The sequence below is a fragment of the Manihot esculenta genome, chromosome 6 (genome assembly GCF_001659605.2).
Source record: "Manihot esculenta cultivar AM560-2 chromosome 6, M.esculenta_v8, whole genome shotgun sequence".
Classification (NCBI taxonomy): Eukaryota; Viridiplantae; Streptophyta; class Magnoliopsida; order Malpighiales; family Euphorbiaceae; genus Manihot; species Manihot esculenta.
In genome coordinates this window covers 18,475,604-18,547,692 of record NC_035166.2, presented here as the reverse complement: position 1 = coordinate 18,547,692, position 72,089 = coordinate 18,475,604, and the positions used below count along the sequence as shown (strand labels likewise).

The 72,089-nt window shown below is 37.4% G+C and overlaps 3 protein-coding genes across 5 annotated transcripts; 1 reads left to right on the top strand and 2 right to left on the bottom strand.

Moving 5' to 3' along the window:
* The first annotated feature begins 16,856 nt into the window (after positions 1-16,856).
* LOC110617297 (myosin-7B) lies at positions 16,857-27,621 on the top strand. 3 transcript variants are annotated; one of them, XM_043957413.1, is made up of 9 exons: positions 16,857-17,092; positions 17,235-17,290; positions 17,427-17,541; positions 18,006-19,951; positions 20,470-22,049; positions 22,245-22,375; positions 22,492-23,312; positions 25,780-25,892; positions 26,996-27,621. In XM_043957413.1, the coding sequence occupies exons 2-9, from the start codon at positions 17,237-17,239 to the stop codon at positions 27,303-27,305; spliced, it is 5,070 nt and encodes a 1,689-aa protein (XP_043813348.1). In that variant the 5' UTR covers positions 16,857-17,092; positions 17,235-17,236; the 3' UTR covers positions 27,306-27,621. The 3 variants fall into 3 exon arrangements, with proteins under 3 accessions (XP_043813348.1, XP_043813350.1, XP_043813349.1); XM_043957415.1 differs by lacking the exons at positions 16,857-17,092; positions 17,235-17,290 and adding an exon at positions 17,832-17,916; XM_043957414.1 differs by lacking the exons at positions 16,857-17,092; positions 17,235-17,290 and adding an exon at positions 17,801-17,916.
* Positions 27,622-29,434: 1,813 nt separating this feature from the next.
* LOC110616620 (berberine bridge enzyme-like 13) lies at positions 29,435-31,610 on the bottom strand. The gene has a single exon (XM_021759051.2). It carries the CDS (start codon positions 31,434-31,436, stop codon positions 29,820-29,822), a length of 1,617 nt encoding a protein of 538 aa, XP_021614743.1. The 5' UTR covers positions 31,437-31,610; the 3' UTR covers positions 29,435-29,819.
* A 639-nt stretch (positions 31,611-32,249) lies between these two features.
* Positions 32,250-34,101, bottom strand: LOC110616492 (berberine bridge enzyme-like 13). Its single transcript, XM_021758869.2, has one exon. It carries the CDS (start codon positions 34,055-34,057, stop codon positions 32,417-32,419), a length of 1,641 nt encoding a protein of 546 aa, XP_021614561.1. The 5' UTR covers positions 34,058-34,101; the 3' UTR covers positions 32,250-32,416.
* Between the last annotated feature and the right edge of the window lie 37,988 nt (positions 34,102-72,089).

The window sequence follows — 72,089 nt, the reverse complement described above, 5'->3', positions numbered from 1 at the left end:
GTTCAATACCCAATTCAGGAGGTACTTCCCAATGGTACGGATTTACATTTGGCTGCCCATTCACACCCGCTTACACCATCTCAAGAAACTATTGAGACTTCCCTAGCAGCCGAATCTAGTCCTCCACCTCTACAATTGGTTGAGTCACTACCTGTTGGTCTTGTCGAAGCTGCCTCTCCTGAACCAGTTACTACCCGACGCCATCATATGGTCACCAGAATTTAAACTAGGAACCTTAAACCGAGACAACCTTTCTCCTTGGCTGTTTCGGTTGATTCTACCTCAACACCAACTACTTTCACTCAAGCAAGCAAGGACTCTAGATGGCGATTGGCAATGCAAGAGGAGTATAATGCACTCATTTCGAATGGTACTTGGCAACTTGTTCCACCAACTCCAACTCAAAATGTCATTGGGTGCAAATGGGTTTATCGCACCAAGTTAAAAATTGATGGTTCTGTTGATCGGTACAAAGCAAACTTAGTAGCAAAGGGTTACCATCAGAGGCCTGGAATTGATTTTGATGACACCTACAGCCCGGTTGTCAAGCCATCTACCATTCGATTGATGTTAGCTTTGGCACTACAACATGACTGGTTTGTTGAACAAATGGATATTTCTAACGCCTTTCTTCATGGCAATCTCGACGAAGATGTCTTTATGATCCAACCACAAGGCTTCATTGATCCTCATAAGCCGAATCATGTTTGTCATCTAAAGCGTTCTTTATATGGTTTAAAACAATCTCCACGTATGTGGAATCAACGATTGACTGATGCTTTGCTTCACTTCGGGTTCAAGGGCTCCAAAACCGATACCTCTCTTTTCTTCTATACGGCTGGATCCTCAAAATTATTTTGCCTTGTCTACGTGGATGACATTTTAATCATTGGTAATAATCACTCCTTGGCCGAATCCTTCCTATCCAATCTTAAGCAGCAGTTTGCAATCAAGCCAATGGGACGCCTCTCCTATTTTTTGGGCATACAAGCAACATGGAATAAGAATGGTTTGTACTTGAATCAAAAGAAGTATATTTCAGATTTACTCCATCGAACGCAAATGGCAGAATGTAGCCCGGTCAATACTCCATCAAATGCTAAAGCAAAGCTGTAACGACCCGAAAATCGGACCGCTACCGGCGCTAGGATCCAGATCGGCTTAAGGCCGCAGGGACCCGTAGCAAGCCTGACATATAACCTGTGAACTTGTCAAATCCCATACATGATCATACATACTCATAAAACTGTAAACTTTTTTTTTCTTTCCATAAACCAAGCTCAACCTGTGCATACTCATAACATAACATAAACCACACACTGGAGCCCTCATCAAAAGCTCCAATGGGGTATCATAACATACATGAATTAAGCTTGGTTGAACATAAACATCATAAAACATTCTATAGATCATGTATCAAAAGGGATTACTATACAAACTCGGTCAAGCACAATTTCTAAATCTTAATACATCATCATTACATATCATAACTGTATAAGACATTACATTACAATTTAATCATGTCCACTGCTAGCTATTACATAATCATGACTTTACTCTATCCGACTCCCTGATCTATCCTGTACCTGCAAGCCTGGGGGTAAAGGGAGAGGGGTGAGCTAAAAGCCCAGTGAGTAGAACCATAAAAACATATTAACAAACATGCTCCAATGAAATGCATCATAACACAGACAATTCACATAAGGGTTGGGTGAACTTGTCACCAAATAGTCTCAGCATCATTTGTGCCAGGCCGTAGCATGGGGTCCTGGTCTTCCTGTCATATCATACATTACTTACCATTGCCCCAGGGCCTCCTCTGGGCTCCTGGTCTTCGAGTCCCATATCCGTGCCAGGCCGTAAAATGGGGTTCTGGTCTTTCATTTCCGTGCCAGGCCGTGAAATGGGGTCCTGGTCTTCCCTCAGGGACTAATTGGGTCATCCAACATTCACCCACATCAACAATAAAGAATGCAATGCAACATATTCGTGAGATCTAATGCAATCATCCTATTGCATACTCATGATGCATGAAACATGATAAACATTTAAATTTCTCAATTTAAAAGATTAAGTTTAGTTCCACTCACCTCTGGCTGACTCTGACAACACCGAAGCAGCTGAACTCACTGCTGGGGTCCTCGGTTCCTCGGGTCCGAACCTACACAGGTGGACTCAAATGAGGGACCAAACATACTAGAACATGACTCTAAAATACTCCCCAAAAACTCCCTTAAAACACCTCAAAACATCATGGAAAAACATGCAAAGGAGGGCTCCACAGGGCACTTTCTGCGGCACCTTCGGCGGTCGAAAGTCCCTCCAGAGCCGAAAGTCAGGCAGGTTCGGCGGCACCTTCGGCGGCCGAAAGTGCCCTCCAGAGACGAAAGTCGCTTTTCGGGGGCAGGCTTCGGCAGCCGAAAGGCTTGCCTCCCAGCCATGTTCGGCGGCCGAAAGTCCTTCGGCTGCCGAACCTGGTTCCTGCCAAAGGGCAGAAACTTCAGCTCCTCATGCACAAATGCCTCCCAAACCTTCCAAACATGCATTTTTCCTAATCTACAACATACATACAAGTTCCTAGGGGCTTCAGACTATCTTAAACCCCATCTACAACACATCAAACATCCACATTGTCCAAAAACATAACATAAACCCATAAACCTAACCATAAGCTAAACATGCATTCTACCCCATAGATCTACTTAAAACTTACTTAAAACATGCCATAAGCTCAAGATCGGCCCTTACCTCTTGAAGATCGAGAAGAGAACGACCCTAGCTTGACAAAATGGGAGAGAGAGAGTTCCTTGAACCTCCAAGCTCCAAAACTTGCTCAAAAGCTCAAAATCTTCAAAACAAGAGTAAAACTAATGAAAATCGAGAAAGATTTGAAGGAAGGAACTCAAAACCGGCGAGGGATGGCGGAGAGCTCACCTTGGCCGAAAATGGGGAGAAAAGCTCACTCATTTCGGCTAAGGGACCCCTTTATAGGTGGCTGGCCAGGCTACGTTCGGGAGCCGAAAGTGCCTTCGCATATATGCCATGTTCGGCGGCCGAACATAAGGTTCGGCGGCCGAACCTGGTTTTCCTCACTTATGCTTTCGGGGGCCTAAGGCACACCCGAAATGCATGCATGTTCGGCGGCCGAACCTGAGTTTTCCTCCAAGGTTTTTTTCATGCAAAAAAACTCATTTTCTTTCATGCTTAAAACATAAAACACATTAAAACATTTTATGAAAACATGGTTTTACCCTTCTAGAGGTTTTCGACACCCGAGATTCCACCGGACGGTAGGAATTTCGATACCGGAGTCTAGCCGGGTATTACATTCTCCCCCCCTTAAGAACATTCGTCCCCGAATGTTCCTCAACTAGCACATGCAAGGCATACAACATAAAACACATGAAACATATAAGAAACTAACCTTAGAAAAGATAAGGGTATTGCTGGAGCATGGACTCTCGTGTCTCCCAGGTGCATTCTTCCAGCTTGTGGTGGTTCCAAAGGACTTTCACCATCGGGATTTCCTTATTCCTCAACTTCCTGATTTGAGTGTCCAGAATCCGTACCGGCTGCTCAACATAGGTGAGATCCTCTTGGATCTCCACATTAGGCTCACTAAGAACCTTGTTCGGATCTGACACGAACTTCCTTAACATAGAAACATGGAAAACCGGATGGATTCTTTCCATTGAAGCAGGTAAATCCAGCTTGTACGATACATTCCCAATCTTTTGCAAGACTTCAAAGGGTCCGATGTACCGTGGAGCCAGCTTACCTTTCTTCCCGAACCGAACCACTCCTTTCATAGGAGACACCTTGAGCAATACCAGATCCCCCTCCTGAAACTCTACTTGCCTTCTGCGGATGTCTGCATAACTCTTCTGTCTGCTTGCAGCAGTCTTGATCCTTTCTCTGATTATGGGTACCACCCTGCTGGTGATTTCTACTAGCTCAGGCCCTGCCAAGGCCTTTTCTCCAACTTCTTCCCAGCAAACAGGTATCTGCACTTCCTCCCATACAAAGCTTCATATGGAGCCATCCCGATGCTAGCATGATGGCTGTTATTGTAGGCAAACTCCACCAAAGGCAGATGCTGCCTTCAAGAACCGCCAAAGTCCAGCACACACATTCTAAGCATATCCTCTATTGTCTGGATGGTCCTCTCCGACTGTTCGTCCGTCTGTGGATGGAAAGCAGTGCTAAAATCCAACCTGGTACCCATTGCATCCTGCAGACTCCGCCAAAACCTAGAGGTGAACTGGGGTCCTCTATCGGACACTATAGAAACAGGAACCCCATGCAGCCTGACGATCTCATCAACATACACCTGTGCCAATTTGTCCACAGAATAGCCACTCCTGACAGGGATGAAGTGAGCAGATTTGGTGAGTCTGTGCACAATCACCCATATGGAGTCCAATCTGTTGGACATCGCCGGTAACCCCACTACGAAGTCCATAGCTATATTCTCCCATTTCCACTCTGGAATAGGTAGCGGGTTAAGCATTCCAGCCGGCTTCTGATGTTCAGCTTCACCCTCTGACACACTTCGCAGGCTGACACAAACTGTGCCACTTCTCTCTTCATAGCTGGCCACCAATAAACCTTCTTCAGATCTTGGTACATCTTGGTGGCTCCGGGGTGAATGCCGTATCTTGCATTATGAGCCTCTCTCATAATGTCTTCTTTTAGCCCTACGTCATCTGGTACACACAATCGACTCCCATAGCGGAGGATCCCCTTGTTGTCGAATCTGAACTCACTGTCTTTGCCTGACTGAACAGTCCTGGCAATCTTCACTAACTCTGGGTCCTCATGCTGTTTTTGAGCCACCTGCTCCAGAAACACGGGTGCCACTCTCATCTGAGCAACTAAAGCACCTGTACCAGACAACTCCAACTGTAGACCTTCATCAATGAGCTTGTAAAACTCTTTCACCACTGGTCTCCTCTCTGCCGATATATGGGACAAACTGCTAAGTGATTTCCGGCTTAAGGCGTCCGCCACAACATTCGCCTTACCCAGATGGTACTGAATCTTGCAATCATAATCACTCAGCAGCTCTACCCATCTTCTCTGCCTCAAGTTCAAATCTCTTTGACTCAGGATGTACTGTAGGCTTTTATGATTTGTGAAGATCTCACATTTAACACCGTAAAGGTAATGCCTCCACATCTTGAGTGCAAAGATAACGGCTGCCATCTCCAGGTCATGTGTGGGGTAATTCAACTCATGCTTCTTTAGCTGCCTAGAAGCATAAGCAATCACCCTTTCATTCTGCATTAGCACACAACCCAGACCCACTCGGGATGCATCATAGAACACTGTGAAGTCCTCATTGCTAGCTGGCAGAGCTAACACTGGTGCTGACGTTAACCTCTTCTTAAGCTCTTCAAAACTCTCTTCGCACTGGTCGGTCCACACAAACTTCTAATTCTTCCTGGTTAACCTGGTCAGAGGAGTTGCAATTTTTGAGAAGTCCTGAACGAACCTCCTGTAGTAACCTGCCAAACCCAAGAAACTTTTGATCTCTGACACTAAAGTGGGTCTAGGCCAGTTAGCCACAGCTTCTACGTTCTTGGGGTCTACCTCTATTCCATTTTCTGACACAACATGCCCCAAGAATGAAATGCTCCTCAGCCAGAACTCACAATTGGAGAACTTGGCATACAAGCCATGCTCCCTCAAGGTCTGTAGAACCAACCTCAGATGATGCGCATGCTCCTCTGCATTCCTGGAATACACTAAGATATCATCTATGAAGACAATAACGAAGTGATCCAGGTACTGGCTAAACACTCTGTTCATGAGATCCATGAATGCTGCAGGGGCGTTGGTTAACCCGAACGGCATCACAAGGAACTCAAAATGCCCATATCTGGTCCTGAAAGCTGTCTTTGGCACATCTTCCTCTCTGATCCTCAGCTAATGATACCCGGACCTCAGATCTATTTTAGAGAAACAACCCGCTCTTGCTAGCTGGTCGAATAGATCATCAATCCTTGGCAAAGGGTACCTGTTCTTGGTAGTGACTTTGTTCAACTGCCTGTAGTCGATACAAAGTCTGAGGGATCCATCCTTCTTTCTTACAAACAAAACTGGAGCACCCCAGGGTGAGGTACTCGGTCGGATGAAGCCCTTGTCTACCAGCTCCTGTAACTGCTCCTTCTACTCTTTCAATTCTGCTGGTGCCATCCTGTAAAGAGGGATAGAGATCGGTCGGGTTCCAGGCATCAGTTCTATGTCGAACTCTATCTCCCTAGCAGGTGGCAAACCTGGCAGCTCGTCTGGGAACACATCCAAAAACTCTCTGACCACCGGCACCGAGGTGGGCTCTCTAACCTGACTGCTAAGCTCTCTCACATGAGCCAAATACCCCTGACATCCCCTCCTAAGCAACCTGCGAGCCTGAAGAGCTGATATCAGACCTCTAGGTGTACCCCTATTGTCTCCTCTGAAGACGACCTCTGACCCATCCTGACTTCTGAACCTGACTACCTTGTCCCTGCAGTCCAAGGTAGCACCATGGGTAGATAGCCAGTCCATCCCTAGAATGACGTCAAAGTCTGTCAAATCTAGAACCACCAGGTCGGCGGAAGAGCATCTTCCCTAAATAAACACAGGACTACACTGGCAGACTGACTCTGCCACTGATGGATCACACTTGGGTCCACTGACCCAGAGAGGACACTCTAACCCAGAGATCATCAACCCCAACCTCTCAACGGCTCTCGGTGCAATGAAAGAATGAGATGCACCAGGGTCCAACAAGGCATACACATCTGAACAACCAATGACTAAATTACCTGCCACCACGGTGTTAAATGCATCTGCCTCCTGTTGTATCATTGTGAAGATCCGTGCTGGAGCTGATGGACCTTCACCTCTGAAACCCGCTGAAGAAGAGGCTGCCCCTCTCCCTCTGCCTCTGCCACTGGCCTGAGTCGTGGCTGGAGCTGCTGGCTGCGCTACACTACCTGAAGCTGTCTGCTGGGACTGTGCCATCGGGACTGCTCTTGGACATTCTCGAGCCATATGCCCCTCCTGACCACACCTGAAACAGGCTGTCGTCCCAAACCGACATACTCCCTTGTGTGGCTTACCACACCTTGCACAAACTGCATTATCCGCACCAGAGCTTGAGCCACTCCCAAATCCCAGACTAGACTTGACTTTGCTCCAGAATTTGTTCTTCTTAGTCTTGGCTTTGCCCCATCTCTTGCTGCCTGAACCTGCTGCACTCAGGGTAGAGGGATCTAACCTTCCCCCACCTGGGGTTTTAGGACCAGAAGACTGTGCCACTGACTGCTTAACTGTCCCCTAAATGATGGCACTGGCCTCCATTTTCCTGGCCATATCTACTATGGCATGGAAGCTCTCCCTGTCCACTGACTGAATCAAGGAGGAATACCTGGAATGAAGTTTCATGACATACCTCCTTGACTTCTTCGAATCTGTATCCAGACTCTGCCCAGCAAAAGGCAACAGCTCCAATGTACTCCTCTACACTCATTTCATCTGTCTGCCTCAACTGCTCAAACTCTATCATCTTCAATTCTCTTGAACTGTCAGGGAAAGCCCATCCTGCAAACTCGTTTGCAAACTCCTCCCATGATAAGCTTTCCACCCTCGGGCTCATATAATTCTTAAACCACTCTCGGGCTTTCTTGCATTTTAATGTGAACCCAGCCATCTGGATGGCTCTACTGTCATCCGCCCCTAACTCCTCTGTAATTGTCTTGACCCTCTCAAGATACACAAACGGGTCATCACCTGATTCAAACTGGAGAGCACCCAGCTTCATATATTCAGTCATCTTGACCTTGCTCCCACCAGATGAGCTAGGCCTAGGTAATTGAGTTTCTGGAACTGGGGTTTCTGCTGATGGTGGAGGAGGTGCAACATTTTCTGTGGTAGGGTTTGCTGGATTTGGATAGTAAAGTGGGGGTGGATACATTGGGTACTGTGGGTATGATGAGTAGTAGGGTGGGTATGGCATGTGTGTGGGATAAGGGGTAAAGTTAGGGTAATCCGATGTACCTCCCATCGAATACCCGGGATGTTGTGAGAAGTGTGGGTAGTGGGGTGGTTGAATAAATCCTGAGGCCTGAGTGCCTCCTTGGGACTCTCCCATACCTTCTTCTGACATGCTAACTCCCAGACTGCCATCCCTCCTCTGCTCTACATCTATATCATCCCCCATGTCCTCTGACATTCCTCCCTGAACTGTTCCCCTCACTGATCTGCTTCTACCCAGATCCAGAGACCTTCTAGGGTCTCTTGCTGCTCTTTCTCTGTTAGACCTACTAGACATTGCCCTAGGCAATGCAGGAGGACGGGCGCTCATGCCCTCATCCTCAGATGGCACTCCAGTCAATCGTGCAGATTGACGAGTTCCTCTCATCCTGTTTTCTGAAAAACAGCACATAACAAACAAACATTAGCATCATATGGTTCACGTGGGAACACATGAACCCGCATCACATACATCACATATCATAGCATATCATTAATGCACATGCATATTATCATGGCATTTCACACCATCATACAAGACAGGACTCCACATCCTATCCTAGTGGACATGATCTTTCCTATTGTGCTTGACCTTTTATAACATCTATGAGCCCGACACTCTAGGTCCGACCATATGAACCTAGGGCTCTGATACCACTCTGTAACGACCCGAAATTCGGACCGCTACCGGCGCTAGGATCCATATCTGTTTAAGGCCGCCGGGACCCGTAGCAAGCCTGACATAAAACCTGTGAACCTGTCAAATCCCATACATGATCATACATACTCATAAACCTGTAAAATTTTCCTTTCCATAAACCAAGCTCAACCTGTGCATACTCATAACATAACATAAACCACACACTAGAGCCCTCATCAAATGCTCCAATGGGGTATCATAACATACATGAATTAAGCTTGGTTGAACATAAACATCATAAAACATTCTATAGATCATGTATCAAAAGGGATTACTATACAAACTCGGTCAAGCACAATTTCTAAACCTCAATACATCATCATTACATATCATAAATGTATAAGACATTACATTACAATTTAATCATGTCCACTGCTAGCTATTACAAAACCATGACTTTACTTTATCCGACTTCCTGCTCTATCCTGTACCTGCAAGCCTGGGGGTTAAAGGGAGAGGGGTGAGCTAAAAGCCTTGTGAGTAGAACCATAAAAACATATTAACAAACATGCTCCAATGAAATGCATTATAACACAGACAATTCACATACGGGTTGAGTGAACTTGTCACCAATTAGTCCCAGCATCATTTGTGCCAGGCCGTAGCATGGGGTCCTGGTCTTCCTGTCATATCATACATTACTTACCATTGCCCCAGGGCCTCCTCTGGGCTCCTGGTCTTCGAGTCCCATATCCGTGCCAGGCCGTAGAATGGGGTCTTGGTCTTTCATTTCCGTGCCAGGCCGTAGAATGGGTTCCTGGTCTTTCATTTCCGTGCCAGGCCGTAGAATGGGGTCCTGGTCTTCCCTCAGGGACTAATTGGGTCATCTAACATTCACCCACATCAACAATAAAGAATGCAATGCAACATATTCGTGAAATCTAATGCAATCATCCTATTGCATACTCATGATGCATGAAACATGATAAACATTTAATTTCTCAATTTAAAAGATTAGGTTTAGTTCCACTCACCTCTGGCTAACTCTGACAACACTGAAGCAGCTGAACTCACTGCTGGGGTCCTCGGTTCCTCGGGTCCGAACCTACACAGGTGGACTCAAATGAGGGACCAAACATACTAGAACATGACTCTAAAATACTCCCCAAAAACCCCCTTAAAACACCTCAAAACATCATGGAAAAACATGCAAAGGAGGGCTCCACAGGGCACTTTCGGCGGCCGAAAGTCCCTCCAGAGCCGAAAGTCAGGCAGGTTCGGCGGCACCTTCGGCGGCCGAAAGTGCCCTCCAGAGACGAAAGTCTCTTTTCGGGGGCAGGCTTTGGCAGCCGAAAGACTTGCCTCCAAGCCATGTTCGGCGGCCGAAAGTCCTTCGGCTGCCGAATTTGGTTTCTGCCAAAGGGCAGAAACTTCAGCTCCTCATGCACCAATGCCTCCCAAACCTTCCAAACATGCATTTTTCCTATTCTACAACATGCATACTCAAGCATACAAGTTCCTAGGGGCTTCAACTAACTTAAACCCCATCTACAACACATCAAACATCCACATTGTTCATAAATACAACATATACCCATAAACCTAACCATAAGCTAAGCATGCATTCCACCCCATAGATCTACTTAAAACTTACTTAAAACATGAAATAAGCTCAAGATCGGCCCTTACCTCTTGAAGATCGAGAAGAGAACGACCCTAGCTTGAAAAATGGGAGAGAGAGAGAGTTCCTTGAACCTCCAAGCTCCAAAACTTGCTCAAAAGCTCAAAATCTTCAAAACAAGAGTAAAACTAATGAAAATCGAGAAAGATTTGAAGGAAGGAACTCAAAACTGGCGATGGATGGCAGAGAGCTCACCTTGGCCGAAAATGGGGAGAAAAGCTCGCCCATTTTCGGCTAAGGGACCCCTTTATAGGTGGCTGGCCAGGCCACGTTCGGGAGCCGAAAGTGCCTCCGCATGCATGCCATGTTTAGCGGCCGAACATAAGGTTCGGCGGCCGAACCTGGTTTCCCTCACTTATGCTTTCGGGGGCCTAAGGCACACCTGAAATGCATGCATGTTCGGCGACCGAACTTGAGGTTCGGCGGCCGAACCTGAGTTTTCCTCCAAGGACGTTTTCATGCAAAAACTCATTTTCTTTCATGCTTAAAACATAAAACACATTAAAACATTTTATGAAAACATGGTTTTACCTTTCTAGAGGTTTCCAACACCTGAGATTCCACCGGACGGTAGGAATTCCGATACCGGAGTCTAGCCCGGTATTACAGGTGAGCTAAAAGCCCAGTGAGTAGAACCATAAAAACATATTAACAAACATGCTCCAATGAAATGCATCATAACACGGACAATTCACATAAGGGTTGGGTGAACTTGTCACCAAATAGTCCCAGCATCATTTGTGCCAAGCCGTAGCATGGGGTCCTGGTCTTCCTGTCATATCATACATTACTTACCATTGCCCCAGGGCCTCCTCTGGGCTCCTGGTCTTCGAGTCCCATATCCGTGCCAGGCCGTAGAATGGGGTCCTGGTCTTTTATTTCTGTGCCAGGCCGTGGAATGGGGTCCTGGTCTTCCCTCAGGGACTAATTGGGTCATCCAACATTCACCCACATCAACAATAAAGAATGCAATGCAACATATTCGTGAGATCTAATGCAATCATCCTATTGCATACTCATGATGCATGAAACATGATAAACATTTAAATTTCTCAATTTAAAATATTAAGTTTAGTTCCACTAACCTTTGGTTGACTCTGACAACACCGAAGCAGCTGAACTCACTGCTGGGGTCCTCGGTTCCTCGGGTCTGAACCTACACAGGTGGACTCAAATGAGGGACCAAACATACTAGAGCATGACTCTAAAATACTCCCCAAAAACCCCCTTAAAACACCTCAAAACATCATGGAAAAACATGCAAAGGAGGGCTGCACAGGGCACTTTCGGCGGCACCTTCGGTGGCCGAAAGTCCCTCTAGAGCCGAAAGTCAGGCAGGTTCGGCGGTACCTTCGGCGGCCGAAAGTGCCCTCCAGAGACGAAAGTCTCTTTTCGGGGGCAGGCTTCGGCAGCCGAAAGGCTTGCCTCCCAGCCATGTTCGGCGGCCGAATGTCCTTCGGCTGCCGAACCTGGTTTCTGCCAAAGGGCATAAACTTCAGCTCCTTATGCACAAATGCCTCCCAAACCTTCCAAACATGCATTTTTCCTAATCTAAAACATACATACAAGTTCCTAGGGGCTTCAGACTATCTTAAACCCCATCTACAACACATCAAACATCCACATTGTCCAAAAACATAACATAAACCCATAAACCTAACCATAAGCTAAACATGCATTCTACCCCATAGATCTACTTAAAACTTACTTAAAACATGCCATAAGCTCAAGATCGGCCCTTACCTCTTGAAGATCGAGAAGAGAACGACCCTAGCTTGACAAAATGGGAGAGAGAGAGTTCCTTGAACCTCCAAGCTCCAAAACTTGCTCAAAAGCTCAAAATCTTCAAAACAAGAGTAAAACTAATGAAAATCGAGAAAGATTTGAAGGAAGGAACTCAAAACCAGTGAGGGATGGCGGAGAGCTCACCTTGGCCGAAAATGGGGAGAAAAGCTCGCCCGTTTTCGGCTAAGGGACCCCTTTATAGGTGGCTGGCCAGGCCACGTTCGGGAGCCGAAAGTGCCTCCGCATGCATGCCATGTTCGGCGGCCAAACCTAAGGTTCGGCGGCCGAACTTGGTTTCCCTCACTTATGCTTTCGGGGGCCTAAGGCACACCCGAAATGCATGCATGTTCGGCGGCCGAACTTGAGGTTCGGCGGCCGAACCTGAGTTTTCCTCCAAGGTCGTTTTCATGCAAAAACTCATTTTCTTTCATGCTTAAAACATAAAATACATTAAAACATTTTATGAAAACATGGTTTTACCCTTCTAGAGGTTTTCGACACCTGAGATTCCACCGGACGGTAGGAATTCTGATACCGGAGTCTAGCCGGGTATTACAGGTGAGCTAAAAGCCCAGTGAGTAGAACCATAAAAATATATTAATAAACATGCTCCAATGAAATGCATCATAACACAGACAATTCACATAAGGGTTGGGTGAACTTGTCACCAAATAGTCTCAGCATCATTTGTGCCAGGCTGTAGCATGGGGTCTTGGTCTTCCTGTCATATCATACATTACTTACCATTGCCCCAGGGCCTCCTCTGGGCTCCTGGTCTTCGAGTCCCATATCCGTGCCAGGCCGTAGAATGGGGTTCTGGTCTTTCATTTTCGTGCCAGGCCGTGGAATGGGGTCCTGGTCTTCCCTCAAGGACTAATTGGGTCATCCAACATTCACCCACATCAACAATAAAGAATGCAATGCAACATATTCGTGAGATCTAATGCAATCATCCTATTGCATACTCATGATGCATGAAACATGATAAACATTTAAATTTCTCAATTTAAAAGATTAAGTTTAGTTCCACTCACCTCTGGCTGACTCTGACAACACCGAAGCAGCTGAACTCACTGCTGGGGTCCTCGGTTCCTCGGGTCCGAACCTACACAGGTGGACTCAAATGAGGGACCAAACATACTAGAACATGACTCTAAAATACTCCCCAAAAACCCCCTTAAAACACCTCAAAACATCATGGAAAAACATGCAAAGGAGGGCTGCACAGGGCATTTTCGGCGGCACCTTCGGCGGTCGAAAGTCCCTCCAGAGCCGAAAGTCAGGCAGGTTCGGCGGCACCTTCGGCGGCCGAAAGTGCCCTCCAAAGACGAAAGTCTCTTTTCGGGGGCAGGCTTCGGCAGCCGAAAGGCTTGCCTCCCAGCCATGTTCGGCGGCCGAAAGTCCTTCGGCTGCCGAACCTGGTTTCTGCCAAAGGGCAAAAACTTCAGCTCCTCATGCACAAATGCCTCCCAAACCTTCCAAACATGCATTTTTCCTAATCTACAACATACATACAAGTTCCTATGGGCTTCAGACTATCTTAAACCCCATCTACAACACATCAAACATCCACATTGTCCAAAAACATAACATAAACCCATAAACCTAACCATAAGCTAAACATGCATTCTACCCCATAGATCTACTTAAAACTTACTTAAAACATGCCATAAGCTCAAGATCGGCCCTTACCTCTTGAAGATCGAGAAGAGAACGACCCTAGCTTGACAAAATGGGAGAGAGAGAGTTCCTTGAACCTCCAAGCTCCAAAACTTGCTCAAAAGCTCAAAATCTTCAAAACAAGAGTAAAACTAATGAAAATCGAGAAAGATTTGAAGGAACTCAAAACCGGCGAGGGATGGCGGAGAGCTCACCTTGGCCGAAAATGGGGAGAAAAGCTCACCCATTTCGGCTAAGGGACCCCTTTATAGGTGGCTGGCCAGGCCACGTTCGGGAGCCGAAAGTGCCTCCGCATGTATGCCATGTTCGGCGGCCGAACATAAGGTTCGGCGGCCGAACCTGGTTTCCCTCACTTATGCTTTCGGGGGCCTAAGGCACACCCGAAATGCATGCATGTTCGGCGGCCGAACCTGAGTTTTCCTCCAAGGTTGTTTTCATGCAAAAAACTCATTTTCTTTCATGCTTAAAACATAAAATACATTAAAACATTTTATGAAAACATGGTTTTACCCTTCTAGAGGTTTCCGACACCCGAGATTCCACTGGACGGTAGGAATTTCGATACCGGAGTCTAGCCGGGTATTACAAAAGCTCTCCTTAACAAGTGGTGCTCCATTCCATGATCAAACCTTATATCGAAGTGTTGTAGGAGCACTTCAATATCTTACTTTCACACGTCCAGACCTCGCTTACTCGGTGAACAAGGTAGCCCAATTTATGCATTCTCCTACCACTGAACATTGGATGGCAGTAAAGCGGATTCTGCGCTATGTGAAAACTACATCAGAGTTTGGCCTCTTCTTTTCGAAAAGTACTCAACCAATTCTTCAAGGATATTGTGATGCAGATTGGGGTGGTTCTATTGATGATAGAAAATCCACCACAGGTTTCGCCGTCTACTTCGGCAAGTCATTGATTTCATGGGTTTCCCGAAAATAAAAGTCTGTATCTCGGTCCTCCACCGAAGCCGAGTATCGAGCCATTGCTTCAGTAGCTTCTGAAATGGTATGGTTAAAGTCATTACTGAATGAAGTTGGAATTTCATTATCCACTGCACCAATCATCTGGAGTGATAACTTAAGTGCCACCTATATGACTGCTAATCCGATTTTCCATTCAAGAACAAAGCATATGGAGATAGATTTTCATTTTGTTAGAGATTTGGTAAAAAACAAGCACCTCTTTGTTCGTTACATTGGAACTGATCATCAAATTGCTGATGTACTCACTAAACCACTACCAAAATCTCGTTTTCAATTCTTTCGAGACAAGCTGTACCTTGCTGCCCCTCCGGTACAGCTTGCGGGGGCGTGATAAGGATTAGAATTCTATTTTCCTAATTTGTATAGATTTCGGTTTCCTAGTTTGTATAGATTTCAAATACTTGTTAACCAAGTCACACTTGTATGTATAAATACCTATTCTGTAATCAATAAAGATATCTCTGATTGCCCAGTGTATTAATAATTATAGTCTAACATTTTAAATTAATATTTTAATATAATTAAAAAAATTATAAAAAATTTTAAACTCTATCAATTTTTTATAAAGAGTCAGTAATTTATTTTCTAAAATAATTAAAATTCATTAGAAGATAAATAAATTGTAATTATAAATTAGATTAAAATTAGTTATATTTCTGTTTAACTAAATTGAACGTTAATTTTTAATTTTATTAAAATATATATAATAAGTATGATTAATTTTTTAAGTAAAAAAATTATAATTATTGATATGATGAAAATAATACCACTACTATATTTATAGCTTTTATCGACATAAAAATTTATATTTATATATAAAAATATGTTGAAAAATAAGTGATTGACTATTATAAATGTATCATTTAAAATTATAAATAACTCGAATTAAATTGAAAAATTAAATTAAGTTTAAAAATTAATTGAAATATATTTATTAAGAAAAAAAAATTCAAAATATATCTGTTGAAAATGATAAGATTTAGTTATTTTTTTAAATAATAATTTCTTTTAGATTATATTAAAATATTAATATGTCATAAGAAAAAAATTCAAAATATTTCTGTTGACAATGATAAGATTTAGTTATTTTTTAAAATAATATTTTTTTAAATTATATTAAAATATTAATATGCCATTCGAAAATATAAGTATATCGAATCAAATTAAAAAATTAAATTGAGTTGAAAAATTAATTTTAATGCATTTATTAAAAAAAGATTTAAAGTATAATTATTGAAAAAAATAAATTTTAGTTTTTTTAATAATTATTTATTTTATATTAAGTTAAAATATTAATGTGTAATTTAAAATTATAAATAAATGAAATCGAATTAAAATATAAAATTGAATAAAAAATTTACTTTAGAATATATTTATTAAGAGAAAAAAAATAGAGTAGAACAGTTGAAAATGATAAGTTTCTTTTTAACAATTTTTTTTAATTATATTAAAATTAATTTAAAATATTAATTAAAATAATAATATAATATTTTATTATATTTATTATTTTATATAAATAAATTTAAGTAATTGGTTTGATTCAAAAAAAAAAAAAAGTAATTGGTATGGAATATATCAATTAAAATTTTTAATTGATGTGTATCTATTAAAATGCAAAAGTTATTATTATTATTTTTTTTATGTTTAAGATATAAAATCTTCTAAATGATATAAATATTTAACATTATATTAATTAAATAATACATAATTATTTTCAAAAAAAAAATAATACATAATTAAATTTGACTGAACTAAGTAATATAAATAAATAATATGATAAAAAAAATTTTTTATAAAAAGCTAAAAATTTAATTTTAAAAAATATTAAATTTAATTAAATATTTTAAAAATATGAACTAAATAATTAATTTTAACAAAATACAGAATCGAATAATTATTAATCCAAAGTTAATCGATTGAACTGTAATTACTCTCTCTTTGGATTAAATTGTAAATTAAAAAAAAAAAAAAGAAAAGTAGAAGCTAGAAAATAACGAATGGAGCTCGAGTTGGGTCGTTGCTGTTAATGAAACCGACTCGGTGGTCCGCCCAAATTAGGCGGTTCAAATTATTCAATACGCAGAAACCTTCAGAGTTCAGACTTCTTTTTCTTTTTTTTTTTCCTCAAAAGTTCAGACTTCAGAGAGCTGGGTTTTAGCCGTTTTTACATTTTAGGGCTTTTTTCTTCTTTTGAATTTGCTGTAGCCTCTTCTTCTTCTTATTCTATTAACTGGTAAATGTTGCATTTCAGCCATAAGTCGATTGAATCACCATGAATGCACGATTAAGCCTAAACAAAAACAAGTTCGTATCTCTCTCTTTCTCTCACATCGTTAAACTAATTTTTTTTTTTCGATTTTTAAAGATCAAGATTTGTGGTTGATTTTTTAAATTTGAAGTTTGAAGTCCCCAAATAATTTTTTTTTCTTCGTGTTTCTACCGGAAGAAATGGCTGCAGATGTTACTGGAAAGCACCCGCCGGTGAATTCCTGCTGCACAGTGGTATGTTTACATGAGATTTGGTGTTATATTTGAAAGTTAGTTCATTGAAGTAGTGTTTCTATGCGTATTTGTTGTCTGTGTATTTATCAGATTGCATACTCCTTTGTCTGACAATAAATATTTTGGATTTCGTCAGTGGAAAGACAAGTGTTCCAAGCTAGAAGTTGGCCGGAAACATTTAAGACAAGCTGTGCAGATTCTCAATGAACAAATCGATAAGATTCAAGGGGAGAATGCGGCTCTCAAGAAAGGTATATTGTAAATTTGAAATAAGCTGTGTCATGGATTGAGCTTTTGCAATACTTGAATTTGGATGTAATAATGTCCATATCTTAGGGTCATCTGGGGTTTTTGCCTTAGTTTTGATCACCCTTATAAGGCTTGCTGTTCTTTCATTCTTCTTGGTTACAGTTTTATATTTAAGGGGACAGAAGAGAAACTAGTAAAATTTCTATGCGACTTGATGTGCATTTTATGTGTCCATAATGTAACATGAGAATTTCACTTTAGTTTGGCTAAAGTGTACTTGCTAGTACTTTAGCTTTGCAGAACAAATGCTTATGCAAGAAACAGAAGGTCACAGTGGCGATGGTTAGAATGAATGCTTAGGAAGTACCAAGTAAATGGTAGTGTCAAAATTTTTGCCAATATTCCATCTGTTATATTTATGTCTTATTTGTCTTAGTAGTGATATTTACATTTTTACATTTTGCAGCATACGAGCAAGAGCAGGCACGGGCTGAAACTGAGAAAGAGGGAAAAGATGAAAAATTGGCTGTCAGAGTTTCTTTGGAGAACGAGATTTCTGCCTTGAAGTCTGAAGTATTCTCCTTAAAGCAAAAAATAAGTGCAGATGCTAAGGATGGAAAGGGGGAAGTGAACCTCCTTCAGGATCATGTTTCTGAAGCGGAAAAGGAAATCACAAGGCTTAAGTCACTTCTTGAGGAAGAGAAGATAAGGGTAAATTCTGAAAAGAAGAATGCCGAGGCCCAGAAGAAAAGTGCTGCTGAAGCATGGAAACAGGTGAAAACTGAAAGGGCCAAGGCTGATGAAGAGAGGAAGCTTGCTAATAATGAAGGGAAGAAGGCTGAGGAATATCGGCTTAAGGTGGAGGACTTGAGGAAAGAAGTTGAAGAAGCGAAATCGAAATTGGTTTCTGAGACATTGAAGCTTGAAGAGGCAGGTAAAAAGTTGGAAGCAGAAAAGCATAAATTGACCAAGGAGAGGAAACGTGCTGATTTGGAGATGGCGAAAGTGGAGGAGCATAGGAAGCTTGCAGAAGCAAATGGGAAGAAGGTCATAGAAGAAACATCTTGTGCTGAGAGTCTTTCTCAGCAGTTGAGGGTTGCTACTCAAAGAGTTGAGGAACTACAGAAAGAGATAAATAGCATTGTATTGTCCAGAGATTTAGATGAGGCACCTGGTTGGCAATGCAATAAAAGTGAGATATCTGTCTTCAATTATCAAATCTCGTCCTTACGACGAAAAGAAAGTCTAGATATTATTAAAGATAAAACAGGGAATGCAATAATTCTTCAAGATCATTTTTCTGAAGAGGAAAAAGAGAAGGAAATCAATAAGCTTAAGGAGCTTCTTCAGAAAGAGAAAGAAAGAGCAGATTCTCTAAAGAAAACTGCTGAGGCAGAGAAAAAGAGTGCTTCTGAAGCACAGAAACGCATGATAAGTGAAAAGGCTAAGGCTGATGAAGAAAGGAAGAAGTCGGAGGGATATTGGGTTCAATTGGAGGCATTGAGGAAAGAAGCTGATGAAACAAAAGTGAAGTTGATGTCTGAGATTTTGAAGTTTGAAGATGCAAATAAAAGGTTGGTAAAAAAAAAACATCGGGTGGCCAAAGAGAGAAAGTGCAATGCTTCAGAGAAGGCTAAGAGTAAGGAGCTAACAAAGCTTGCTGAAACAAATGGGAAGAGGGTCATAGAAGGCAAAACTTGTGCTGGAAATCTTCCTCAGAAGTTGCAAGTTGCTGGAAAAAGAATGGAGGAATTAAAGAAAGAGATAAATACATTCCTCTTTAGAAGTTCAGGCAGGTCTCCAAGTGATCTAAATTCGAATGCTGAAGCTGCAAAAATGAGATTTATGTGTTGTTTGGACAATTTCATTAAAGATGCAGATCATGCAGAGTTAGTTTTGGAGCTATTGAAATTTGAGGCAGCATTCAAAAGGTTTGAGGTTGAAAAACAGGATGCTGTGGTGGAGAAAAATAACACAGATATGAAATTGATGGAAGTAGAAAAGCTAAAACAGCTTGTGGAAGTGAACAGGAAGATGGCATTGGAAGAAAAATCTCGTGCTGATCAGCTGTCTTGCCAACTTGCAGAAAGCAGGCATAAAATTGAGGAACTGCAGAAGCAGATAAAGGAACTTTTCTCCTATAAAAGAGTAGTTGAGGCTTCTGCTATTTTACCTAGCAAAGATGTGAAGAATGAATCCAGAAAATTGAAGCTTTTGGAGAAACGGTTGAAGCTTGAAAAGATGCGGTTGAAGTATGCCAAAGAAGTGGCTAAGTTGGAAAAGATTCGCCGTAGTACTTTACAACAAGAACTAGGTCGCATAAGGGTGGATTCTAATCAAATTTCACAACACCTGGATGCACTGGACAAATGGTTCTCATCTGGCATTGAATGTAGAGAGGTCTTGCAAAAGGTTAGTTTCCTAATTTACAATTCCTCGGATGCGTGGTTACCTGGTGTGTCTTTTGTAAAATATACGGTGGGTAGAGCATATAGTCTTTCTCATAGTACTTTTCCTTGTCTGAACAATTCTAGAATTTCAGTGCCAAAATGCCAGTTGACATTGTTGTTAAGCTTCATTGTAACTTGCTCTCTAAAAGAGAAACACATCCTTTCTTCTTAGCTCAATTATTCCTTACTGATCTTGGATTAACATCCTCTCTTTTATGATAAGGCATCTGTCCCAAGCGTTAAACTGTTGCTTACTGATGTTAAACATTAAAATAAAAAAAAAAAGAAGGAACGACTTGTTTCATTTTTATGGCTATACATAGTACCTCAGACTGCTTAACCTTTTGAATGTTTAGTTTATGGTCTGGCAATTTTCACTTTGATTAGTTATTTGTTGTTTTCATAATTGTTTTCAATATAGTCAAAATCTACTGAAATTTCTGCTTTTAGTTAGCTTACCTGGTTTGATGTGCTTCACAGGATGGAGTATCGGTGAACATGCAGAGATCAAAGCTGAAGAGAAAGTTTGGTGATTTGGAACCATTTCATAAGCATGTTCATAAAGAAAGTGAGCTCAAGCCTAGTTGCATGGCTGTGGCTGCCTGTTCTCTCAATCAGTCCCTGTATCGTAAAGCTCCATTGCTCCCTATACGTAAAGGGCAATGTATTGAATCCTTGTCAAGTTTTGATTCTAAATTGAAGGCTCTGCATGAAGGCTCTTATCATAATTTGTTACAGAGTTCTGATTCCCGGTCAGCATCTTTTTCTGATAGTAAATTGCTTGACTCACAGGAAATGGGTGCTTTCGTTTCAACATCAGAAAAATGGATGGAGAACTCTGATGGACAGACAACAATTTCTGGAATGTCTAGTGAAGTGACCAAAAAGCAGTGCAATCCAAATCTAGCTGTGGTGGCTGAAAGTAATATTAGAAGTTCTCTTGGCATTGATACCTCTGGAAGAGTTAATGGACAAAGCAGAAAGTGGAAGAAAATGGTTGATGCAATTGAATCTGTTGAATCTTTGTACTCAGAAGGTAAGAAGTTGAATGTCCAGATGGAAGAGAAACTCTCTCTCTTGCATGGCATGTTAAACAGAGAAATTGAGAAACCACTTGATGAACTTGATGAATTGAAGTATGTGGAAGCCCTAGGTGGTTCATATGCCAAACATGAGAGGGGCCACAAGAGAAAGGCACCTTGTGATGAGAGAATAATTATGCAACATTCTTATAGCATAGATAAGCAGGAGAAGATTGCACTTATTGAACATGAAGTTCATGGTGATGTTAATAACTGTAAACATGCTTCCCCTTCTCCTGTTAACCTGTTTGGAGTCCCACAGGATTGCATCAAGGAATTAAATGATTCCTATGGAAGTGACCTTGCAATTATAGCAAGGGTTGAGGAAGTAGAAGATGGGGCTTATATGAAATTGTTGGACTTGGATAATACTGCAGATGAAGAATGTTACAGGAGAGCACTGGAGATGCCCTTGTCGCCTAATCTTCCTGAGATTGAGATTTCTACTGCTGAAATATCTGATGCAAATAAGTTTGAAGCAGGTAATGTCTTCCAGGAAGGGTTGTCAAATGAGAAGGGTATAGAAATGCCTTCCCACAATTTTGATGTGGAAACTAGTCCCAACAACTTGAGATGTAATGCCTCAGGGACTTCCCGTGATGAATTAATTCTGGGGAATGAAGGTCTTGTTAATTCTTTTGGTATGTTTGACAATGCAAATGGCTGTTGTAATAGTACGGAAACTGAAAGAGCTTCTGATAGGGAGACTGGTGGAGATTCTGAAGTGCTCAAGATTGCAAACCTGCCTACTTCTAGGGATGGGGGCCTGAAACTTTCATCTGAAAGCAAGCTTGAATATGTGCATGCCAATGTTCCAACATATTGTATGGTGTTTTCTAATACTAAAGACTGTAGTAGTGTTTCAAGGATATTTTCTGCGACAAGAACTTGTATGGCTCACTGCTCTTTGAATGCTGAAATTGAGTGCAATGTCAAAAAGATCTTGGATGTTATAAAAATGGAAGAACTTTTACCCAAGTAAGTGATTCATGTCTTTTCAAGATAGTATATGGTGTATTCGCATATATATGCAAAACCAGCTCATTTGTTTAATTATTTTGTGAAATAGTGTTTCTTTTTTTCATTTTTACTTGGTTCCCAATTTGGTTTTTGAATAGCATTTCTGCGTGTGGGTAGATGTTGAAATTGAGCATTTTCTTTTTTCTTCTTTAGGGAGAAGGCTTGTGCATTTTTTACAGTGATGCTGCTGAATATCTCTGTGACTACTTCTAGGAAGCCTGGATGTTTTTTGGATAAGGATTTTCTCCTTTTCATAGATTCATTTGCAAGGCAAATAAATTCAGGTATGTTCATTTGGTACATGGCTATCATGTCCTGGTCTGCAAGTCTTAATTTTAAGATGTAATGGGTGCTATTTTCATTTTTTTTATATTGAACATTATCTGTTCTTTTAATGCAGTGGTGTCTGATGTTGATGCAAGAAGTTTAGCCACAGGTTTATGTTGTATGGATGAACTGCTTGATCTCATAGAGGATTTCCTCATAAATGGGCAAGTGATGGTGCTGGCTGATGTATCTTCTGAAACACTGAGTGAATCTGATTCAAGGATGGATATCTTTCTGGATGGTGTAAATGTAAATATTTCCTCAAAACCTGCTTCAGCTTATCAATTGGTGGCAGGAAGCATCATATTAGCATCAATATGTAAAGCATTAGATCGCGTGGAGTTTATTTGTGAGGCTTCTTATGATCTTTTGCGGGTTCGAAAATATGATACTGGTGTTTTATTGACCATTCTTCATGTTTTTGCATACCTGGGTGGCAACAAATTTTTCTCGCTGAAGGAATACAGTTTGACAGTGGCTGTGTTAAAATCAATAATATTTTTTCTTGAAGGAGGAAATGCATCAGCTGCTTCAGCTTCTTCATGCTTTTCATCTTTGCATGAGGTTGGACTTAAGTTCCAGTCTTGTGCTAACTGTCCATTTGATGCAGTTTCAGTGGATGTGGTTGCTTCAATGCTGATGGAAAAGCTTCAAGGTTGTGCTTTATCGGGAACCATGCATCAGCATTGCATGGAATTGGCTAATTTATCAAATTCCCATGCTAAACAGAATTTAAGTGCTGAAAGTGTTTCTTGTGCCCTTCATGTGAATTGTGATGCATCTTGTGGTACAAACAAGTGTGTGATGCCTGCTGATGCAAACTGTGGCCGCAGTGGGACTTTATGTTTCCTCAGTGATGTCCTGTCTTTGGTGGAACTGCTTGCTGGCTATATGGTATGTGGTACACCTTTTTGTTTTTGTTGCTAAATTATTGTTATTTATTAACCATTTTAAGCTGTTAAAAAATTATTATATCTCACTTTTTTGCCTGGGCATAATTGCATTTGTGTTCTTTCCTGCCTTGTGAGGTTTTGCTAGAATTTCAGAAGTCATCTTGATTTTTTAATCAAATGGACACAATTTTTTCTTTTTAAAATTCTTTTTGTGCAGGTTTTCTAGTTTTGTGGCATCAGTGGTGGTGTTATTAGGTTGATTACAATTAAAATAGGTCATAGCTTCAAAATCTCTAGGGGTTGTCAACAGTGTTAAATCTTTTATTTGTTTTCTTGTATTAGAACTAGGTGGAGCCAATAAAGATGTGAATGTTTGCTATTTGTGAAGGAATAAAGTAAGATATGATACTGAACCCGAGAGAAATTTGTCTCGGATATTCATTCCAACTAGATTGGGATTATTTTTCTACTTTAAGCTGCAATTTGTTACCGTCATTTTTGTGAATCTTGCACTTAAATGATGCAAGGAACTAGTAGTGTCATGCATTACAACAATGGTCTTTTTAGTATGCTTTTATACTTCTTGCTCAATGCAGTTTAGGAGACTGAAGTTTCAGAACAATTTTATTGTTTGGAGTAAAGTTGATGGTTGCCTACGGTTTCAGTGCATTTTGACTCTCTTGGATCAGAGTTGAATATAGGCCATTTGGTTTAATTCTACTTTTTCTTTGAGCATAGCTATAGATTCTTCTTCGAGTCCTAATAGGTACTATGAATAATTCAAATGATTGAATTTTATTTATTAATTTATTTTTTAAGTGAGGAGAAGCTTAAATATGTTCGCTAATTTATGTAATACCAAGTTCTGTATAAGATCCCAAAGGTGAGCCCATAGATTTATAGATTGGAAATAAGTCTAATTTACCCCCTGCCATTTTTGCTCAAGGGCTAAATAAGCCCAATTCAAATTTTTTTGCCAATTAAGCTCCAATACTTTTGCTAAGGGCCAAATAAGTTCTTATGTAATGTAATATTATTTTTTAACAATAAAATATTATTTTTTAATTTAAAATGTCAAAAAATTAGTATTTTAATTAATATACAAATTAAAAACTACATAGAAGTAGTAAATAAGTTGAAATTACAAAAATGAAATTTTATTAAAAAATTTCAAAAATTATTTACTATTTCTATGTATTTTTTTAATTTTTATATTAATTAAAATACTAAATTTTTTACATTTTAAATTAAAAAAATAATATTTTATTGTTAAAAAATAATATTATATTAGACCAGAATTTATTTGGCCCTTAGAAAAAGTTTAGGGCCTTAATTGGACTTATTTACTTTATAGATTTACGCAATGCTATTATTTAATCTACTTGTAGAGGAGGATAAAACCCACCATTTAATTGCAATGCTTTTTTAATTTTCCTCGTCATGGCTTAATCTGTATTTGTGCTGCATGGTAATTGGGGGCGAGCACTCTTTGGTTTTAATCAAAAACTGATCCGAACCAATTTAATTTGGTATCAGTTATGGTTTTTGAAAAATTTTTGTTGTCCAGTTTGGTTCAGTTTGGCATGCCCAACACTTTCTCCTCCTAAAGTTTCTTCTTTCATTTCTTTTTACTCCCCTATCCATGGTGCCTGTTCCATTCTTCTCCACTTCTCCTCCTCCCTCCATTTCTTGCTGCTTTTCTTCCTGTGTACACCTCTACAGTATCTGCTGTCCCTTCATGATCATTTGCATTTGCAGCGTCAGGGACATGGCAGTGGCTTTTGAGCTTTTTTTGCTGCCGCTGCCCTTGAACGTTACGAGAGATTTCATCGTGTCATTTCGTGAGGTCTTGAATCATATTATTTGACTTTACAAGCACCAATTGCACATGCATGTCTGAAGATGAGAAAGGTTCTCCTTGGGTAGCTTTAGATGTTCAAGATTTGCAGATTTGTTGGGTAATTGCCTTGCGTTGATTTGTAGAATGTACTTGTGATTGTAGATTTGCATGTATTGTTAATTGACAGATTGTAGATCTGATTTTTTGCATTTGTATGTATTATTAACTGACAGATTGTAGATCTGATTTTTTGTGCATTTGATTTGAGTTGAAATTTTAATTCTCTTGTGTGATTCCTGTTCTCTTGATGAATTGAGGATTTGGTCGTATTTAATTGATTGGAATCTATGAGTTTGGGAGAAGTTTTGCCTAGAGTTTTGGGGAAACTTCCCTCTGTAAAATGGACTGGGAGTGGCTGGAACTGGTTGGTTCTAAACCGAACCGAACCAATTTTTATCTGTTTAGTTTACTTGTTTTTGTTTTTTCGGTTTGGTTTGGTCTATAAAAATGAGTTGTTCGGTTCAGAACTGAACCTATTGTACAGTAACGGGAGAGGCATACACTTTACCTTTCATATAGACAGACCAAAAGCTGATATTCTGAATTTCTTTCTCCTGTCCTTATGCAGACCTGGGAGTGGACATGTGGTAAAATTATCCCCGTGTTGCTGGAAATTTTGGAAAGACCTATGCTAGATGATTTTGCTGTTGCTGTTGTTGTTCACCTTGGTCAGCTTGGGAGGTATGTTTGCTACGATTATTTGTAATTAATACAGTGTTTTTACTTATTTAATTTTTTTTTCTCCTGCCTCTTAAAATGTGACCATTCTGATTTTCTGAGGGAGTTCAATTGCCGAGATTCTTGGCTGTAGCACCGATAAATTATTTATTTATGGGAGAATTACTATTACATTCTTGAGTTTTTAGGAAATTCACTAGTTTGTCCTTATTTCAAAATAACTCAATTAAAACATTCCTGGATTTTGTATAATTAAACTATTAGTCCTTTCATTAGAGAAGCCATTAGTCAACTTGTTTTAGTTTTGGTTATATACTAAATAGCTTGAATATTTAGAATTACAGGGATGAAATAATATATATAGTTAAAATTACAGGGACTACATAATGCAAATATTCAAGGCGTCTAACTGTTTCCTTCAAAAAAGACATTTTAATCGAGTGATTTTGAAATAGGGACGAGCTAATGAATTTTCTAAAAATTCAGGGACCTAATAGTAATTCTTCCCTTATTTATTAAGTATTATTCACTCTGATATGCCTTACTGGTCCTAAGCTACTTAGGATTCCAAGAGCATTTGCTTCTAACCTAGTTTCAATATGATTGGTGAACTCACCAAAAAAAGGAAAATCAATTGGATTCATAAGCAAACTAGGGATATGACATCATCATTACCACAAAACGTTGTTGATCATTCATTTTTTTTAATTTGTTCCAAAATCTATAGTAATGTATTTAAGTTACTGAATTACAGCCTATTGAAGGACTTGTTAGTGGAAAAATTGAAATAGGTGGGCAAGTGTTTTAGATTGCTTCGTGCATTCTTAGATTGTTTCTGATACCGGGTTTTGGCAGGCATTTGTTTGCAGACACTTTGCTTAATCCAAATCTCTCTCGAAAAGAAAAAAAAAGGAAGAGGGTATTGTGGGGGTTGGGGGGGGGGGGGGGGGTGGGGTGGAATTAGTCAAACTTTTCCTGATCTGACATACATAAGAGAGATCGTAATGGAACCTTTGTTATTCTAGACCTTACTGCTGGACTTGCTACTTTATGTTGCTATGGTTCTTCATTCGACTTAAATTGTTTAATCAACTGTGTCTGTTCAGGATTGGAGTTGCTGCTTGTGGTTACAGGGATGAGGAAGTTGAGAATTTGAAATGTAAATTATCTGGTTTTCTTTTGCGGGATAGTACCAACAAAGCATCTTTTCCTGTTCAAATTGCTGCCATTACTTCTTTATTTGGACTCGTGTCTCTTAATTTTGAAGATGTTATCCAGAGTGATTTGAAGCTTCCAGAAGTTGCAAGTCAGTCTGTTTCTACTGATCTGATAAGAAATTGGTTTTCTTCATTGAGCAAGGAGCAACAGACCTTTTCGCGCCGCCTCTTACAGTCTGCTGCAGTAGTTACCAGGTGAAAGTATCGCTACTTTGACCATGCTTTTCCAGTCTGAAGTGGGGCATTCACGGTGGCAATTAGGTGTTCTAAAATTAAATTAAAATGTAGGAAACCTGTCGTGCCTATTATTTGATAGGTTTTTTCTCCAACGTGAATTCTGAGATAAACAAGTAGGCATTTTTAATGACAAGCAAGAAGGAAAAAAATGGGGCGATTTTGAGATTTAACTGGTTTTGTAAGCCCTTATATAGTGTAAATTTGTAAATTTTTTTGGGACCATCTTTGTTAGTTGCATTATTTCCTAGCCAATATGACATCAATTGATTTTTTTCTTCCCTGTCCGCTTTCCGGGAATTGCCTTCCTAACTTGTGCAAAGATGTCCCCAAAGGCATTCTTTTCTGTTAGTTTTAAATTCGTGAATTGTGTTGACTTGAATTAGAAGAGATATAGACTTGGAAGGGGAAAAAAAACAAGAAGGGATCAATATAGGAGGAGAATGTCTTTCTCCAGCATACGAGTTAGTCGCTTCGTATTGCCAGTATACTCTGTTCATTTCTGAAGAAATTGTCGAGGATCAACTTTGCTGTTCACCCGGACCAACCTACTGAAGATGGCTTGTTTTGGCGTCCTCGTTGCTTCCCAAGTACGCTTGAAAGCACATGGCCTGGTATGCCTTAATTGCATTGCATCCTGATCTACTGTTCATGCATGTTCTTTGCCTAAACTCCATTCACTTCCCATTTTTCTATGCCTTGTATGTTGTGCAAGTTGCATTGTCTTTCATGTGGGGTCTCGTTCATTCTTCCGCCGTAAAGATCCATTATTATGAACATTAGCTCACATGGTTAGATTTGCTTTGAAATTGGCTGTATAGTTGAATCTTGTTAAGCAAGATCTACAGGGCGCTTCCTTTGCCCAGTTTTCAGTCCCAACTCAAGGGAGACTTTTATTCATAATTGTATTAGTCTGTTGATTCCTCCAAAACACAGTGAATTAAAAGTGACCTTGGGTTTAGGTTTGTATATCCATCACCATGAAACATCAACATTTTGAATGATGATTCTGATAAAGATATTTTGATGTAGATTACAGCAATGCATCGCTACCCCTGGACAAGCTTGGTGGCTCCTTGTTCACTTTAGTGGCACTTGAGCCAGCTTGATTTCCCTGTTCCCCTAATATCCATCGAGGTACCAAATGCTCCACTGAAATTAATCACCCAAAAAAAAAGAGCATTCAAGATAACTTCTCTATTGCCCTGCAGCCACTACCTAGCATATTTTATCAAGGGGGTAGGAGCTAGATCTGGAGCGAGTGAATTTCATTTTTAGTGTTAATCTATGAAGGTCTTTTCTTTTCAACTATTATATAGAAAGGCAGAAGCTGTTAAAAATGAAGTTGGTTGTGTTAAACAACCTTTTTATGACCATTAAATCTTCCCCATTTTTAAAAGAGTGCAGAGTGAACACAAGATATTTCTGTTCATGGGTGCTAATCTTTGTTTTATCGCTTTATATTTAAAAAATGAATTGAATTAATTTTTTTTTTTTAACTTTTTGATTTAATTTTTTTTAAAGAGGTGACTTCAAAAACAAATAATAATAATAATACAGAGGTTGTGATGATGGAGAAGTTTAAGGGTTGGTTTTGAATTTTTCTATAAATGTTTGGAGAAAGTTTATGGAAATTAGGATCTCATATTCTGAGTAATTTGCCCCGCACTAGAGAAGTTAACAGAATATAACATCTGTTAACTCTAGTTCTGTTAGGTTTTTATTTTAATATATATATATTTAATTTAAAATGACTCATTGGAATGGGTTTGGTTGACTATTAAATATTAAAAGCCTTTCCCATTTCAAAATTTCTCATACTCATCAATTTAATAGCTAAAATGACAGTTGATGTACAGCTGAATATATGCTGTGTATATAATAATAGCTCTGGAAAAAAGAATTTAAACTAAAGTCTTACGTTTAAATATATATATATATATATATATATATATATATATTACATTAAAAATTAATGAGCATTGGAATCACTTTTGATCAACTTATTTTGTGCTTTCTTAATTCTTAAACTTAAAAAATATATATATATATATATATATATTTTTTTTTTTTAAAATTTTTATGCCACTAAAATGGCCGAAGATAGTGAGATCCGGTCCTTTATTAGAGGAATTTTCAGTTGACGGATGAAGAGCTGTCATGTGATAGCCTTTTAAAAAAGCAAACAATTAAACAAAATTGATATGGGCTCCTCCAAAGTGGTACTTCGGATTCACAATTAGTCCCTTTTTGAAAGACACTCACTCTGTTTGCTGCAGAGCCTGTGACTTTCCAAAGTAGAACTTAAGAAATGAAGATGTTTTAAAGCCATACTCTTGCCGTGTTCTTTCTTATCGCGTTTCGTTTGCTACTTTTCTTCATAATTTGATGGCTTCTGGGAATCAATCTACTTATTCTTCTTTTATTTCAACATAAAAAAAAACTCTCATAGAAATTTATTTCAAATAAATTTTCAACTTCATCTTCTTCTTCTCACAGAAATAGGAAGAGGTGGGATGCTCTGTTCATGTCTGAAAAAGTTTTCTGGATCAACTTTGGTCTTCACTCTTACCAATCTGTTGAAATTGTGCTTAAAGTACTTGTTCCCCCAAGCAGCGGCTTCCATGAAGCTAGTGTTTGTCTTCTTGTTCATGCCCAAATCCAGGTCCCTGTAATTCACATATGCAGCTCTCGGAAACATGGATACATATGGTGTCATGTAGTTGTAAAGCTTCCTAATCCAATCCAAATGCTTCTCTGTACTCTTTTCCCCATCTACCCAGCCTGACAAATACTGGATCTTGAACAAAGTCCCCTTTCTGTGAGGGAATGGAGTTTCTGATTCTGAAATTTTGCTCATCATTCCTCCATAAGGATTCCATATCATAAATGGACTTTCTTCTTCTAAAAACCTTTTCCAGAGTCCCTCCAATCCCGTTTTAGGAATGGGTTTTCTAACAAAATCTGATTTGGCCTTGAAGTAGTTCTTCTTGAATAGAGACTTTCCCTGAAGTAAAAATTCTGGAGGTGTAGTGCTTGGATAGCCGGCGATGTATAGCACCGATCGGATCCAGCTTGTTTCTGTGCAATCTTTTCTTGTCAAACCCAATTCAGGAAGGCTGGTTTGCACCACCCGTAGGAGTCTGTTTGCATCTCCAAGAAACAGGGCGTTGTAGGAAGTTGTTACCGTTCTTTGAGTACTGTTGCCTATGGTTGCCGTTTGTATGAGGACTCTGATGAAGAGATCCTCATCGAGTTTATCGGCAACTTGCTGCCACCGGTAAAGGATTGAAGTGGCACCTTGTTCCAATGTCTTGGTAAGTGTGAAAACTGTTACGGTTGCGGGTACAGGAACCAATTTTAGTTTCCAAGACACAATGATTCCAAAGCTACCTCCTCCGCCTCCTCTAATAGCCCAAAAGAGATCTTCTCCCATGGCTTGTCGATCAAGAACTCTGCCATTAACATCAACTATACGAGCGTCGATGACATTATCAGCACCAAGACCATACTTTCTCATCATGGAACCATAAGCACCTCCTGTTATATGCCCACCAATCCCTAAACTGGAGCAAAGACCAGCAGGGAAGCCATGAACTTTGCTTTTTTCAGCAATTCTATAGTAAGCTTCACCAACTGTGGCACCAGCCTGAACCCATGCGCTGTTATGTTCAATATCAACAGTAACAGAACGAAGCTTTGAAAGGTCAACAACGATGAAAGGTGTTTCAATTTCAGAAGCATAAGAAACACCCTCATAGTCATGGCCTCCACTGCGGACTCTGAGGTGAATCCGAAGCTGTTTTGAGCAGATAACAGCAGCCTGGATGTGGGTTTCATGCAAGGGAGTGAAGATAAATTCAGGCTTTGGTACAGAAGGCAACAGGTACCTGAGATTTTGAGCGGAAGACTCTAAAAAGGAAATGAAAGAAGAATTGTTTGGAGTGTACAAGGCGGTGGAGAAAGGAATGACAGTTGGAGAATGGAGAGCAAGACATCGGACAAAACTATCTTGAATTGGGAATGAAAGAATAGAGGAAGGGGAGAGGACAAGGATGAGGAGTATTGGGAGAAGGGACGAAATTGGAAGAACCATTTTGAAATTGCAGGCTGCTTGTGGGCTTGGAAGTGGAGTTACAGAGTTATCTTTATAGAAGGGTTAAGCTCAGTTGATGACCCTGTAATTGAGCTAATCCAAACGTCACAATAAGGGAGCTTAGAATATCATTTTTGGACAAGGGGGTCTCATTTCCAATATTCAGATTCTGAAAATTTAACATTTAATCATTTCCTAAGTCTAAACTCAGATATTAAGTTCTACTTTCTCAATTTATAATTTTTAATTTAAAAAAAAAATTCTTTTATTGAATTTGAATTTTATTGCTCTAAGCCGTCTTCTATTTAAATAGTATATAACTAACCTAAATATATATATATATAAACTTAGTTTCATATGCATAATTGGCTTAAAATATGACCAACCACAATATAAATATTTGGGGATTAATACAGCTCTTTCTCTCTCGGTGAATAATTTTATAAATAAAGTATAAGGTGGTCCATACTTGCAAGTCAACAAAGGCAGACATGAGACATGAGTTTCAAAGATGAGACCAGTGGTGCTTTCTGTCTTAAAAGATTGTGCAGTTGTTAGACCTTCTGGAGAGGTGTGTATTAATATATATATATACGGAATCCAATAGAAATTTCTTTCTAATAAAATTTGAAGAAATGTTAGACAACAAATTCTGCCAAGGAAATCTTCAAAGTTTTTATTTGTTAGAAGGGAAAAAAAAAAAACATACACAGCACTCAAGGTCACCCGTCTAAAAGAGAAAATCATCACATTAGGTGTTTTTTTTTTTTTTTTTTTTTTTTTTTACAACAAAATAGAGCAAGAGAAACAAAGTACAACAAAATAGAGCAAGAGAAACAAAGTATCTTGTTAAACAAAACCCTTAAAGAAACTTTTCAACAACACCCTTAGACCATATATTTTCTATAAAAATTATTATTCCCCTTTAATTGGCCAAACAAATTTAGGGACACATGCATCCAGAAGCTAAACTTAAATCTCTAATCTTTCCTTCCTCCTCCTCTTCCTCTTCTTTGTCTTCTCAAAGAAATTGGAAGAGGTGGAATGCTCTGTTCATGTCTGAAAAAATTGTCTGGATCAACATTGGTCTTCACTTTTACTAGTTTATTGAAGTTGTCCTTAAAGTACTTGTTCCCCCAAGCAGCCGCTTCCATAAAGCTAGTGTTTGTCTTCTTGTTCATTCCTAAATCAAGGTCTCTGTAATTTACATATGCAGTTCTTGGAAACATGGAAACATATGGTGTCATGTAGTTGTAAAGCTTTCTAATCCAATTCATGTGCTTCTCTGCATTCTTTTCTCCATCTTGCCAGTTTGATAAGTACTGGATCTTAAACAAGGTTCCCTTTCTGTGAGGGAATGGGATTTCTGACTCTGAAATTCTACTCATCATTCCTCCATAAGGATTCCATATCATCAATGGACTTTCTTCCTCTAATAACCTTTGCCAGAGTCCCTCAAGTCCTGTTTCAGGAATGGGTTCTCTGACAAAATCTGATTTTGCCTTGAAGTAGTTTTTGAACAGAGACTTCCCCTGAAGTAAAACTTCTGGAGGTGTAGTGCTTGGGTAGCCGGCGATGTATAGCACTGATCCGATCCAGCTTGTTTCCATACAATCTTTTCTTGTCAAACCCAATTCAGGAAAGCTGCTTTGCATCACTTGGAGGAGTCTGTTTGCATCTCCAAGAAACAGGGCATTGTAGGAAGTTGTTACAGTTCTTTTAGTACTGTTGCCTATAGCTGCCGGTTGTATGATGACTCTGATGAAGAGATCCTCATCGAGTTTATCTGCAACTTGCTGCCACCGGTAAAGGATTGAAGTCCCACCTTCTTCCAATGTCTTGGTAACCGTAAAAACTGTAACAGTTTCCGGTACCGGAACCAATTTAAGTTTCCAAGCAACAATGATTCCAAAGCTACCTCCTCCGCCTCCTCTAATAGCCCAAAAGAGATCTTCTCCCATGGCTTGTCGATCAAGAACTCTGCCATTGGCATCGATTATACGAGCATCGATGACATTATCAGCACCGAGACCGTACTTTCTCATCATGGAACCATAAGCACCTCCAGTAATATGCCCACCAATCCCTAAGCTGGAGCAAAGGCCAGCTGGGAAGCCATGAATTTTGCTTTTTTCAGCAATTCTATAGTAAGCTTCACCAACTGTAGCACCAGCCTGAGCCCATGCACTGTTATCTTCAATATCAACAGTGACAGAACGAAGCCTTGAAAGGTCTACAATGATGAAAGGCGTTTCAATTTCAGAAGCATAAGAAACACCCTCATAATCATGGCCTCCACTGCGAACTCTGATGTGAATTCCAAGCTGTTTTGAGCAGATAACAGCAGCCTGGATATGGGTTTCATGCAAGGGAGTGAAGATAAATTCAGGCTTTGGTACAGAAGGCAACAAGTACCTGAGATTCTGAGCAGAAGACTGTAAAAAAGAAAAGAAAGAAGAATTATTTGGAGTGTAAAAGGCAGTGGAGAAAGGAATGACAATCGGAGAATGGAAAGTGAGACAATGGAGAAAACTATCTTGAATTGGAACTGAAACTGTAGAGGAAGGGGACAGGACAAGGAGAAGGAGGATTGAAAGAAGGGAAGAAATTGGAAGAACCATTTTGAAATTGCAGGGTGCTTGTGGCCATGGAAGTTGAGTTGCAGAGTTCTTTTATAGAGGGGTTAAGATCAGCTGATGACCCTGTAATTGAGCTAATCCTAACGTCACCATAGGGCAGCTTTGAAGTTCATTTTGGGATAATTGCGTCTTATTTACAGTATGAGATTTTGGAAAATTTAACACTTAATGTTGCAATTGATTTTGAGATAATGTGAAACTCCACCACCGACAACTGATCCTATCTAAAAATTGCTTCAACCTACATAATCACAAGTTTTGTTTTTGGTAATTTGGGATTTTCATACTCAAAATGCCCTATTGCCAAAGTCTTGTTATGAAATTTGCAATCTAAATAGACATAGTAAAAGGTAAAATCTTTTTTTTTTTTAAATTTTAAATATAATTTATATTTAAAATTTGAACTTAATTAAAAAAGAAAAAAATTATACCATTGACTTTTTAAAATTTTAAATATTTTGGAGAAACATATGTTTATTAGTTTGCATCTTCAGTTCACTAATTAATGTTAAATACAAACGTAAGTATTGTAGAGGGCGGGACATAGTCTGATTTTATGGTATCTCTTGTTTGACTATTATTATTTAATTTTATATATTATAAAAAACTTATTAGTTGTTTGTTTAATTTTAAAAAATATATTAAAATATTTTTAATATTTTAAAAAATTTATTAATTAATTTTTTTATTAATTTTAATTATTAAATATTTTTAATATTTAACCATTAATTTGATCTCTCAGTTTTATAAAAAATTTATTAATTAATATTTTTGTATTAATAGTCTCTTAAATTTTTTTATAATATGTAAGGGTTAAATTTAATGGAGTGATTAATTATTAAATTTTAATATTGGAGATTGGAGAAGTAGAATCTGAAACCTTTCTAATTTACTCAGATGCACGTATCACCAGATTAAATCTAAAAGTGCGATTAATTATTAAACTTTTAAAAATGTTAAAGACCTTTTTATATATTTTTCAAAACTAAGAGACTAATTAATAAATTTTTTTATATAATATAAAAATTAAATAATAAATTTTTTTAATTATTATTAAGTATCATTAATTTGGTAAATTTTTATGAAACTTAATTAGATTCCCATACTGCTCCTTCCCTCCATGAAGATTGATCTGTTTATTTTTTATGTAAATTTAAAAGATAGTGGTTAATATATAGTTACAAGCAATAAATTTTCTGTTGCTTTATTTATTATTGCTTTATGTAAATTTAAAAGATAGTGATTAATATATAGTTACGGGCAATAAATTTTCTGTTATTTTATTTATTATTGTTGATGACGGTTGAATCTATTAATTTAAAATTTAAATATAAAAATTTATAAATAGAGTAAGCGAATATCGATTTCACTTTATAAATAGAATAAGCGAATAAATAGAATAAGCAAATATCGATCATTTAGATAATTAATTTAAAATAAAAGAATAATTTAATAACAAATAATTAATTAAAAGTTTAATTATAAGTTATTAAATTGAACTATTTTATCGTTGATTATTGATTAGAAAAATAATTTATTTTATTATCTATTTTTTATTATAATAATCAAATACATAAATCTTATTAATTTTTTCTTATAAATAAATTAATTCGTTTCGCATTTAAATTAATTTTTAATTAACTAAAAATTTCAACAAAGTGGAAATTACATTAAAGAAGAAAAATTCAAATTTGACCAATAAAAATAAAAACACGTGATTATTTTTCTAGGAAATTCAATAAGTCATTTGAATTTTCAAGAAAATAACAACAGAATTGGTGTTTCTCGAAATTAAAAATTAATATGAAGAGAATTAAAGTATATACCCTCATAACTAATAAAATATCAATTTAATTTAACTTTCAAATTGAAAATAATTGTTTAATTTCCAAAAACCATCATAAAATTACAACAACAAAAGAAAAGAAAAAGAAAAAAAAAAGGTGGAGCAGAGGAAAGGAGTGAGAGAGGAAAAAAATATAATTTTAAGTTTAATTCTAAGAGTTTTTGTATATACATAAAAAGATAAAATTTAATAGTTTAAAATAAAATTTACTACTCCTGTTCCATCTCTATCCTAATCTGAGTTTGATTCAACTTGATCGAACTTGAAACTAATATTATCTTATCCTTATTTAGATTGCAAAATCTACTGAGATGGCGCTTTCTGAAACTCTCCATCGCCTTGAATTCCAGGTTTGGTTAAGTTATAACCTCTCAATCTAAAAATCCTTTGATTCTGCATTCTTTCATTTTTTTTTTTAAATTTCTATTCAAAAATCTGTTTAAAATTAAATTTTAAATAAAAATTAAATATTTATATCAAAATTATAACAAAATTATAGCAAAATCATGGAATTATAAGAAAAAAAAAAATTTTGCAACTCATTAATTGCTTTATGTAAATTTAAAAGATAATGGTTAATATATAGTTACAGGCAACAAATTTTCTGTTGTTTTTACTAGTGCATCCTTGCTCATGTTACTCTATGCTTAAGTTTATTTTTATTTTTTTAATATATATTAAAGAGTGGTGTATAAGAAAAATTACCAATAAATTATTATCTGAAAAAATATTTATAATTTTAATAAAATAAAAAAATCTATTTTTATGAGACAAAAGAAGTATTATTAAACGCAGCAGTAAAAATGGAGAAGTATTTTTATATAATGTTAAATCACCTTAAATTCAATTCAATTTTTTATTTTTAAACCCATTTGAATCTGATTATTCTTTTGTATATGCACTAAAAAAATTATATTTAGGATTTACAGGTCAATGCCTAAATTTTAATTCAATATATTAAAAAGTTTTGATAAAAAATAATAAATTTAAAAATAAGTAAATAAAAGTAATAGGAATAAAATAATTTTTATAAATTATATCAATTAACATGATATTCGAACCTAAACTTATTTAAATTTTTATTAAAATTAATTCTTTTAAAGTAAGTGTTACTCGACTACTATCCTGGATCAAACTCTTAAGTATATTAATTATAAGATCGATTTAATCAAGACCGATCAAACTTTTAAATATGTTGATTATTAAGATCCATTTAATCACAAAAAAATAATATTTAAATTTAAATGAAATTTTATTTATATTATAAAATTATCTAAATTCAATTCAAATAAGAATTACTCATATAATTATATTCCATATCGGAGTCTAATTTATTATTATAATTATTTTTATCTTTAGTTTCAACAAAGCAATAATAATAAAATTAATATCAGATTTTGGTTCTTGGCTTATACGCATTAACTCAACCAAGTCTACACAGCAAGCAAGTTGTTTGCAGCAAGTTTAGGTCTTTAAAGTTGATTGCTGAATACTCATATTTTGTATGTGCTGATTAATTTGGCATATCCATGAACTGATTCTTCGATATTGTATTAATGATTTTATTCATAATTTTGATAAAAGTCTAATTCTGTCATTAAATTTAGAGTGTGTTTTATCTCTGATAAAAAAAAAACTTCAAAATTCATATCGAAGCATAGCTGAGTAGAATATGGAGTGCAATCCTGCGTAAATTGTGGACTTCTGCTGTGTGCATTCCTAGAAACTCCGACCACTCTCCCCCTTTCGTACCAATAAATTAAGCTCATTTATTGAGGGTAGGTCTCTGCTTTAAATAATCTCTAATGCATGTCTCGTTATAAAATTTTCACCAACACTATACATTTTTTTTAAAAAAGTAAATTACTATTTAATTAGTTAATTTTTGTATTCTCAAAAATATATTAAATAATACTTGTAATTTTAAAAACTCAATTCATCACATTTAAGTTTTAATACTGTCATTTTCAATCTATATAATAAAAAATAAAAGAAAAACGGCCGAAAACTACCAGTAACAGTGTTACAATTTAACCAGATAATTTTTTGTTAAGTTTTCAAAATTATAACAACAATTTAATATATTTTAGAAAACAAGAATTAATTAATTAAATTTTTTGTATTATTGAAAATAAATAGTAATTTTTCTTATATTTTTATATGAATTATGGTATATTTTTAATTAAAATTTTAAAAAATATATTTCCTAAATTAAATAAAATAGACAGTATAGATATAAATAGAGTTGAGGTTGTTGAAGTATATTATGAAGCCAACTGTCCTTCTGTCTCCATACAGTTGACCATTTTTTAACATTATAAAGCAGCCAAACAGGAAAATCCATGCTTCCTTTTTTTTTTTTTTTTTTTTCTTTTAAATTATAGAGACCATACTGATAATTTAAAGTAAAAGAATTAAAAAAGAAAAAAGAAAAAAGACAAGACAGAATAGAAATATCACCTAAAAGAGGCACATCAATCATTAAATAAATGTTTTGTGTTTTTTTTAAAAAAACATTGTTCTTAATCACAAACAGTCGCTGTTATACAATCAACATCATAAAGAAATGGATATTTCACGGCTCTATCTTTCATCATTCTATATTTGTATCTTACATGAATATTCACCCCCTAAATCTTGTAGCAAAATTTTATTAATCTTTTTATAAATAAACCACGTAAACTCAATTAATTTGAATGCTGCTTATGTGTTCTTTTTTAAGTTTTAAAAAAATTAATGGCTAAAAAATTTATAATTTTAATTTTATTACAATTATATCCTATATTTTATTTTGCTAATTAAAATTTGATCTTTTAAAATTATTTTAATTATATTTTACCGTTATTTATACAATTAAAAATTAATGAAATTATCATGTTACATATGTCATTCGACACTCGCATGTTTACCAATTTATAAATTTTAACATAAAATTAATAATAATTTAAAATTTTAAAATATAATAATAATAAAATTAAAAGTGTAAGATTTTTTTTATAATTATTTATTTTATTATTTTTTAAAATCACTATAAATATATAAAATGGTAGATTAGTATTATACTCGAAAGTAAAAGAATAATTTAAAAAAATATCTTAAAAAATTATTTATTATTTTTAATATTTTTAAATTTAATATATTAAATATTATTTTAAATTACATTTTAATACTTTATCATTTGTAATATTATTTTCTTAATGATAAGTTTTAAAAAAAATATTAAATAGTAAGCATATTAAATAGATTTAAGAAATTTTAGACAAAATAAAATAAAACAAATTATTATTATTATAAAATTATTGATAAAAATTTAAAATATTGAATAATAATAATAATAATTTTAAATATATATAATAATAAAAAAATAATTTTATAATTTTATAAGTTTTAACCGTATAAATAATAGTAGGGTGTATTTGTTTAGATATTAATAGAATAAAGTTTAATTAATAAAAAAATAAAAATATAAAATAAAATTATAATAAAAATAAAATACATGATTTTTTTATGACTAGTTATAAATTTTGTTAATGTAAAATTTGTTAAGTGGAATGGTGACGTGGCAAATGATATAATAATTTTATTAGCTTTTTAATCGTATAAATAACAATAGATATAATTAAAATAATTTTAAAAAATTAAATTTTAATTAAAAAAATAGATAATAATTGCAATAAAATTAAAATTATAAATTTTTTTTAGTCATTAACTCTTTTAAAAATATTTTAAATTTGATATTTTTAATTAAAAAAAAAGAAATTCATATCATTTATTGATATGGATTGATATTCTTACTTATCTAATATATTTTAATAATTTATAATAAAGCTAGCTGCAAAGAATTTAAGACTCTTAAAAAACTAGGTAATTTTAAAAATCATAAATTTTTACACAACAATAACTAAGGTTTTAATTAAGAGTGAAAAATAATAATTTATTAACTTAGTTAAACTATAATGTTTACATAATATTGATGGACTCAAATTTAGATAAAAAAAATATTGATTTTTTTATATATAATATATAAATTAATTCAAAAATTGTATAAATAAAATGACATAATTAATAAATCAAAACGACACAATCTAGATTCATTAAATAAAATTCTAATGACTTATAATCTTAATTAATTTAACACTATGGATGATCTACTATGAATGAAATTACCTTTTTAAATTGGATACAAATATTATTTTTTTAAAATTTATGAATTTAAAGTTTGTATGCAATCAAATAAATAAGTACACTTTTAATTAATAAATTACTTATTAATTTAATTAATCTGGAGATAATTGGAGATTAACTTTTAATGGGTTGGATTGCTTAGGATACATAATGATTGTATACCTTGATAATTGCGCAAAGATTGGTTTTAAAAAACATTAAATTAATATTATATTTTAGCAAAAGCTACCCTAATTAATTAGCCTTGCCTACCAAAAATATTTAGATAACTATGCAACACGTATCCCTTATGTAATATATTTTTTTTTTTGGTAGTCAAAGGGTCAAGCCCTAAGAGATAACAACATTAAGCTAAAACCCTGCTTTTTGATATGCGAGTTCTAACTTTGCCAAGTCTGTCTTCTTCCAGAATAGGTCGGAGCACAGGAGGGCAGTTATTGAGCAAACGAACACCCCTATGATTGGGATTTGACATCTTAGTCATGCTATCGGCCACAAGATTCGCTTCCCGGAACACATGTTGAAACTTCACAATCCAATCCCGATTAAGCAGCTCTTTAATTCTTGCCAGTAAGCTACTAGTGATAACAACTTCATTTACAGTTTTTAACAGCTTGACAAGTCTAGCATTATCACAGTCCACCACCAGTCGTCGGAAATTCATATTCCATGCCAGCGTTAGGCCATCAAAAATTGCCCATAATTCAGCGTTGTGAATGGAACTAACGCCCACCAATCGATTGTATCCCGCGAGCCAAGCGCCCTCTGAATTCCTTATGACACCGCCCGCCTTGCCGATACCCGTCGTGGAGTCCCAAGCACCATCAGTGTTGAGCTTAATCCAATTCACTGGGGGAAGATTCCATTTAACAGCGATAGCTCGGCTGTTGTTGCTTTGCTTGCTTCGACTGTGCCCAACTCCAGCAGCATGTCTTGCCCAAATAAAGCTGGTATCGAGAATATCCCACGCTTCCTGCAAACCACCATTGAAAACTAAATCATTCCTCTGTTTCCATGCAAACCAGCAAACAATAGAAAAGATTGAACACCAAGAAAAATCCTCATTGTTGAATTTAACCGAGGAGCAAATATTTGCATTCAACCATTCAGTTAAAGAAAGAGAAAAGAACACTCCCTGTTTGGCGGGTGCCACCACTTCCCTCCACACCGATTTAATCATTCGACAGTCCCGCAAAACGTGAAGCATGCTTTCCTGATGATCGCCACAAAGGCCACAAGCCTCATTATTTGTCAACCCACGTCGAAATCTCTCTTCGTTCGTGAGGATCTTCCCTCGGCAAGCTAGCCAGATGAAGTTCCTGACCCGTTGCGGGCATTTTAGGGCCCAAATATGCTCCCAGATTGCCTCTTTATTGTCCCAACTAGCTTTCATCATAAGGCTGTAAGCTTCGTTAACCGAAATGGCTCCCTCTTTAGCACCTTTCCAAGCAATATTGTCTTCACCTACAAAAGGGTTAGGAGGACAAATATTGGATATATGTAGTAGAGCATTAGGGGTTAAAAATTTATCCAGCACTTCCCAATTCCAATCGTGATTATTAGTAACCACATCGGCAACTTTCCATTCATTTGGAATCATCACTCCCGGTTTTTTATGTTGCCACAACGGGCCTAATTCGGGAATCCAATCCTCAAACCAGAAACTAGTACGTTTGCCATCACGAATAGAAACATAAATGTTGGGACGAATTTCATCCCATATCTTTGCCAAAGACCGCCAAAGAAAAGAGCAATTACCAGTAACCACACTATCTGGAATAAAGTCACCAACATGATATTTTTCACGAAGAATGTCAACCCATAACTCCCCCCGTCTGGTTAAGACTCTGAATCCCAATTTGCATAGGAAGGCTTTGTTGTGTTCCTTGAGCTTTCGGAAACCCAAGCCACCATGACTTAAGGGTTGGCAACAAGAATTCCAACTAACTAAAGCCAATTTGGTCTTACCCTCCTTAGCGCCCCAAATAAATCGTCGGATTATGGTTTCAATCTCATTGATGACACTAACTGGGAGTAAGGCTGTCTGCATGAAGTAGTTTGGGATGGCCGCAATAACTGCTTTCGCCAGTGTAATTCGCCAGATGAGCTTTCCTGATTTTTAGCGAGGGGATTGAATCGAGAGCCGTTGGAGGAATTTCCACGTTTCCCGCCACCAGATCCATTCTTACCATTTCCAGATTGTTGCCTTTTCCGAGGCTCAACCAGAATCCAGGGGCCGTATGGTTCAACCGCTGCCCGTTCCTCCTTCGATGGTTCGGCCTCCGTAGTCTTCTTTTCCTCCAGAGTCGATACACCTTCCGTGTTACTCGGGTTCACGATAAGCTTAGGGCAATTATCCTTAGTGTGACCATAAACGCCACAGTGGAAGCACACGATCGGGAGAGCCTCATATTCAATGACCTTAAGCTTCTCGTTCACTAAAATCCTGGTAATCAAGGGTTTCGTGAGATCCACCGTGACAGCCAACCGAGCAAAACGACCTCTTGTGGCAAGAAGGGTACGTTCATCAATTTTAATGACTTTGCCGATCATGGAACCCACTTGCTCGAGAATAGGCTTATGGTAGAGAGAACTGGGGAGGTTGGGGATTCGAATCCATGACACAATGGAACTCGGATAAGGGTTAGAGGGATCAAACGCAAGAGACCATGGTTGGATCGTGAGGTTATGTCCAAAAACGATCCATGGACCCTTTGCAAGCACTTTCGAAAAATCTGTCGGATTACCAAAGCTGATTTCAAAATAATCGTTCTCAATGTCAACGCACTTCATCCCACCTTTTGGTTTCCACAGAGCAAGCAACCTGTTTTGAAGGGCAATGACATTCACTCGGCGACCTAAAAGCTTAGCCACCACAGTTAAAGCCTTGGTCTTATTAGCTGAAAGCAACAGCCGTTCAGAAAAGCGAATTGACGGGATGTCACCATTCATTTCTCGGCTAATATCACCGTCCTGAAAACATAAAGGCTGTTCAAAGGCTTGATCCACAATCCCCCCTGCCTCCTTCATCATTGCGTCCTTAAAAGATGGTTTCGATACACCCTGAGAAGGGATTTCCGAGTCCCCACCGCCATCCGGCGGGTCTTCCTCCCTTCGTCGGGACTTCTTCATAACTCTCTCGATTTTCATGGCTGTTAGATCAACAAGAATATCTAGTAGCTTTTTCTCTTTGATCTACTCTCTCCTTTCTTTCTTTCTCTCTCTTTTATATCATTCCTTTCCTCATATTTTCAAGAATGCAACGTTTGCTTTTCTGTTTTTGCTCCTTATGTAATATATTTTATTTCTATTTAATTATTAAAAAAATATAAAAAATATAAATTTAATTTAGTGATAGGTATATTTATGTAGATTTGAGAAATCTCAAAATTCTACTCTTCTAATTTTTAATTTTATTTAAAAAAGTGTTATAATTAAAATATAATTATTAATTAAAAATATAAAAATATATATTATAATTTTATTTATTTTCATTTAAAATTTATAATTTAATTTATATTAAATTAATATTTTATAATATAATTTTACATATATTATTTTAATATAAATTGCACTATAAATACTGATTTCTCTAATTATTATATGATTAAGGAACTCATCAAAAAGAGGTGATGTGAGTCAAGATCGATGGATTCCATCCCAGAAAATATTTAAAAAGTTGAACCTAGTTCTTTCCTTTAGTTTTCTTTTCCCCTTTTTCTTTCTAATTAATAATAATGATTGATGTTACGTCAAACGAATCACAATTTGATCCTTTTTTTTTTATTAAAAAAATAATATAATCCTAGATATATATATATATATTCCCTTCATTATTAATCAATCATAAATTTAGAAAATCAATTTAAATCTGAAAAATCAAATTATTAATAAAATTAATATAGAGATTAAATTATTAAAAATATAAAATATAAAAATTAAATTAATATGGTCTAATAGTAAATTTTAACTTATAAAACTGAAAAAACAGAATTAAGGGTAACTTTGAGTAAATTTTGTGGATTATGTTGTTATTTTTTTAAAATAGAAAGGAATTTATCATGCTGACAGTAGTAGGAAGTCAAAAAGTTTAAATTTTTAATTAATTAATTAGGCATCCAACAAAAGAGAAGGATTGATGAATTGATGTATTTAATTTTATAAACATTAATTAAGATATTAACTAAGATAAAAAATATATATATAAATAAAGTGGACTTCTTTGATTAAATTGATTTATTGTTGAATTAGTCGAAAAATAAAAATATATTTTTTATATTTTAAAATAAAAATTAAAAATCTAGAATAAAATTTAAATTTTTTTAAATTTATTTAGATGTTTTTAATTATTTAAAAATAAAAATAAATAAATTTTATTTGGATGTACTTGATTACTTAAAAATAAAAGTAAATAAATATAAAATTTATATACAGAGTCCAGCGTTGACCAGAAAAGCAGCTTTAATTTCCACATTCACGGGAGCATCTTCACCGCCATCATAATCACCGAGGTCTTGAGGATCCTATAAAGATCGTTGCCGCTTGATGCGCCATGAATCCTCCCTATTTATTTTGAGAAATTAGACCGCAGATCACTAATTTTACTTTTTTCAGAATATATAATTTGACTTTGATTTTTAGATAAAAAAAATTAATTATTACTCTCATCTTATTATTATTATTTTTAATACTTAATATTTATAAAAAAATGTAATTTATAAGCATTTTAAATTTTTTTTAAATAGTCATATTTTATAAAATTAAAAATTTGATTGTTGTACTTCTTAAATTTCAAGAGTTAATATAGTTGTATTTTTTATAAAACTAAATAAATTATATTTAACTTTTTAAATTTTTGTATAATTAATATAATTATATTTTTTAAATTGAATAATTAAATTTTTTTATAATTAATTTGTTTAAATTAGAGATGCTCTCTGTTTTTTTATTTTTACCATTAAAAGTATAGAAATATCTTTATTATTTTTTTTTAATAAATAAATTATATTTAAATTTTTAAATTTTAGTATAATTAATAAATCAGTCTCTATATTTTTAAAATTATATACTTAAATTTCTTTATGATCAGTATATCATTATCTATTATAATTTAAATATTTTTATCATTCATTTTTTATTTGAAAAAACACTTAAATTTCAATTAATTTTTATCTATAATATCTTATTTAAATAATTTTTAATATTTTTTATTTTTCAATTTTCATTTGTTAAAATATTTCAATACTTATAGTTTTAAATCTTGTAGAAATAGTTACAATTTTATCTATTTTTAAGTGGTACTACCTAATTTTTAATTAGGTCATAGACTTTTATAAAGAGTATTTTTAGAAAAAAATTATATTTTTAAAAAAAATTTGACTATTCACTAATGTACGAAATGGATGAAATATCTATAATTTTAAACGGATTAAATATTAGAGGAATTTAATAATTTAGTTTAAAAAATACAACGACTGATTCGTTAATTATGTTAAAATTTAAGAATCAAAATATAATTTATATAATATAAAATTTTCATCTATTTTTTAAAAAAATTTAAATATTTATAAAGATATTATAGATATTTAAAATGTTTATTATTCTTTTTCGATGAATTAACAAAATTATAAATGAAATTTTTTTTATTTTAAACGAAATAATTATATAAAAATATCAATTTTAAAAATATAAGAATTCATTTATTAATTATATTAAAATTTAAAAATTAAAATATAATTTATTCAATAAAATTTAAGTTCTAAAAATTAATAATGAAAAAACTATATCATTAACTGATTTTTTAAGGTCTGAAATTAAATTATATATTTAGCATTTTATTTTAATATTTGATCAGAAATGGCAAATAGAAAGGAAAATGATGAATAAATAATTTTAGCTTCTTTTAAAACATAAAAATGATCGTTATTCTTCTGTAAGACTCGCGACTTATTTGTTGGGTTATTTATATAAAATTGAATTGAATTTTAAATATAATTTATTTAAAAATAAATTATATTATTTAGTATGGTATAATTTAAAATATAGAATAATTCATTTTTTTATATTTTAAACTACTTTTAAAAGGAAAATAAAAAATTATCCTATAAAAAATTTTATATTTAATAAATTAATAATAATTAACAAAAATATAAGCCATTAAAAATATATTAATAAGTTTAAAATAAATTTTCATAAAATTTACATAATAAAATAAATAGTGTTAATAATAAGAGAAAATAAATTTAGATATTATAAAAGTAAAATATATATATATATATATATATATTATATAATTATCCAGATATAATAATATTAAATAAATAAAAAAATTAGTCTTATAGTTTTTATAGTAAATAAAACTATTAGTTATCCTAAAAAGTTAAACTAAATACTACATAGTAATTAATATATATTACTTGTTATATGTAACGGTAGTATGAAATGATGACCGCTGGATTTCTCCATCTCAGTCAGGGGCCAAGCCCTCGATCGCTGCCCATCGCTCAGAAGCCTACATATCCTCTGCATTAACAGGTCAGGCTCTTTCGAGCCTTAATACCGGGCCCCTCTGAATTTCTCAACCAGGCCAGCCTCGCCTTCACTGCACCTCGGGCCGATCTCCTTTGGACCCAGCTTTGCTCCTATCTTCCAGCCCAGCCCAGAACCAGAAGGAAGACCCATTCATCTGCCTTGTGGACCCATCTACACACGCGTGGAGAGGATCAGAGGCCATTACGCATGGGGCAGAGATTTGATTCCCTCGTACGTCCGAATCAACATAGCAGGGATAGGTGGTCCAATGATATACGTTCTGTTAGCACGTCACTAGTAGACAGAAGGAAACATATAAAAGGAGAAATACCCTCCTCTATGTTAGAGGCTTTTTCCAGTTTTGCAGAACCCATTGTAAAACCCTATTTTCTGGATCTCAGATCATCAATTGGCGCCGTCTGTGGGAACGAAGGAGATCTTTTCATCACCAGAGTTCCACTCTTAACAAAACCCACTGAGATCCGTGATGGCTAATCACAATGAAAGCAACCTTAACATCCCAAATGACTTGAGCTCTGCCCAAGAGGGGCAGTAGTTCTCCTTTTCTAGACCTGCAACACTAAATAACCAAACACCCATTCCTCTCAATCCCTCGCCAAGCTTGGCAGGGAACGCTCCCAATGCTGCCTTATCTAACCAGGACCTTCAAACCATGGCCCTCCAACTACAGAACACTGCCCACTGGTTGGGGCAGATGATGCAACAGAGGGGCCTCAGCACCCCGATAAATACACTCCCAGTGGTAGAAGAACCCCAAACCAATGAGCCCCAACCTGCCCTTAACCGCCTTCAAACTAGCAGCCGCGATACCGGAGAAAAGGGGAGAAGAGCCGGGGAAGAGGAAGAACCGGAGGCTCGAGTCCATGGAAGGAGGGTGAGGGAGATGATAGAGAATGATGAGGCTGACAACTATTCTGCCGGGACAACCAAGTGGACGAGAAGTGAAGCAGAGGAGGAGGAATACCACCTAGAGAAGAAACCTAGGCTGGAAGATGAGAATGTAGACCAAAAGCTGCAGAAGTTGAGAGAGCAGCTCTTGGCCGAGCTGGGAAAGAAGGATCAGAGCCAAGCCTTCTTGCCCACTTCTTCACCTTTCTCGAAGTGGGTACAGCAGAAGACTGTTCCAAAGAAGTTTATGATGCCATCAATGACGGCTTATGACGGAGCTGGAAACCCACGAGAGCATGTCCTCAACTACAAGACTTTCATGGAGCTGCAGACTCTGTCAGATGCCTTGATGTGCAAGGCATTCCCAATGACGCTCTTGGGGCCAGCGAGGGCGTGGTTTAATAACCTTGAGGCTGGAAGTATCAGCAGTTTTGGAGATCTGGCCACTCGCTTCATCAGCCGGTTTATTGCCGGGGTGCCTGCGGATAGGAAGACGAGCTACCTGGAAACAATCAAGCAGAGAAGAGACGAATCGCTCAGGGAGTACATCGCTCGTTTCAATACGGAGGCTCTGCAAATTCCCGAGCTCGATGAGGGAAGGGAGGTGGAGGCCATGCAGAAGGGAACGACCTCTGCTGAGTTCTTCGGCTCACTAAGCAGGAAGCCTCCGACCTCACTAGCCGAGCTGATGCAGAGGGCTGAAAAGTATATAAGGCAGGATGATGCCTTAGTGACAAGCTGATTCGCCAAGGGAGCGGTAGGTAAGGAGAAAGCCCCGGAGGAAAGGAGGCCGGAGAAGCATGAGAAGAAACATGGCAAAAGGCCTGAGCCTTACAGACAGCCCTGGGAACGAAGGGACCAAAGACCTCTCCCTCCTCGGGTCTCAGAACAAAGGCCACTCCCTCCGTGGTTCCCAGAGAAGCCGACCCCACTTAACACTTCTAGAGCAGAAGTACTTATGGCCGTCCAAGACAAAGAATTCGTAGAGTGGCCCAGACCCCTGAGAACAGAAGCCGACCAGCGAAATCCTGACAAATACTGTCAGTTCCATCGCACTCATGGCCATGATACCAATAACTGCTTCCAGTTGATCGCAGAAATCGAGAGGCTGATAAAAAGAGGGCACCTGAAGAACTTCGTGAAGAAACCGGAAGGACAAAGACCTCAGTCCAATTCGGCAACCCAAGCGCCGAGAAGAGCGGGAGCAGTGAATGATGGGTCTAGTGGGACCATTAACATGATTGTGGGGGGCACAGGAGGTGGGATGAGCCGTAGAGGAAAGAAGAGGAGTCGAGAGGGAGAAAGCAGTGGTGCCGAGGTCATGCAGGTCGTCGAACACTCTCCAGTGGCCATCATTTTCTCTTCGGAGGATGCTCAAGGTGTTCAAATGCCTCATGACGACGCCCTTGTCATTGAAGCTGTCATCCACAACTATCGGGTGAAGAAAATCCTAGTGGATGATGGGAGTAAGGTCAACCTGCTACCCTACCGGGTCTTCCAGCAGATGGGAATCCCTGAAGAACAGCTGGTCCGGGATCAGGCACCGGTCAAAGGAATCGGAGGAGTCCCAGTACCCGTAGAAGGGAAGGTGAAGCTGGCCCTCACCCTAGGAGAAGCACCGAGGACTCGCACTCATTATGCGGTGTTCCTGGTAGTCAAACTTCCTCTGAGCTACAACGCGATCCTGGGAAGACCTGCACTGTTTGACTTTGAGGCCGTCACCAGTATCAGATACCTGGCAATGAAGTTTCCAATAGAAGCAGGGGTGGGAATAGTTCGAGGAAGCCAGGAGGAAGCAAGGGCAGTGTACCTAGCCACGATAGCAGAGCCGAGCTCAACAGAGGAGAGGCTGGATTCAGAAGTCCTGGAGGTCCGAGATGAGAAAACAGAGGCCAGAACAGAATCGGTGGGGGAACTGGAGATTTTTCCTTTATCAGAAGAAGAAACAGATAAAGTCTTCAGTCTCAATGCCGGCCTCATCAAAGAACAGAAAATTGAGGTCATGGCCCTGATCCGAAGTCACGCATCAAGCTTCGCCTGGAAGCCTTCTGACATGCCAGGGATTAATCCAAAAGTGATGACGCACAAGTTGAATGTCCTCCCTGAAGCCAGACCGGTAAAGCAGAAGAAGAGGGTAGTAGGAAGGGAGAAGCAACAGGCTACCAAGGAGGAGGTACTGAAGCTAGAAGAGGCAGGCTTTATCAGGGAAGTCATGTACCCACAGTGGTTAGCTAATACTGTACTAGTCAAAAAAGCCAATGGCAAATATAGGATGTGCATAGATTTCACTGACCTAAATCAGGCCTGTCCTAAAGATTGTTATCCCCTCCCTGATATTAATAAAATGGTTGACTCTACGGCCAGTTTCGATTACATGTCTTCTTTGGATGCTACGTCTAGCTATCATCAAATCCCAATGGACAGGTTAGATGAAGAAAAGACCTTGTTTATAACAGAAGATGGGACATACTGCTACAAAGCCATGCCCTTCGGGCTAAAAAAAAACGCCGGGGCAACATACCAAAGACTGATGAACAAAATCTTCAAAAGCCAGATCGGCAGAAACGTAGAGGTTTATGTAGACGATATGGTAGTCAAAAGCCTAACTTTCCAGTAGCACATAGCAGATTTGAGGGAGGTATTCGGAGTATTAGACCAGTACAGAATGAAATTGAACCCAGCGAAATGTGCCTTCTTCATCAGAGGAGGAAAATTCCTGGGGTACATGGTGAGTGGGAAAGGCATCGAGCCCAACCCAGAGAAGGTAGAAGGCCAGGATCACCGAGACCTCCTAGCACTAAAAGATCTCACTGAAATACAGAGATCTCAGAGAGATAGAAGACCTCACTGAGATATAGAGATCTCAGAGAGATGGAAGACCTCACTGAGATATAGAGATCTCAGGGAGGTAGAAGACCAGGATCCCCAAGATCTCCTGGCACTAAAAGATCTCACTGAGATATAGAGATCTCAGAGAGATAGAAGACCTCACTGAGATATAGAGATCTCAGAGAGATGAAAGACCTCACTGAGATATAGAGATCTCAGGGAGGTAGAAGACTAGGATCCCCAAGATCTCCTGGCACCAAAGGACCTCACTGAGATATAGAGATCTCAGAGAGATGGAAGACCTCACTGAGATATAGAGATCTCAGGGAGGTAGAAGACCAGGATCCCCAAGATCTCCTGGCACCAAAAGATCTCACTGAGATATAGAGATCTCAGAGAGATAAAAGACCTCACTGAGATATAGAGATCTCAGGGAGGTAGAAGACCAGGATCCCCAAGATCTCCTGGCACCAAAGGACCTCACTGAGATATAGAGATCTCAGAGAGATGGAAGACCTCACTGAGATATAGAGATCTCAGGGAGGTAGAAGACCAGGATCCCCAAGATCTCCTGGCACCAGAAGACCTCACTGAGATATAGAGATCTCAGAGAGATAGAAGACCCCACTGATCCCAGGGAGGTAAAAGGACATAGTTCCAACCTCCCACAAAAGATTGGGGCAATCATAAGAGGCACCGACCTCGAAAAAGTGACCGCTAGTCCTGAACCAGCTCAACTAGCCCAGAGAGAGGTCTAAACAGCAAAGAACCCACAAAACGCTCGAGGATAGGCAGCTCGAAAAAAGAAAGGTTAAGTCTGAACTCACAAACGAGCTCGGGGCACCAAAGCGAAAAAAAAAAAAATTCCGAACTCCTGAGCTCGCGAAATAAGCAGCGTCACGGACTTCAGGCATAAAAACCTAAGTAAAGAGCAAATAACCGAGCTCCCAGCTCGGATAGACTCGCAACATGAAACACTCAGGTAGAATGAAGCTAAGTATAGAGGAAATAACAGAGAACCGAGCTCCCTCTATGAAAAGGCGCATAAATGCAGGAACATATAGGAGGATAAATGAGGGCAAAGGACTGTGCTCACAGCTCGAGTCAGTTTGCCATGAACAAACATTTAGCAAAAATAACCCAAGAAGAAGGAAAACGACAAAGGCCGACCTCCCCGATCCAGTGGAGCACGCAGATTACGTTGCACCGCCTGACGAAAGGTCACCTCGAGGAGAACCAGACAGCCGAGCTCACAAACCAGAAAAGCAAAGTAAAATCGCCTAAGAAGAAGCCATGCAAGTACAAATAAAGTACATGGATTTCCTCCCTCACTATTCATGTAATAAATACTGAGGAAGTAAAGGGGCAATCCGAGGAAAATCTAATGACACGAAGCAGATAAAACCTCAGCTTCAGTCTCTGTCAAGACAGAACTAAAGGCAGAAAGACGAGTCCTGCTCATCATCGAGACAGGTACATGATCTGATTTATTATTACTCAGCAAAGGTTGTGCGCCCGAGCTCACATTAATAAAGTAACGAGACAGAACTCACGAGTGCAGCTAGCCCAGCTCGGAAAGAGTTCACGGATGAGAATGCCTGCTGAGATTAGAAAAGTTTATAAGTCAGAGACTAAGTCCCTGGTTAAAATTTTCAGCCTTGACTAGCTGAGAGAAAAGGAATGAAAAATGATGTAGTCAATTCCTTACAAAGTTTATTAAGCACAGCGTAAGTCTTTCTTGTCAAAACTTTAAAATTTAGACAAGTTAGACTGTTTAACAGAAAGAGTAGTTCAAATAAAAGAAATTACAATTTCATTAGAGCATATTACAACTTATTCATCTGATGAGGTTGAAGGAAAAATAGTCCTTAAGGGACTTACATTTCTAAGAATGTCATCGCCTACATTATCTTTATTTACATTCGCATCTGAAGGAGATCGGACACCCTCCAATTCAGATTTACCAATGCCCACAACAGGCGCATTCTCCAGCCTTGGGCCGAGGTCACCCCCTTCAGGCTCGGGGTCGTCCCCTTCAGTTTCGAGGTCCTCCATATCTTCCCCGTCTAGCTCGGATTCTTCCTCAGGAGACCCAGCTGCAGTGCGAGAGGTTCCTCTAGGCAAAGGGAAATCATCTTCCCCATATAACACATTCTCGCCATCAGAATCCACTTCGGCAACTCGAAGTTCTGCCAGATGAGTATCAGGAGCATGTCTGGCTTCTCTTAAACCCCGATTATAGCCGGTCCTGAACATGCGGAAGGCTTTCTGCCAAATAGCAATCTTCATCTCCACAGAGGCTTTATACTCCGCAAGCTGTGACTCACAGGCCTCAGCTATAACTGCCTTCAGCTCAGGGGAATCCTTATAGTCTTGAAGGTGAGCTTCACAGGCCTGCTCAATCTTTCTTTTTAGCTCATCCGACTCCTGATACTCCACCAGACGCTTCTCGCACTCCAGCTGGATCTTACCCTCAGCATGTCTGACTACCTCGAGCAGGGCCGAACATTTACGTTCTAGAGTCCTGACTTCATGGCTAAGCTGTTGATTACGAAGTTTGGACTCCTCCGCCGATGAAGCCAGATCTCTGATATGTTCAGAATTTGTGCTCAGTTCCTGCTCAAGGACCTCCACCCGAGCTAAGGCCATCTCTTTTTGAATATTCACCTTATCCAGGTGAACTTGAAGTCTTCCTAACTTAACCTTCAGGGCCTCATACTGGCACTGGACCTCATCCTTTTGGCTTATAGCCTCATCCCTCTCACGAAGGGCCCCCACCATGGAGGACAGCTGCTTCAAAACCTCCTCACAGCGGACCTCAGTAGCAGCTGCCCTCTCGTCTGACTCCTTTAAAATCTCCCGGGTGCGAGACAACTCTGCTTCCAGGGATTTGGCATGTTCATGCGCCTCGGCTGTTCTCACATCAGCCCTTTTAAGAGCCTCCAAAGCTGTATGTAGCTCGCATTTGAGAGACTCGGAGTGCTCTCGAGCAGCTGTGAGATTGCCCCTAGCGTTGCCGGTAACAGATAAGTTCTCTTCCAGATGCGCCTCCTCAATCCGGCGATTCATAGACTCCCGGAGAGAATGGTCGTGAGCATCTACCTCCATGAAGAGGCCCGTCACCTAGTACAAAAGAACAACCATCAAAAGAAAGAAATCAAGAGAATCAAAAGAGAAATAGAAAGACAATTTACCATCAGAAGCATCTCCCTGATTATATCCCCGAGCTCCTCTCGAGACCGAGATCGGAACGACGCTTGCTCCCTCGTAGAATTGGCTAGAAGACCAGTAAGAGCAAGCAAGCGTTGATCTGAGGCCTCCGTAATCCCACCAAACATCCGTTCTCTAAGGATTTCGGCAACTATACTGGCCGGAGATTGATGGGTGATGTCCTCTATGTTCATAATATCGTTGTCCGGAGCAGACAACAAAGGCACAACGGGAACATCTTTTCCTTTCCCAATGGGAGGGAGGGCTGGAGATGATCCTTTAGAAGCCCTGTGCTTCTTCCGAGCAGAAGCTGGGACAAATGCTTCAGGGGGGATGGACGCTTATCCCCGGCCTTTGCTATGACGCCCACAGACCCAGATCCAATCCCCACTGGGGCAGGGGCATCTCTGGTAGGAGCCTTCGGGACACTGTCCTCAACGAGAATGACCTCCAGTCCCATCCCAGGAGCCTTCTCTTCAATAATGGGGGATTCAAATCTTCCCCTTGGTGCCTCCTCAAAAGGAAGAGCAAGATCCAACCTCGTCTGTTCAATGTCCCCTGCCTGCTTCACAACAACTAGGGGAGCTCCCTCCGCATCCTCCGTAGAACCCTGACCAGACTTAGACTCCTGAACAGGTTTCAGGGTAGGGGTTGACCTGCCACGGCCAGATGGTCGAGAGGACCTGGCACCGTGGGAGCTCGGCTTAGGAGCTCTAGAGGAAGCTCTGGCAAGAGATTGGCTAACCTTCTTAGGAGACACAATCTGAGCCACCTCATCAACGACCTCAGACATGCGGCGCCCAGCCCGAAGGGCATCTAAGGCGGTGTTCATGCTCTCCCGAGACAGAACTAAGTTCTTTGGGGGCTTGATCTGGTCCATCTCAACGTTGGTAGCTGCCAAAAAACACAAAACCAGAAAAAATTAGCGTACTTTCTAATATCACTCACGAGAAAAAAGCAGAATTGCTAAACAAGGCGCTATACCTGTGTCTCGGATATCCCTAAGGTTAGACACGAACATACACTTCTCGACATCATACTTCTTATCCACAGAAGTCAGTCGAAGATACCCCACCTGCTCGGTAAGGCTTAGTTGGGGCAGGTCGTTGCAACCCAAGGGGACATCCTTCCAGCCTAACCCCACTCCCTAAGATAAGTCGGTCTCTTTTTTTAGCTCTGCCACAAGGAAACTCTCTACCCATCCCTTTATTGAGTCCTTGTAGCCCGTGAAAAGAGACAATCCACCACGGGGAGAAAAATAGTAAAAATTCTGAACAGCTCTAACGAGGCGGAAGAAAGTGGCGAATAGACACGCCGTGGGTGTAAAACCCCAACTCAAGCAGATAGATTCAAAACAACACATGAACAAAATGGAATTTGGGGACAACATCCGGGGGGTTATCCCAAAGTATCGAAAAACCTCGATGAAGAAAGGGGTAAAAGGGAAAGTCAGACCGAAGTCCTTTTGCTTAAGGGAGAAGACTATGCAACGACCCTTTTGGGGATCTATCAAACTAGGAGGGGAAGGGTTTGGAAGAACTATCCTTTCATTTCGAAGAGGAGCTCGAATGAAGTAAAGCGGAGTGTCCAAATACCTCTGAGAAACATACTTAGTTATGGAAGAAGGAGTAATATGCGACTCGAGATTAGCAACATCGGGAAGTTTAGGACTCTCCATGGAGGAATAAGAGAGCGTACCTAAAACGCAATAAGGTTGAGAAAGCAGAAGAAGTCGGAGGAAAACAGAGAGCAGAAGAGAACAAGTTTCCTCAGGAGACAGAGAGAATTCGAAATGAAAAGCGATAATGAGACGACGAGTTGCTCTGAACAGTTTTGTCTTGGAGTGGCGCGGTCATTATTACTCTCGAAGTTTACCCCCTCACCAGTTGGACAATAACTGCCGAGAAGGTAAAGGGGCAATAGAGGACCGCTAGTGTAATACCCGGCTAGATTTCGGCATCGAAATCCCTACCTTCTGGTGGAATCTCTATTGGAATCTGGAATTCTGAAGATGCCAGAGGCTTCTAGAGGGGTAAAATGTGTTTTCTAAAATGTTTTTACTGATTTTATGGTTTTAAATGGAAAAGAATTGAGTTTTGAAAAGAAAAGACCAATGAGGCATTTGCCAGGTTCGGCCGCCGAACATGGAAAGGTTTTGGGAGCGCTTTTGGCCTCCGAAAGCTTTGTTTGAACGAGCCAAGGTTCGGCCGCCGAACCTTAAGTTCGGCCGCCAAACATGCATGAGTTTAGGGGGCACGTTAGGCTGCCGAAGGTCTTTGACCAGGCCACCTATAAAGAGCCCTCAGATCGAAAATGGGCGAGTTTTCTCCCCATTCTCGAGCTCAGGTGAGTTTATGCCTTCCTTTGGTCGTTTTCATGCTTTCTCTACCCATTCCTCAAGTTTTTCATGAGTTCTACCCTTGTGTTTGAAGATTTGAAGCTTAAGTAGGAGTTTTGGGAGCTTGGAGGCTTTTGGAGCTTGGATCCTCCACACCTCCGAGTTAGGGATCGCACCACCCCTCGATCTTCAATAGGTAAGTGTAGATCTTTGCTTCCTTTGTGTTTTAATGAAGTTTTAAGTAAGTTTATTGGAGTTTTAATGGTTGAGTGTGGGTAGATATGCATATTTAAGTTTATGTGGGTTTTATGCCCAATATATGCTTATGCCTGTTTATGTATGTTTATGTGATGTTATGTTGAAGGTTTAAGCTAGTTTATGCATGTGGGAGAGTGTATGCATGATTAGGAAAGAGCAAGTGAAGTTTTGAATAGTTTTGATGGTTTTGGCTTATGTGGGTCATAAGCTCTCTATGCATGCTCTATGATGTTCTTTGATGGAGTTTAAGCTTGTTTAAACTCCTTTGTGCATGGTTAAGGGTTTATGCATGTTTTGAGGAAGTTGGGTGCTTCTTTGGGGTGTTTGGAAGGTTTGGGAGGCTTGTATGCAGAGGCTGAGTTCTGGATGAACTCAGGTTCGGCCGCCGAAGGTGGTTTCGGCCGCCGAACCTGCCTTTGGATGCATGGATTGGCCGCCTAACCTTGCCCCCGAAAGTTGAGTTTTGGCTTGAAAGCAGACTTTCGGCCGCCGAAGGAAGGTTTGGCCGCCGAAAGTGCCTGACTTTCGTCTCTGGAGAGGGACTTTCGGCCGCCGAAGGTGCCGCTGAAAGTGCCCGAGTTTCGTCTCTGGAGAGAGGGTTGGGCCGCTGAAGGTGCCGCCGAAAGTGCCTTGTCCAGCCTTTTCATGGTTGTTTTCTATGCATGTTTAAGTGATGTTTTAGGGGGTTTTTGGGTAGTTGTTTATGAGTTGTTAGAGTGTGTTTGGCACCTCATTCGAGTCCACCTGTGTAGGATCGGACCCGAGAGATCGAGAAGGCCATCAGTGTTAGCAGTTGCAGAGTCAGTCCAGCGTCTGCCAGAGGTGAGTAGAACTAAACTAAATCTCTTATTTTAAGAAATCAAATGCCTAAAGCATGTTCATGCATCATGATGATTATAGTAGGTTGATTGCACTAGTTTCACGAATATGGCGCATTGCATATTACGATGAATATGATGATGTGGATGGACCAAAGCGACCCCAATCGCCCTAGATATGTTGTAAGACCTGGCCGGGCCAGGCATACTGAGATGTTGTAAGACCTGGCCGGGCTGGGCATACTGAGATGTTGTAAGACCTGGCCGGACCGGGCATACCGACACTGGAGGGAGTTTGGTGGTCAGGTCCAATCCGTGATGTGAATTGTTTATACTGTGACGCATTTCATGAAAGCATGTAATTAATGAACTGTTTTTCTTTGTTTCCACTCACTGGGCTTTTTAGCTCACCCCTCTCCCCTAACCCCAGTGTTGCAGGTATGAGGTCGATCGGGAAGTCTCAAGAGTTAAGGCTTTGCTTTAGTAATAGATTAGTACTTTTAGTGTGGACATGTATTATAAATTGATATAATGATTTGTAAGAGATTGTAATGTAAGTAAAGTAGAGATTGGTTTATGTATTAGTACTGTGCTTGGCCCTAAGACTTGGTTAGTCCCTGTTTAATACATGATGTATGTTATGTTAAAGTTTTTGATCATGTATGGGATTTGACCAGGTGATAGGATGTATGTTAGGCTTGCTATGGGTCCCGGCGGCCTTAAGCCGATTTGGATCCTAGCGCCGGTAGCGGTTCGGGCCGTTACAGAGGGGTATCGATTTTCGGGTCGTTACAGCTAGACTTTCCCACCCCTGTCAAGGGTCAGGCCCACAACAATAGCCCATCATCCAAAGGCCCACATGCTATCTGCATAAAACAAACCCAATTCGTCCCGACCTTAAGACCAGACTCCACCTGGATCTCTCACCCAGGACGGCTTGACACGCAAGATTTACCTCATCACCACTGATACGATAGATACTGAGGAGATAAAAGAGCAAGTCGTGGAAAGATCCAAGGACACAAGCAGAAGGAAGCATGATAAAGACCAGACCTGCTCACCACCTAAAAAGGTACATGATCTAACTTATCACTATTAAGCAAAGGGTACGAGCCCGAAGTGGTAGTAACGAAGTAATAAGGACGTCTTGGAATCATACAAACCTGTGGGTCAAGAGCTCAACTCACTGGTTAAAAATAGAGCTCGCGAGTACGACTAGTCCAGCTCGGAAAGAGTAAACCAAAAGCGGTTAGTCCAGCTCGGAAAGAATAAACCAAAAGCTCAGTTGGCTAAACAAACTTTAGTTCTGATCGGCTAGGAGGCGAGGAGGAAAAATGATACGGTGGATCCCTCAGCAAAAATTACGAAACACGCGGTCTAAATACTTCGCTCATGATAAGGAAAGAACAACTCGAATATGAATGAAAAACAAAAATTTCATTAAAAGAAAAATACATTACAGCATGTTACAGATACCTACACTACGGAATGAAAGGCTACCCTTAAAGAATTTACATGCCCGGATACATCATCATCTACGTTTATATCATTATCACCTACACTACTATCTTAGCTTTCAACTTTATAGAATCCTTATAGATCGGGAGACAAGCTTCGCAGGCCTGCTGGATTCCCCCTTAGACATTTCTCTCGATCCAGTCGAGTCTAGCCACATCACTATAGGAGAGCTGAACAAGTTGATTCCCATAAGCATCTCTCACTGTTCCGCCGTAGGCAGGCTTCCTATCGCCCAAGTGTGATGCACGATACACTTGAGCAAGCCGAGGAAAATCGGCGAGGCATTCTGAAGAGCAATGGAACAAGTGAATGTTGCAAACCTACACACATACTATGTTAGACTAATTTTAGCAGGTTACCCTTGCTAATATTACGTGTGCAGACAGCATCTCGTATCTCATAATAAGCCTTAGAAACCATGTTATTCCATGAGTTCGAGTCAGGAGCAGATATCAGGGGCACCACGAGAATCTCTTCCTCCTCCCCGGGAGAAAGAAAGACAGGAGCCCAGACAGGAGCAGGGGGAGGAGGTCGTCCGGACGACCTGGAAAACATGATTCTGGCAACTTGTCGAGTAACCTCCCCCGCCAATCGCCTCATTAGGAAGACATCCGAAGCAACGTTCAAGCTCCCTATGGTTGGCATAAGAGTCTTAGGGGGCGTAATCCGGTTCATCTTTACCCCCAAAGGCTGCAAAAATCACAAAAGCAAGGTTAGGACAGACCCCTATGAAAGACGTAGCAAATTCAAGAGAAAACATAAAGAGAGTAAAACCAGGGGCCAGCGTCCGGAAAACAATTCTGAAATATTGGAAAACCCCGTTGAAAGAAGGAGATAGAGAAGGATAAACCATACCTTTTTCGCATGACAAAGAAAACTAAACTTACATCTTTCGGGAGATCAATTGAACTAGAGGAAGGAAGATCGGAAAGAGAGATCCCGTTGTCCCGATAAAGAGCCCGAGGATGAGAAGGAGGTGTTATTAATATATAGCCAGAGACTGAGATTTTAATGTAAGATAGGACGACCTTATACCCCTTGTAGCGGCATCAGAATCCTTAAAGGCTATTCACAAAAGAGGAAAGAAAGCGTATCGGGAAGATAAAGGCAGGAAAGTAGAGATAACAGTGTGCACAAAGAGCAGAGAAAAGCTAGAAATAGAAAAAAGACGGAGAAGATTTAAAGCTATAGGTGACAAAAAGATGAAAGGGCGTCATGGAGCAAGCTGAATTTAAACAGGCGCGGTCATAATGATTCTTGATGTTTACCCCCTCGACAGTTGGGGCAATAACTGCCGAGGAGGTAAAGGGGCAATTGATGACCGCTGGATTTCTCCATCTCAGTCAGGGGCCAAGCCCTCGATCGCGGCCCATCGCTCAGAAGCCCACATATCCTCTGCATTAACAGGTCAGGCCCTTTCGAGCCTTGATACCGGGCCCCTCCGAATTTCTCAACCAGGCCGGCCTCGCCTTCACTGCACCTCGGGCCGATCTCCTTTGGGCCCAGCTTTGCTCCTATCTTCCGGCCCAGCCCAGAACCAGAAGGAAGACCCATTCATCTGCCTTGTGGACCCATCTACACGCGCGTGGAGAGGATCAGAGGCCGTTACGCATGGGGCAGAGATTTGATTCCCTCGTACGTCCGAATCAACATAGCAGGGACAGGTGGTCCAATGATATACGTTCTGTTAGCACGTCACTAGCAGACAGAAGGAAATATATAAAAGAAGAAATACCCTCCTCTATGTTAGAGGCTTTTTCCAGTTTTGCAGAACCTATTGTAAAACCCTATTTTCTGGATCTCAGATCATCATGAAATAATTTTTTTATATAAATTTTTAGAATTTTATGAAATTTAATTAAATTTTATATTTTATGTGTTTGTTTTAAAAAGAAATTAAAATTTCATGAAATTGATTATATTTAATGAAATTTAAAATAAAATTTACAAAATTGATCTTACAGTATTTTGTAAACTAAAATGTTTATAATAAAAAATTTTCTGTCGATTATAATTATAAAATTCAACCAAACACTATTCAACTTAAAAGCATGTTAATTTGATTTTATTTGAGTATTCAAAAAGGAAATGATTGAATCTAGGATTAGGGATTTTATAGGAGAATTCCATTTATAGGTAGCTGATAAAGGTTGACCATCATGGCCGTAAAAGGAGAGAATGTAGGAATTTTAAGTTAAATTATAGTTGAAGGTCTAACAGAGCTAATTAAAATATATTAAAAAAATAAAAAAATAATTATGTATCTCATTTGTAAACAATGTAAATGGTTAATATTTATACTTATCGATTTAGGATGTTGTTTGATATATCTTAAATAAATCTGAAAAATTTCATATTTTACTCCTTCAATCTCTCATTCCATTATAAAAAAAGTTAATATTTTATATTATTTTTAAATTATTATAAAAAAATTTACTAATAGATGAATATTAAACTTAAATAGGATATTTTTATTTATTTAAAAATTTGTAAGCTATTATTAAAGTTCACTTAATTTTAAAATTAAAATTTTTAGTTCCATTTGTAATTAAATTCTATTTTTACTATAAGTTTAAATAAATTTATAACATAATAAGTTTAAAAATAATATATTTGATTAAGTGAGTCTTTTATTTAAATTTAAATTTCATTCTATTAATAAGATTTTTGTGATTTTTATTTTACATTTTAATTATAAATTAAAAAATTATTTTAATTAAATGAATTTTTTATTTAAATTTTAAATTTTAAATTTTGGATCAATATAATTTTATTATGATTTTTAATTCGATTATAATTATAAGTTTGCATTTAAAAATACTAAAATTAAAGTTATATGATAAATTATTTTTATTATAATTAAAATTGTTAAAAAAAAATTATATCACTTTAATGCTTTCAACTTGATGTAAACTTAATCTCTTTTTAATAAAAAAAATACTAAATTTCAACACTAAATTGAGTAATATTTTTTTTAAAAAATAAAACTATTTATTATATTAATAAAATTTCATCAAATAGAGTGAGATATCATGACAAACGACGATTATACCTAATAGATTTTTTAGTTAAAATATGAGCTATTAGAATAGTATTGCGACGAATCCATTTAACAGAAATATCAGTTTTAGAGTCTAATCAAAATTTACAATCATTTAAAATCAAATCCTGCATAAGATAATTTGGCAAAAATACTCTTCAAGTGTCTGTCTAAATCCTTACATAAGATAATTTGGCAAAAATATTCCTCTTTCTTTCTCATCTCTCGAGCATAAATCATTAAAGTTTCCCGAACAAAACCATGAGCGAGATTTTCTATGAGATAAAACTCGAATAAAGTTCCAAGATTGACGTCGTCGTTGCGATTCCGGAAATCCATAATAACCAGTAAACTTCCATTGAACATTACATTTCGAAAACAACCGAATCAATAAAATTTGAAGAAAAGCCAATTCCAGAAACAGGCACACTACTCTTCCACATTAACGAAAAGTTTACTCCCAATTCTTGTCTATTGACTGAGAAACAACCATCAAAATGTAAAAAATTCCAAAAAAATTACATTCGAGAACTAAGAGTTTTTGTTTCCATAAAAAAATAAAATGTTCGGCTTGTAACTAGTGACCAAATCCTTTAAAGCATTAACTGTCCGAAGATTGTCGAGTCCTCGGCAGTTCCAACACAGGACGATCATTGCTTTCGGCTATCCCGACCTTTGACAGGATGATTTGCTTCACTCTTGCCTGTCAAATTAACATTCGCAGGTGTGTTGTTAAAGGCATCATGTTGAGAGAAAGGAAAAACTAAAACAACGTTATGTTTAATATTTCTTTGCTTTTTTTAGTATCATCATTTATTCTGGCTGCACTCTCTTCATCAAGCTCAAAATTCCCAATCAATTTAGTTAACGTCTCGTTATAATAACTAGAAGTGAGGTTTTTAATCAAAATCCAAAAATCAGAATGAGTTAGAGGGATATGGAGAGGGTTTTCATTACATCGTATCTCCTTCTAAACAAACAAAAATCGATTGTACAATCAAGAACACCCCATTCACTATATTTTCAAAATCAACATTATTAAAAAACCAAAATAGATATCTTTTTACCTCTAATTCCATAATAGATACCTTTCTAAATGATGCCATAAATCTGCCAAATAGGTCTGCATATTCTGAAAATTGATTGGATTGTATGTGAGAAACATCATCACCATACAGAAATTATAAATGACGATCGGAATATCTCTAGAGCTCCTAATAGGGACAACAACATCTTCTTTTTCATCGATAGTCAATTCACATAGATCGTCTTCCATGAGAAAAAGGAAAGAAGTTAGGTTTAAGAAAAAGAAAAATGCGAGAGTATCGAGTCACAAAAGGACCACAGTAGGAAGAAATTTTTTGAGTAATATTTATAATATTTAAAAATTAAATTTTTTTAATACATTAAATTTACAATGGTTATTAAATAATAAATTTAATAAAAAAATCATTATTTGTTTAAATATGATGGAGTTATTATAAAATAATAATTAATAAAATTCTATTAGAATACAATTCATAATATTATATCCTACATACTAACATATTCGAATGGTTCAATAATATTAAAATCATACCATACTATATTATTTATATTATAGAATAAATGAGAAATTAATAAGCAGAAATATGGTATTTAATTTGATTACTATTTATTTTTGAACAAAATTAAAGCAGGATTTAGTATTTTTTGTTAATATAAATGCAACAATAAAGAGGCTATTATGAAATAAATTGAATTCAAATTAAATTACGTTTAATTGAGAGATGTTATATATGCAATTACTTATTATTTTTTTTTTGTACTATTAAATTTATATTATTAATTTCTCAAGTTTTAAGTACACTTTCAAACTTTTAGATTTCAATTATATCGTTCTCATAAATATCATTTTGTACGGTTGTCTTAGTTTTCAACAATTTATATATATTTTCATTTAATTTAAATTTATATTGAATTTAATTTCTCTTTGATTTAGTATTTTTGTAACCTTTTAAAACTTTAAAGTTAAAGTATTTTTCTTTTTGATTTTATGATTTATTTTATTATTAGATTGGTTTTATTTTTATTTATTATTTAATTTAACTTTTCAAATATTTTATACAATATCCATACAAATTTAATTTTTAAAAAAATATATAATTTTTTAATTTAAAAAATATATTTTTTTTATATAACCATTTCATTAAATGAAAAAAAATAATGAAAGAAAAAAAAATAAATGACAGTTTTTTTTAATTTAAAAATAAAAACTTTTATAAATACTAAAGGTGCTAAAATTTTATTTTTTGACCATATATATTATTTGATGTAATAATTGAGCAAATTATTTTAAATTTAAATTATGCTATTCAATAAAATAATTTTAATAAAAAAAATAAAGTGAAATGACTTTATAAAAGTGGGAAGATGAAAAAATAATGAGTTTTCTAATAATAAAGGTAGTGAAATTTGATAATTGTAATTAGATGTTTATCTAAAGTATTTTCTATTTAAATATAAATTTTATGTTATAGAATAATATAATTTTAATTAATTAAATACATAACTTTATTATTAAAAAAATTATTGTTTCTCTTTTAGAATTAAAAAAGATATTTTTCATTAATTATTCTATCATGTAAATTTAAAGAACGTTAAATAATATTATTAATAGAGCTACATACAATTAACAATTGTAAGAATTTCTATATAAAAGTTTTTATTAATATTATTTTATAAATTATATTAGTTAATGCTTATAAAATTAATGTATTTAATATTTATTTTCAATTTATCTGATTTATTATATTTATTTAGGACAGAATATATTTATAATATAAATAAAAGTGAGATAAATATCTATTATTATTATTTTTAAAATTTTTTAATTATGATAGTAAGTTATTAAATTTAAATGAATACTAACATTTAAGAAATTCAATTGAGCTATTATTTAATAATAATAATAATAATAATAAATTTAATAATTTTAAAATTATCTTTTATTATCGTGCAACGTATGTTAAAGATATAATTATATATTTAATAAGAATTAGAAATAGTTGAAATGATAAATTATAAGTTTATATAAACTGCTTTTCAAAAAAAAAAAGTTTATATAAACTGAATTAAAATAATTAATTACATTTATATTAATTTTTATTTTGATAAATGAATGAGATAAATTTTAAATTAAAGAATGATCGTAGGATACTAGACTATAATATATAACAATTCAAATATTTAATGAAAATATTAAAATTTATATTATTTAATAAAACGTTTAAATTTATAAAATTAAAAATCATCAACATCTCTGATGCACACAAAGAAATGCATAACTTGAATGAGCTTCCAAAAACATCTCACCCATCCAACTTTATGGAAGCAATTAATGACCTACCACAGAGCATTTTGTTAATTGGAAACGTTGAAATGGCTCCAGGGAGGCATGTGCAGCTCTGCTGCATCAGTGTGCACCACTTCCCCATTCCATATTAGTGGACCATTTTCAAATATCTACAAGTCTACTCTAATAAATTCAACAATTTCAATAATGGACCATCCAGATTTTTAATTACCCTTCTTTAAATTATGTCCACTAGTTCATGTAATGACCAGAATTTTGTAATAAGGATTTGTGGAATCTCACGTTTGCCTTATTTTTTTGCAAAATTTTAATGGGTTCCATAAGTGACTCTTTCTGTTACAATAACATAAAGCAGGTGAATGGATAACTTAAACTAGCTTAAAATTAATGAGTTTTTCTTATTACAAATAGATTTTTTCATTAACGTGTGTTTTTATATTTAAATAATAAAATATAATAAGTATTATGAATAGTTAGTCTTATTAAATATAAAAACTAAATTAATCTGAAAATATTAATAGTACAAATATTGTTTGAGAATAATATTAAAAAATTAAAAAATATATGTAATAATATTAAACGTTTAAAAATAATATTAAATATATTTATTATATATATATTATCATAAAATATGTTTTATTAATTTATTTAATTAAAACTAGTTTCTGTTTCGTATCATAAAAAAAACCATAGAAATATCAAGAAAGCAAAAAAGGAAAAAAAATAAAAAAAGAGTGGCTAGAAAATAGAAAGAAACAAGAAAAAGAAGCACACTTTGTTTTGAGATAGTCCATAGAAAAGAAATGCAATTTATAAAATAAGTACGATAGTTTGCAGTCTGCAAACTATAATTTTTTTTTTTATTAATTAGTGTATTTTTGGAGAATCACGTTTGAAGGAGTACATTTTGGCTGATTTAATCCTTTTAATTTTAAAAAATTTATTTTAAAAATTCATTCTACCATTTATATTCTCATATTTATTTCATCTCCTTCCCACGCTCACTTCATTATTCATGTCCAACTCATATCCAAAACTACAAAATTCATGTTAAAAATCTATTTTATAGTAATTGAGAAGGAGATGAAGGATCTTCTAGTGACACCAAGCAGTAAGTGATGCGAGTGGTCAAAGACACAAGCAATGGGCAACGAGCGAATGGAAATAAGAGCAGTGAGTGACGCGAGTGGCTGAAGACACAATTAGCAAGCTACGTGAGTTATTTAAGACACGATCAACGAGCGATGCAAATGGCTAAAAATACGAGCAATGAGTAGTGTTAATTATTGAAGATTCGATCAATGAGCCATGCGAGTGGTCAAAGATGCAAGAAGTGAGTGATGCGAACGGAAGATGGAAGAAGCATCGAGTGGCAAACAGTAGAAACAATTAATAATTCGAACAGCGGGCAACTGGAGTAGCAAATGATGAGTAGTGATCGACAAAGAACAACGGTACTAAAATAATTTTTATTGATTTTAATTTTTATTATATTTGAGTTTAAATCTTAAAATTTTTAAAGTTTTTATTTATTTGCAAAGATTGAATTTTAAAAATTAAAAAATAAATTTATTAATTATGCTTGTATTTTAGGAATGAAGAAAGTAATTTTTTAAAATTTTATAAATATTATTAAAAAATATATTTTATTATTATAAAAATATATTTAATATTATATTATAGTTTGTTTTTGAAAAAAATGCCTCGATGTGGCCACACTAGCGGCAAGGCACTCATTTGGTACAACTAGGGAGGGCATAAATTGGTTTGAATCGAAAAATTGAATTGAATCGATCAATTTCGGTTTAATGATTCGATTAATCAAAATATTTGGTTCGGTTAGTATTTTCTACCTTATTTGATTTTTAGTTCGGTTCAGTTTAAACGTGTTAAATAACCGACAAATCGAATAACCGATTTTATACATATTTTTATTATGTGAAACACTGATTTTATACGTATTTTTAAAATTTACATGAATTTTTTAAATATTATCATTATGTATTCAGATAATATTTATTGGTAAATTTATGTGAATAATTTATTAAATTATTCTACTGAAATTAAAAATAGAAAATTAAAAAAATTATAGATTTCAGTTTGAATCGAATCAAACCGAACTGATTTTTATCGGTTCGATTCGATTTGATTATATTTTTATAATCGATTTTTTCAATTTTTAATATTTTTACAATTCAATTTTCAGTTATTTCGGCTCAGTTCGGTTCAACTGAACCGACCGATTGCACAGCACCAGGTACAACACAATTTTCTGCTAATAATTTATTTTTTTAAGATTGTAAAATCTCAAACTCAATCCAATTGAAAAAAAAAATCATAAAATCTCATGGGAAATCATGACTTGTTAGAAGTCTTAACGTTAAGGCTTGTTCTCAATCTCCATCTAGTAGCCTTTTTTTTATTACTATTTTTTCCTTCGAGTTTTCAAACTTGAAATAGTCAGCAAAGTATGTGTTTTTTATTTAATAAATATAAAAAACAAATCAATCTTACACTTTTTTAGTTTTATTTTCAAAACAATGTTCAACTTTTTTTATATTATTTATTTTAGGTCGGCATAGAAAATTTTGAAAGCAAATGTTATTTTACTCATTGTAAAATTATTAGATAAAAAAAATATTAAAAAACCTTATTTTTTTTAGACGCAGGCTCTTTTAATATCTGATAACTGTCGTGTCTCGCACCCCTTGGACTGAGTCAGGGTCCACAAAAGTAAATCAGGCTTTGAGCTCGGAACGTCCCTAAACCGGCCTGCCCAGTGCATTCGGCCCAGATTCTAACACGAATAATGGGTCGAGTCGTTGGCTAGCTCAAGCCCAGTGGGGAGGAGGCCGGCCCGAGAAGGAGACATGGGGAGAAACAAGCAAGTCCCGTCCTTTCGCAGCCCTGTTCGCATACGCACCGGAAAAAATTAAATAGCCGCCTGACGGTATGGGCCTGCTTGACAGAGACAGACGTCACTGTAGCAGAAAAGCCGTTAGGCGCCAATGGCATACAAGAAGAAAAGAATAAAAGGAGAAGAAGGACACCCTTAAAGGATCAAGCTTACACACACACACAAGGAAATCCTATCCTCTGGATCACAGAACATCAATTGGCGCCGTCTGTGGGAACGAAGGAGATCTTTCCGTCACTGGAGTTCCACTTTCACCACACCCACTGAGATCCACAATGGCTAACCATAATGAAAACCACACTACCAACTCCCCAAATGACCTGAACTCTGCTCAAGAAGGGTAGCAGTTCTCTTTTTCTAGTCCTACAAATCAACCACCGATACTGTTCAATACCTCGTCGAGCTCGGCAGGGAATGCACCTGTAGCTGCCATGTCCAACCAAGACCTTCAAACCATCGCCCTTCAGTTACAAAACACCGCCCAATGGCTGGGACAAATAATGCAGCAAAGGGGTCTCAATACTCCATCAAACGTACCACCTATAGCTGAAGGAATTTAAGCCAATGAACCCCAGCCAATCCCTCAGCAAAGTAGCAGGAAGACAGGAGTAAGAGATAGGAGAGCCGATAGGGAAGAAGAACCGATGGCCAGAGTTCATGGAAGAAGGGTGAGAGAGAATATAGAAAACAATGAGGCAGAGAGCTATTTTATGGGAACAGATGGAAAGGTAGGAAGTGAAGAATGGAGGGAAGAATATCGCCCGGAGAAGAGGCTCAGGCAAGAGGAGGAAGGCGTAGACCAAAAGTTACAGAGGATGAAAGAACAGCTGCTGATTGAGCTGGGGGCAAAAGATCACGGCCAAACCCTTTTACCCACATCATCTCCCTTTTCAGGATGGATTCAGCAAGAGACCATCCCTAAAAAATTTATGATACCACTAATGGCGACGTACAATGGAGCGAGGAACCCAAGAGAGCACATCCTCAACTACAAAACCTTTATGGAACTACAGATCCTATCGGATGCCTTGATATGAAAGGTATTCCCTACGAAACTCACTGGCCCAGCGAGGGCTTGGTTCAACAGCTTGGAGGCAGGGAGTATCAGAAGTTTTGGTGACCTGGCCAACATCTTCATCAGCCGGTTCAGGCAAAGGAAGGATGAGTCTCTAAGAGAGTACGTAGCCCGTTTCAATACGGAGGCCTTACAGATACCTGAGTTGGACGAAGGGAGAGCGGTAGAAGCAATGCAGAAAGGGACCACCGCCCCCGAGTTCTTTGGCTCGTTATGTAGGAAACTGCTCACTTCTTTGGCAGAATTAATGAAGAGAGCAGAAAAGTACATAAGACAAGATGATGCCTTAACAGCGAGCAGGTTTGGCGAAGAAGCAACGGATAGGAGAAAAGCGCCGGAAGAAAGGAGGTCAGACAAACACGAAAGGAGGTCGGACAAGCACGAGAGGAGATCGAATAGGGGGCCCGAGGCATACAGACAGCTTTGGGATAGAAAGGAGCAGAGGCCACCGCTACCTTGGGTCCCAGAAGCAATCACACCCCTCAATGCCTCCAGAGCCGAGGTGCTCGTAGCAGTTCAGGATTAAGAATTTCTTCAGTGGCCCAAGCCCATGAAAGCGGAGGCAAACCGGAGAGATCCTGATAAATATTGCTAATACCACCGCACTTATGGCCACAATACCAATGATTGCTACCAATTGATTAGTGAAATTGAAAGATTGATAAAGAGGGGTCACCTCCGGAACTTCATAAAGAAACCTGATGGAGAAAGGCCTCAATAGAGCCCTGCGGTAGGTAAGCCCCGAAGGCCAGGGGCATGACCAGTTAATGATGGCTCTAGTGGGACCATCAACATGATTGTAGGAGGGACTGGAGGTCGGATGAGCAGGAGAGGAAAGAAGAGAAGTCGAGATGAGGAAGGGAGTGGCGTTGAAGTAATGCAGGTGGTAGAGCACTCCCCTATAGTAATCTCCTTCTCCCCTGAAGACGCCCACGGTGTCCAAATGCCCCATGATGATGCCCTTTTCATCGAGGCTGTCATCCAAAACTACCGAGTCAGGAAGATCCTAGTTGACGATGGAAGTAAGGTGAACTTATTACCATATAGGGTTTTCCAACAGATGGGGATCCCAGAAGATCAACTGGTACGGGATCAAGCCCCGGTGAAAGGAATCGGAGGAGCTCCAGTAGCTGTGGAGGGAAAAGTTAAGGTAACACTGACCCTGGGAGAGCCGCCCTAGTGTCGAACTCACTATATTGTGTTTCTGGTAGTAAAGCTCCCCTTAAGCTACAATGCAAAACTAGGAAGACCTATGCTGTATGACTTTGAAGCAATAACCAGCATCATATATCTGACTCTGAAGTTCCTTACAGAAGCAGGGGTGGGGATAGTTCAAGGTCGGCAGGAGGAAGCAAGGGTGGTATACATGGCCACCGTGGCAGAACCAAGCTCAACTGACGAGAAAGTCAACTCAGAAGTCATGGAAGTCAGAGATGAAAAAAGAGAGGCCAGGACTGTAACGACCCAGAAACCGGACCGCTACCGGCGCTAGGATCCAGATTAACTTAAGGTCGCCGGGACCCGTAGCAAGCCTAACATACATCTTGTATACCTGTTAAATCCCATACATGATCATACATATACATAAAAACTGCAAACTTTTTCTTTCATTTACCAAGCTTAACCTGTGCATACACATACTCATGAACATAAACCCCCTCACTGGAGCCCTCATCAAATGCTCCAATGGGGTAACATAACATACCTTAAGCTTGGTTTACATAAAACATCATAAAACATTTCATAGATCATGTGCAAAGGGATTAACTATACTTACTAGGGTCAAGCACAATACTAAACCTCAATATACATCATTACACAATACCTTACACTACATTGTTAATCCCTTTGAGTACATGATTTTAATGATGCTTATGTAAACCAAACTTAATACATGTTATGTCATCCCATTGGAGCATTGATGAGGACTCCAAGGAGGGGTTAATGTTTATGATTATGTGTATGAATAGTGCATGCACAGGTTGAGTTTGGTGAATGAATGAAAAGAAAAGTTCAAAATTTTTATGTATGTGTTGATCATGTATGGGATTAAACAAGTGTACAGGTTGTATGTTAGGCTTGCTACGGGTCCCGGCGGCCTTAAGCCGACCCGGATCCTAGCGCCGGTAGCGGTCCGATTTTCGGGTCGTTACAGTCGCCTCTGAATGCAATGTCTGGTTATCACCAAATACCGATGGACAGGTCGGATGAAGAGAAGACCTCGTTCATAACAGAAGATGGTACCTATTGCTACAGGGCCATGCCCTTCGGATTAAAAAAATGCAAGAGCAACATATCAGAGGCTAATGAACAAAATCTTCAAGGGATAGATAGGGAGAAACGTGGAAGGGTATGTAGATGATCTGGTGGTAAAAATTCAGACTTTTTTTCAACACTTAGCGAACCTGAAAGAAGTATTTGGAGTGTTGGAGCAGTACAGAATGAGGCTAAACCCGGCCAAGTGCGCTTTTTTTATCAGAGGGGAAAAATTCTTGGGATACATGGTCAGTGGAAAGGGAATTGAGCCTAATCCGGAGAAGGTAGAAGCCATAATAAGAATGCCCGAGCCAACTTGTGTGAGAGATGTGCAGAGACTCACAGGAAGGGTGGTAGCACTTAATCGATTCATGTCAAAATCAGCAGAAAGGTGCTTACCATTCTTTAGGAAGCTGAGGAAAGTTCCAAACTTCGAATGGACTGAGGACTGCCAATAAGCTTTTAGAAACCTTAAGTAGTACCTTAGTTCGCCACATGTACTCAGTAGTCCCGTAGCAGGGGAAGAGCTCCTCATCTACTTAGCAGCATCAGAAAAGGCTATAAGCGCCGTATTGGTAAGGGAAGAGGAAGGGGAGCAGAAACCAGTATTTTACGTCAGTAAAGTGCTTAAAGATGCCGAAGTCAGATACTTAAACATAGAAAGTTGGCATACGCCCTTTTGCTAGCTGTGAGGAAGTTTAGAGTATACCTGGAAAGCCATCAAAGGGTGGTACTGATAGATCAACCCTTAAAGAAGATCCTCCATAGACTAGAGATGTCAGGACGAATGCTAGCTTGGTCCGTTGAAAGTAGTCCCTACTGCCTAGAGTATCGACCTCGGACAGCCATCAAAGCCCAAGCCCTGGCTGACTTCATAGCGTAATGTTCCTTCAACAAAGAACGGACGGAGCTCAGTAAAAAACCAATGA

Coding starts and splice junctions, on each gene's coding strand:
- LOC110617297 (XM_043957413.1), top strand. CDS start 17,237: ATGGCTGCAGATGTTACTGGAAAGCACCCGCCGGTGAATTCCTGCTGC. Junction 19,952..20,469: donor GTAGAGAGGTCTTGCAAAAG/GTTAGTTTCCTA, acceptor TGTGCTTCACAG/GATGGAGTATCGGTGAACAT. Junction 22,376..22,491: donor TGCAAGGCAAATAAATTCAG/GTATGTTCATTT, acceptor CTTTTAATGCAG/TGGTGTCTGATGTTGATGCA.
- LOC110616620 (XM_021759051.2), bottom strand. CDS start 31,436: ATGGTTCTTCCAATTTCGTCCCTTCTCCCAATACTCCTCATCCTTGTC.
- LOC110616492 (XM_021758869.2), bottom strand. CDS start 34,057: ATGGTTCTTCCAATTTCTTCCCTTCTTTCAATCCTCCTTCTCCTTGTC.